Source organism: Lygodium microphyllum, chromosome 24 (assembly GCF_053477565.2).
Source record: "Lygodium microphyllum isolate KBCC chromosome 24, Lygodium_microphyllum_v1.1.10, whole genome shotgun sequence".
Taxonomy (NCBI): domain Eukaryota; kingdom Viridiplantae; phylum Streptophyta; class Polypodiopsida; order Schizaeales; family Lygodiaceae; genus Lygodium; species Lygodium microphyllum.
In genome coordinates, this window is record NC_141158.1 from 134,930,032 (window position 1) to 135,002,120 (window position 72,089).

A 72,089-nucleotide genomic window follows, 5' to 3' on the forward strand; every position below is an offset into this window, starting at 1 on the left:
TACTCAGGTATGTGAAGTCCACATTGCAGTATGGACTATTTTATGAGACTGGGGTTCAGATACAGTTGCATGGATACACTGATGCTGATTGGGCTGGTAGCATTTCTGATAGACGATCTACCAGTGGATATGTGTTCTCTTTTGGGAGTGCTGCAGTCACTTGGAGCAGCAAGAAACAGCCTACAGTTGCCTTGTCGAGCACAGAGGCTGAGTACAGGGGTGCAGCAATGGCTGCATGTGAGGTAGCTTGGTTGCATAAGCTACTTTATGATATGCATCAGTCTACAGATGGGCCAGTTGTCATTTATTGTGACAACATGAGTAGTATACACTTGGCAAATAACCCAGTCTATCATGCTAGAACAAAGCACATTGAGGTGCATTATCACTATGTGCGGGAGAGGGTTTTACTAGGTCTTATTGATCTAGTTTATGTCAGTACAGAGGATCAGGTAGCTGACATATTTACGAAGGCATTGGGCGCAGAGAAGCTGCGCAAGTTCAGAGACCTGCTTGGTGTGCAGGAATTGGGATTGAGCTCGAGGGGGAGTGTTGAGATATCGAGCTCCATTCGTGATATGCCAGGGTGACCGTTGTGTATTTATGTCACCGACTTGTCAGTTGCAGATGCGGTTGGTACACCGTCCATGAATAATAGCTACATGATAGCTATCCTTATCTACTCTAGTTCGTGGCTCAGTTAGTATGCCACCTTAGTTAGTTGAGTTTAGTTTGAGACCCATATATAGGGTTCTTCTATTTCTTTGTATGTGAGTTCTTTTGGCTTCCACAACTAAGAAGAGAAAAATAGTTTTCTGCCTCCACCCTTGTGTGTCTTCCCCCATTGTGCAAGCAAGAAAGCTACAAGTGAGACTCCTTCCTTCTCTCCCACAATCTTGACACACGTCTCGTGTCCTTGCTCTCAATACAAGCTGGCAATTAGAGGAAAGCATCGCTTGTGTCTATATAACATGTACGACGCTTCGACAAGTTTCAATTGGAGATCATTGATCATGCGATCTCAAAATTTGAGAAAACGGTAAGAAAAGTGTGTATCAATCATGTATTATGTTTGCAAACTAATTGAATATCATATATAAAAATGTTGGATGTGACAGTAAAATTTATACAAGGAGGTGACGTCTCATCCCAAGTAGGAGTGCACCTATTGCGGCTAATTATTAGAAGAGTTTGTGGGCGTGCAATGGATGGAGTGCCTGAGCCAATCCACCACTTGGAAGGTACTACCCAGTCTATACCGTCAATACCAGAGGAGACATGTAGCCTTTCAAACTTTCCTACAATCTTAGAGCCTGAGATGGAGGCAATAATTGATGCATTAATGTCCATGGGTACCAATACATCTAATCCGCTTAGACAGGAATCATCCATACCATTATATGATGGGTGCCGAGTATCTTTCCTGAAGACGCTACTTGTACTCCTAAGTGTGCAAGCAAAATATGAATGGAATGATGCAAGTGTGGCCAAGTTGTTTTCGTACCTTCTACGTATGCTTTGTTGATTTCTTTTTGGCACCATTATAAAAAAAAATTGTGCTTTTTCAAGGTGTTTTATGATTTCTTTTCCGGTTGCTAAATTATCATATATCACCGCTTGAGAGTACCATGCCTAAGTCTCGTGATGATGTACAACATGTTTTACAAAAGCTTGGCATGGACTGCAACAGCATCCATGCGTGTGTCAATGATTGCGTGTTGTTTCGAGGAGAGTACGAGACTATGGAGACATGTCCAAAGTGTGGTGCTCATAGGTATCGATAAGAATTACAAGGGAAAACTATCCCTCAAAAAGTTCTTAGACACTTTCCACTTGTCCCCCGTATAGTTCATATTTTCATATATTTCTTGCATGTAGGTGACGTCTCCTTTTATTACTACTAGTGAATCCCCTGTGTTGGCAATGTGGCATGTGCAGAATAGATCCACAGATGGAGTCCAACGAATTTCAACGGATTCACACATATGGAGCCACATTGACTCTACCTTTCCAAGCTTTTCACGAGAGCCAAGGAATCTTCGACTCTGCCTTGCTATGGATGGTGCGAACCCATTTGGTCTCCGCTCAACATCTTACAGTGTGTGGCCTATAGTCCTTGTTAACTACAACATCCCACCATGACTTTCTATGAAGAAAGAACACATGATCCTTAATTTGCTCGTTCTTGGCCACTACAGAGTCAAGAATATGGATGTATATCTCCGTCTTAGTTGATGAGCTTAAGATTCCATGGGAGGAGGGGGTTGCCGTGGAAGATATGAGCAAGCACGACGGTCGATGATCTGCCAACATACGAGCCATTCTCATATGGACCATGCATGACTTTCCAGGATTCATCAAGTGCTCAGGTAAGTAGGCTTCTGTTCTCATTGGTAATATCTATCATAGCTGTTGGAACACATCTGGTTACCTCAGGTTATTATGCATGTCCATTGTGTGGGCCACAGTTAGATTCTCGAAGGTCACGAACCATGAAGAAGATGGTGTATCAAGGACACACCTCTTTCTTACCAGAGGATCATGAACCGAGGGAATGTTTTCTAAGACGACCTCTAGCACAAATAAACGCCCAAAGTTGGTACGAGCTGAAAATGGTCCACACAGAGTCACATCCAAATGGAATGTGATGATTCTCAGTTTTCTACAAGTTGTCGTATTGGACCCACTTACAGATCAACCACTTGTTGGATCCCATGTATAGTTTCAAGAATGTGGGCAGCTTACTATGGGACCACATCATAGGAAAGAGAGACACTATAGGGGCACGAATGAATTTAAAGGAGGTAGGCAAGATGGAGGCACTTTGACTGCAGTCAAGTGCTGATGGTCACTTGCAACTACCTCATGCTCTTTGGGTTTGTCCACTAAAGAAGACCGCATTGTGAAGCAAATTATCAGATCTATCCGCACTTTGATGGGTATGATGCGTTCTCTCATATCCGTGTTTTCTAAAGACGACCAATTAACAGGGCTAAAATCCCATGATTGGCATAAGATATGTCAGGTTTGTACTACGAATGGATTGTAAGTGGCCTGCGTATTTTGCTATTTGGAGTGTAGTCGTTGTTCATAATGCTTCTTCATTTGTGGCAGTTTGTACTACCGATCGCAATCGCAGAATGCCTCACTTTAGAAATACGCAGGGTGATTTATAGGTTGACAAATTTAGTGCAATGGATTTCATAGAAGGAGATCAATACATCCTCTATTGAATCTGCAAGGTGAGGAGCAATGGAGACGGTCTATCTCTTTGGGAAGTACCTGCTCACTAGCATGCTTATGATACAAACCCATCTCCTAGTGCATCTTGTAGATGAAGTAGAGATTGCGGGACCTATCCATATGCGATGGATATTCTTCTTGGAGCACTTTATGAAAACCTTGAAAGGCTTAGTGCGGCAACGAGCTCGGCCAGAAGGTAGCATGGTTGAAGGTTGGTTGGTGTTCGAGGCGTTAGTGCATATTTCACAGTGGCTACCAACTGTGGATTCAAACAACAGTATGCTATGGTCGCTGAAGGACAATGATAGACTGACTGGAGATGTGGTGGTTAGAAATGGGGTAGAAAAAAGGATGGATGCTACAATGGAGGAGAAAGTGAATCGTTTTTGTATGTTGCACCATGCCTCCATGGAGATGTGGCTCTCTAGGTACAGCAAGCTAGGAAAGATCGGGAAGAAGCGCGGTCCAAATTTCGACATAGTACATGCCACCGACCGATTCGATATCCTGAGGACATGGAGAAGATGCCACGGTTTATGTCTATCCAATGGTTGCATGGAGCTTTGATCATAGCCTCTTGCGAAGGGGTGGAGATCTCTACTAAGGAGTGGAAATTCTCGAGGGGATGTAGTCCAAAGGTATAGGTTGGAACTCTGTCATAACCTTAATTCAATACGAGTGCGCACTCTAAACTCATAAACGTCCATTAATTTAAATATGTATTTTGTGAAATCACCCGCTATGGAATCATCCACTTGCACATTAAATTAACATGACACATGAAAAGGACGGGTGTCCCCATCAACCTTGTGTACGAGCCCTGACAAATAAATATAGTCTTATGGAATCCACCGCAAAACCTCATGGAATCCACCATGGTCTCACGGAATCCACCGTGGAATATGCCTCCTAGCATCATACCCCCAGGGTGAGATAGCAATTGTCCTCAATTGCTATTAGCTGCTCAATGTGGAGCTAGCAGTGTAGGGTAAGTACTAAGGATGCCGGCGGTCATCCGTTGCATGTCTTCAACTGAACTAAGTATCTATATAGGACAATGAATCAATCAGAGTCTAATTATTAACAAAAAATTGATTCTAATAAGATTAAAACTAGTGTTAGTGCTATAGATATTTTTCATGGGAGTAAGAGAGTCAAAAGATAAAACATAAATATTATGAATGGTAGGTCTCATACTTAAAGCATCGACAATAACAAATAAAATCGTTATTCTAGTTTAGTAGTAAGTAAAAATTTAACTAAGAATTTTAGAAAAAATAAAAATAAAAGACTTACCTATCTTACCTTAATTAGAGATCTCTATCTTTATTAGAAAGCGTGAATTTGCAATAGAATTAGGAAGTTGAAGAATTTTCCAAAGTACTTTTAAGAAAAAAATTGTTAGTCTCAATGTCTATCAAATCAAAAGATAACAACATTAAAGGCATACTAGTCACTTTAGGACTCAAATAAATCACTAAATATTCAGAACTCATAAAATATGTGTCTAATAACAATTGTAGATCTTTCTGAGGGCTAAAACTTTTGTTTTTACATCATCCTCAAAATATGAACTAGGAAAAAGTTACATTACCTGAAAAATAGTTGTTCGATAGGATTTTTATGGTGAAGCATATGCAACAGCTAGATTACTTTCAAGTGCCTCTTCTATATAGCCTGTAACATAAATAAAGACTTAGTATGCTTAAACTTGAAAATTTTATTAAATAAAACAAAACTATGAAATAAACTTCAAAATCTTTTTGGCTATAACATCATGTTTGCATAGCCAAGTCCATGCTATAATCCAAATTCAGAGAAGAACAAATTGGATCAATTCGAGTCAATCAAATGTGGATATAAGGCTATGCAAAACACGAGAAATGCAGTTGCAATATTCATCTGTAGTGATTTGTCTTGTAGATTGCGATTGTTCCACATTGTTCCCCTTTATATATTGATATCATATAATTGAAAACTTCGAGCGTAGCCAAGCTCTAATACCAATGCTGCGAAGCACGTGGCAAATCTTGCAAATCAAATCTCAATCATAAACAAATAATTTAGTGAAAAAATCTAATAAATCAAACATCTTAACTATTAAATACAAACAACATTATAATACATAAGAGGATTTGAATAACTCAATAAATTGAGAAAGACAAGAGAAAAACACATGATTGGGTCCAACCTCTTCCATGGTAAAAGCCATGGTTTGCCATCCTTAATGATATATTATAGTTTTACATGGATATTTGCATACATATCTTACATATAATTACAAAGAAAGCACAAATATCAATTGAAATACAAAGTGTTAAGAGTCAAGAGGTATCCTATAACATGCTATAGTTGCTACAGAAAATTCGGTGCTCTGAATCTTGACATTTTACCATCACTATCGCATCCGGAGCTTGCCAAAACTCCCAAAGCGACCCTTGAATCTCTAAATTCCGATTCCGGATAAGGGAGAAACGAAAAAACTAAGTTTTCACCATGTTCTCCTGTTTTGTGCGCGATCCTGTTGCTTTTATAAAGAAAGCTAGAAAAGCCTTCTAAACTTAACCACATTAAGAAAATACCAAGTACTCCATAAAGAAAGCTTATTTCAATAAAACATATCTTAAATCTCATATTCTAAACTAATCTATATTTAATAAATTAATTAATTAATAATACTAAGGATAATGATCTAATTATTACTAAAGAAGTTTAAACTTATAACTTACAAATAGAGTAATAATTTTAATAATAAAATTTACACTTGGACTTATGCTAACGCCCAGTGCTACCCAAAGCCACCATTGCTTGGTCTACACATCAACTGAAGCATTCACAATTGTTTATAAATAAAATAAACAAACAATAGTCAATACCTAGCAATCTTCAGCTACAAAATAAATAAATAGATTGGAACTCTGTCCTAACCTTAATTCAATACGAGTGTGCACTCTAAACTCATAAACGTCCATTAATTTAAATTTATATTTTGTGGAATCACCCACTTGCACATTAAATTAATGTGACGCCCGAAAAGGACGTGCGTCCCCATCAACTTTTCGCACAAGGAATCTACCTTGTATATGAGCCCCGGCAAATAAATATAGTTTTGCAGAATACTCCACCGCAAAATCTCACGGAATCCATCGTGGTCTCACAGAATTCACCGTGGAATATGCCTCCTGGCATCAATGATTTCTTCTACTTACTCAAGGATACTATGCAAGAAATCATTAGTTGTGGTTGCCCAAACCCCATATAAGACTATCTTTGTCACACCCCACAAAAATGCCTCCTTAATGGAAGAAAAACAAACCTAAATGTACTATGTAACATAAATCCTAAAAAGAAACAATAGAGGGAAGTAATACTGAGTAAGATTGCTAAGGAAAAGCCATCTACAATTGGACAAGATAAAGCCCCAAAGATGGAACTAAGCAAGAACAATTGCTAGCACCCTAATTAATGTGCTTAATGAAAAAGAGAAAATTGAGAGTCTTGATGCTACAAAAGAAAAGAAAATTGACTCTTCGCAATCTACCAATATCGTTCAACATCCCCTGAGGAAGTCCCATAAGGAGATGAAAGTAAAAAGAGACATGTGATTGGTAGCCCAATGACACAACTGCTAAACCAACTAAGGACATAGAATCCCCTAAGTTTGCACCTTCATTATCCAAGAGAAAGAAAAGAAAGCAAAAGAAACAACAACAATAGCAAACAACTACAAAAGCCACAAAAATGAATTCTATAAAGTAAAGCAAGAAGCCAATAGTCATGGCACAAAACCAATCCATAGATATCTTTATGGTCACTTTTCCAGAAAGTGCTATATATATGAATGATGCTAATAGTTTCAAGGATTCTAAGAAATAGAGCTTCTAACTATTGTAAATAAGACTCAACCCACCAATAGAAAAGTGCATGATGTCTAATTAAGTGTGAAAACATAGCAATTACAACCATTAGTTGTGGCTACACTTGTCACATCCAATAAAGAATAAGACATGGTAGCATGGAACCTCAATACAAATAAAAGGATCCCAAAAGCACAAGCAATCCTACGCTCCTTCAATCTTGCACATCTCACCTTGAATCTCCTGCTAGGCTAAAGTCTACAACAGCTATCAAAACCCGATAAGAAATGGCAACAGAGTAAGCACTCTTAGAAGATAGGAAGGCCTCTCAGTGTCTCATATAATTGGATGCTTGGTTGAAGTTTCTTGCATGCATCTACATCCATGCCAACATGGGTATGCTGCATAAATAACATGAGGAATATCTAGGATATCTACTTACTTAGGAGGAGCAAGAATAACTTGGCAAGCGTTACGAAGGGTTTCTAGATAATCTTCTACAACATACCTTAGATGAGGAAGCCAAAGAGCACTGCTTAATAGTTACGTTCAATGGAGTGCTTTGTCCGCATGACATATCTGAAATTGAGGAGTTCAAAAAACAAGCCAAGGGATAAAGCAATTTGAGAACCATTGGTTTAATCATTGAGCTTCAATGGTTGAAATCAGAAGCCAACTAATGACCATCTCGAAGGAGTGACAAGCCATATGGCAATCTCAAAGAGACCTAGGCCCTACTTCTATGTACTTGCTATTGTGTGAGGTATGGCCTTAGTGGAACCCATCGTAAACTAATACCTTGCTTGAAAATAATCTAATGAAAGAGGAGTTGCATGTTACTGGTAGACTAGGACAATTTACGATACTAATTGATGTTACACAATACTTATCCTCCCTAGTAAATTCCCACAGCTCCTTGATGCTTGTGTTGCATTAGAATATAATCCTAAGTTCTACAATTGGCTTGTAAATCTCAGAGTGACATGGATTCATAGATTATAAATATGTACATAAATTAAACATGGTTTCAATAATTATGTACAGATCAAACTAAACAGAAAAAACCCCACATACCTTACAAGCAATGACTATCAACAAGCATAGGTAACTAGAATCAAGGTCAACACAATTGGACTAAAGTAAGTGATATTTCTTGTAACAGGGCCCTATTAATGAAGTTTGGAGCATGTCAACTACATGTACTCTCATATTTTTATCAAGTGAATGTAGGATAGTATAGATGATTATGCAAGTTGGTAGTGGTGGATCAAATGCTCAAAGCCACCAAGGACAATTGTACCCCAAAAGAATTACCAAAAGTAACACTAAGAAATGAAAGCCTACCTAGAACATATCACTTGAAGAGACTGCAAGGACCCATCTACAAGGATCATGCTTCATATACAAGTTTTCCTTTATAGACATTCTCTTAACTACTGTATAACTACTGTCTCTACCAACAAGCAAGGCACAAAACCAATAAGAAGTCAAGCTTCTATCAGTGGTGAAAGATCCTTCATTAACCAAGCCATAATTTCAATGATACATCATCTTAAGTCCTATGAACCACTCCATCATTATTTCTTCGACATCAATCATTATATCCCTCCTTAAAAGCCTCCTTAGTCATCTTGATCTTGCCATCATATTCTCATCATCGAGGCTAGAAAGTCCTTATGTACACAGTACTGCGTTTCCAAAAAAAAAAGGAAAAAAGAAAAGAAAAGAAAATGCACATACAAACATGGCACCGGACCTAGGGGTCCTTAAGTTAGGTATGCCCAATGGCCTTGGATCACTAACTCCATCCCTAATTCCCTAGCCCCGCTTCAATGAAGAACCACATAAACTCAAGGTACATCAAGGACATGACATGCCTAGGGAACCTTAGCTTGCGTATGGTTAGACATGTCTCCTTGAGTCACTTGCACAAGTTCATCCAATCTTTTCCAATCTCTCACGACAATTTCAACAATATAGGAAGCAAAACTTCAAAAAGTCAAATGTTGCATTCCTACTCAATGTTGTAGTCTCTATTTATTAAAACAAACCTCCATCGTCAAACTTATTATTGTGAATCCCTTGGATTCATAGTTTTTTTATATTCTTCTCATGATGCCCTATCAACTCCTTTATATCTCTGCAACAATGATAATACTTCCCATCAACTACCCATCCATTAGTGTCCTATTTCATCGTGGCGATTGACAAAAAAAAGTTGGCATGATGTCTTCTAACTATGTAATAGTCTATGTAAGCACATATAATCACATAGTAATAACATATACATGGATGGGGTCCTCACACATGAAACAGCATTGGTTTTTGCCTTGAGTTCGACCCATCTCCCAATCTACACATACGTCATGTGCACACAAACAATTGCGAGACAACACTCTAGCTTTTGCCTTAAGTTTGTTCCATCTCCCAATCTATATGTATGTCCTATGCACACACAAAAAACTAGCACTCCACTAGGGAGAGAGTACAATAGATTTTTCCCTGCAAGTACAAGTGAATGTAGCAACTTGCAAATGCCTACCTTGAGCTAGCATTCTCTATGTGCCTAGCATCAACCACTCCATTTGTTCCCAAATTGCCTCCACTAGAAGATCCTTATTCCATGAGTTGCATCTAGTCCCCATTACCACTTCTTCCTTGAAATCTTATGCAATATAACTCTAATACCCACATTGATCTCCCAACAATCCCAAGATCCAGATCAAGATCCAACGATAGTCACTACTCTCCTCACAAAGATCCCACAATTGCCCCCGACATTCTTCATCTCCGTATAAATTGAAGCATGCTACCTTTTGATGAAGAGTGCCATGGGGCTGGCACTCATGTAGGAGGAGGTAATGTTAACAATAAGATAGAAATGTGACAAAACCGTAGAGCAAATCAACAAAGGTGAACAAAGGCAACAAAAGTAAAGCGAAGTGAAAATCAAGCAAAGGACACAAGGCATACTGTATAATCTTTGATTAAAGTTTAAAGTTGCATAATTAAATATAATATTATTTTTAAAATCTTGGTGTAGTGCTCATGCGTGAAGTAATCTTTTCTACTTGGAAAAGGACCCACAACTTGGCAAGAGTGCAGGCACTAGCTTTCGTTCACTTTTGTGACAATGAGTGCAATCTAAATATATATGTATAAATTGGAATTTTTCTAAGAGCCAAATAGAAGAGATGGGTACCCAACTAAAGTGGAAGCCCAAACTCAAAACCCCATGTACAAAAATGAGAAAGTGAATGGTTAAGATCATTCTTGTGTGTGCAAACTTAAGTGTTCTATTCTCTTGATTCTATCATATCTTCTTGTGCATCATGTTGAGAGTGAGGGAGAGTGAGAGTGTGAGACTAGTGGAGTAAGAAAGGCACTAAGAGAGAGTGAAGCTTATCTATTGTCTCACATTTTTCTCTTCTTCCCCTTCTTCTTCCACAGTTTGAAGGGTGAGAGGTGAAGTTGAGGTGAGGTTGGAATATTTATGTTTCTTCTCTCCTTTTTTCTTTGTTTAAACACTTGAGGAATGGGTTGGTAGCAATGGACTGACAAAGCAGTTCAAGGGAGCACACCTAGATCATGAGGCCACAATCGAGCCTTTGAATGGATTTAGACTACAATGCACAATGTTGAGTGTTGAAATGACTTGTTTTTTTGGCTGATTTTTGTTGTTTTTGAGAGCTGAATGGTTGATTTTATGAGATGATTGATTGGTTTGGAAGTGGTTTGAGAGTGTTTTGGATGATATTGATTGTGTTTTGGAAGTTCATGATGTTTATCAGTGGTGGAGATATGAGGTTCTGTGATGTTCTGATAGGTTGTGATTGGTTCTGTATACCTTCTGTATAGCTTCTGTTTTGTTTTGATTGTCTTCTGTAAGGAGGGATGGAGTATTGATTGATGAAGATTGAGATCTTGTGAAAGCTTATTGAATGATTTGTGAGAGCTTGGAATGGTTTGAGAATGAGTTATGTGGCTTTGATGACCTTCTGTAACCTTCTGTAGGTCTTTAGTAGAGCTTCTGTCTCTGTTCTGTTCTGTACTGTAGCTATTCTGGTACTGTTCTGTGTCTGTTCTGTATACTTCTGTATGTGTTCTGTTGGATGAGAGTGTAGCTTGGGAAATTTTTCTAGCCTTGGAAAGAGGTGAATACAAGTGCAAAAGAGCTGAAAGAAGTGAAAGAAGTAGCTGCTGAAGACTCAAGTGAAGACTAGAGTGAAGTGACAATAGTGAGCTATGAAAAGACACTGTAGTGGCTCTGGTAACTCTTCATATCAGACATACCTCTTGGGAGGGGTATCCACGACCTAAGAAGGATTATTGAGAGTGATTTTTGAGAGATTGTAGTGAGAATATGATGTATTATTGATGGAGAGAGAGAGAGAGAGTCAGAGATAGTCAATTCTACTGAAACAGAGTGATTGTATATGAGAGATTGAGAGAGAAGACTATGAAGATATTGAAGATGAATACTATGTGATGTATTTCCATTCAAAGATGGTGTATTCCTTTGCTTTCTTTGTTCTATTGATGGATTTTGTGAAGATATTGAAGAATATGGTTGATTCTATCAAATCCGTGGGAGATCTACATGATGATGTATGAAGATTTGTTGTGCGCCTGGTGTTCTTTTCTTCATTGTGATCATATGAAACATAATAAACAAGCTTGTTGATGTTACAATATAGATTTTCTTGCAAGAGAATTCCCTTTTCCTTGGTGTTCCTCTTGGGGCTCCATGTTTTTGGTGCGCAGTCGGGGAACCTTGCCATCAACAAGCACCAAAAGAGGCTGAAAATGAAGGAATTGGCATTGCCAAGAAGAGAAGAATTCAAATGGATGTTTGTAAAGTTCCTTCTTCCACTGAAGAGTTGGAATTTCTCATAATTAAAGCCACTTTCCACAAGAAGTTCATCCCACAATGGCGGAAACACATCACCATCATGATGCATGCTCTATGTGGTGGACAGTTTTCTCTTCCTGTTAAAGCAGCAGAAACTTGCATCTTGGTGGCAAACTGTTTGGGGACAAACTGAAGAGCAAAAACAGAGAGAATGACCATCCATGGAAGATTTGGCATTCATTGAGAAGTTTCCAGACATCATCAAGTGGGAGATTGTGAAGAAGCTTCAGGAGTCTTGGTCTGTGGAGGTTCACAAAGACAAGAAGGAAAAGAGTTGGAATTTGTTCGTAGATGCTCAACAGCAAGATACATGGGATGCTTGGTGTACTAATAGCCTTCTGTTTGTTCAATTGGCAACCCACTGGAAGTTGGTAGACAGAGTTTTCTTTACAACATACACTGTTGAAACCATCAGAAGCTGGCATTACTATGATGATGGCACCACCACAATGCTCAGACGTATGCATTTTGACACCTTCAGAACCGAATACCTTCCTCTGTGCAGTGGCATGAAAGCAGAATTCAGAGACGTTGAAAAGGAAAAAGTAGAAGAAATGTTGGCAAGAGAGTCCTCCAGAGACTGAAGCCTTCTGTTAACCCTCTGTGGAGTACTAACAATAGAGTGGAGCCAACCCCCTGATGAATGACGCAATAAAGAGGCAAGCGTTAGAACGAGTCCAGAGGTACGTGAGAAGAGAGAAAGCAAAAATCAGAGCCGAGAATGAGCTCGCAGCAGAAGCCGTCTTTGATGCCCTTGTGGAACTCTTTACAGAAGTCCCAATGGCACATCAAGCCCTTCCTCCTCCTGCTGGAGGTCCACTTCCAATCCAGATCCGTCCTGGAAATATTGATGACAGGCCAACGAATGTAGTTCCATTGCCAGTTTTTAAGGGAGAGTACAATGAAGACCCCGATCTTCATGTAGCAGAGTTTATGATAGCATGTGTGGCTAACAATGCCAGAACCCCTGAGCATTGGTTAGCAATATTCCCCGCCACTTTCAAGGGCGCGGCATTTCAGTGGTATGAGAGACAAGCAGTAGGAACTTTTGGCACATGGGACGACCTGAAGTTGGCCTTCCTCACTAAATTCAGGCGTGAAGGTTTTGAAGAGCGGATGCGAGAGGAATTTATGAATTTAAGTCAGTCCTCTGGAGAAAGAGTAGAAGCTTATGTCTCACGAATGGAATCCATCCTGAAGAGATGGACTAACCATAATCTAGATGATGGCATTCAGAAGGGAGTGTTTCTTAGAGGATTACAACCAGAAGTCCGTAAGTTTGTGGAGCTGCAAAGACCAGCCACACTGCAAGTTGCAACAGAAGGTGCAAGACTGTACGATGAAGTGGAAGCTAGATTGGCGATGAATCCAGGAAGAGGAGTCCTACCTCCTCTGATGCCAGGAATGATGTACTTACCAAATGCAGTTCCAGGGACTGTCCCCTACCCCTACCAACAGATGCCCTTAGTATCTCAGTACAGTGCACCAAATCCACAGTAGCCACAATCAATGCCTCAAATGATGGTTCAACCACAACAACAATGGTCCCAACCAATTTCTCCAATGCCAAATCAGCAGCAACAGTGGAACCCTACCAACTGGAGCCAACAGCCAACAGTTCAAATAGGAGCTCTGAATCAGAATCAGAACAGAGACCCCTCTGCACCAGCCCAACCTATTTATGCAATGATTACAGAGACTCCTCAAAACCCTCCTGCCAGTGCCTCAAGAGGAGAAAGCTTGGAGGATTACTTATCCAACTCAGTTGCAAATATAAAAAAGGAGTTGATGGATGTGATTACAGAGCAGCTACAGATGCTGAAAGTGAATACTGCTAGCATATCCAACGTTGCAGGAGCAGGAAGAGATGTGATGCGGTCAAATACTTGGTGTGGTAAGTGTCATCAAGCAGGCCATTTAGCCACTGAATGCACACGAAAACCAACCATTCCTGGAGCTTTTTGTTCCTACTATTTGCGGAAGAACCATACAGAGGACATTTGCTCTCTGAAGGAGATGCATGATAGGAGAAGGAAGGAAGAGGACGCAAGATTCAACCTGTTGGAATCCAAAATGACAACACAGGATATTGGACCCAAGCCTAGAGAGTTTGGTTCTAATTTCGGACCTAGAAGATTTCCCTCACAAAGTTACAGAGGAAGACAGTCTGGTGGTGGTCAGAGATCAGAAGTGGAGTGTTACAGATGCGGAGAAAAGGGACACATTTCACCAAATTGTCCAAATCCCAGAAGGTCAATGGATTACAAGCCCTTATGCAGTTGATGCAAAGGAGAAGGCCACACTGCAAAAGACTGTCCAAGCCCAGCCCCAATGAAAAATAGTGCTACTGATAGTCCGGCCAAGGCCCAAGAGCCTACCTCCAATTTAGTGGAATTGGAAGTTGCTGCCATCACACGTGCAAAGAAGAAGGAACCACCTATCCAGAAAGAAAATAATCCTCCTACGAACAGTGAAGTTCAATCTTCCACTAGAAGAACAGAACAGAACAGAGCTTGACAGTGCCGTACAGAGCATTAGAGTGCCACAGAGAGTTATAGAGACAGTTACAGAGACAGTTATAGAGATAGTTCCAGAGACAGGACCAAAGGCCTAGGAGATAGAAGAGGAGGAAGCGTCGCAAGTGGCAGAAGAAGTTCTCATGATTCCTCTGTTGAAAGAAAGAGGGAAGATGAAAATGGGTGTTGCCCCATTCCCTAACCGGTTAGAGAAGCCAGTGGATCCTATTAAGGAATACGATCTGGTCAGAGATCAAGATACCTTTAAACCAAACCTCACATTCCGAAAATTATTGATGTTGTCTCCCAGTTGCCGAAAAAGGTTCAAAAGTATACTGACAAGAAGATGTGGCTTAAGAATTGCTCCCTCAACAGCAACAAAGTCCAACAAAGCTCCAGAGCCTGTCAAAGAAGTGGAAGTAGCTAACACCTTCCTAGATCCAGGTACCCTAGAGACTGGTGTGTGGATAGAAGGCTGCTTCATTGCAAATGCACTAATTGATGGAGGTTCATCAGTGAACATTATGACGGATGTAACAAAGAAGGATCTAGGCCTACAAGGTGTGCAACCAACCCAATGGCTCATCAGACAAGCGGATCAGAGTAGAATCAAGCCTTTGGGCATTCTCCCATATGTGAAGACTACAGTGGCTAGAAAAGATTATTGGCTAACCTATCTAGTGGTGAAGCCAAACTCTTATGGTACATCCTATCCTCTGTTACTGGGCCGACCATGGCTTTTTGAAGCCAGAGCAAGGACGGATTGGTTCAAAGGAACCTTGACCTTGGGTAGAGGACCCAACAAAGTGGTGCTGAAGCTATATGGTTCTCAAAAAGGACATGGATCCACCTCCTTGGAATTATCTTCTGACTCCCCTAATGAGGCTACAGATGGAACATCAGCAGATGAAGATGCTGTCAAACAGATCCTTCCCAAGAAAACAGTGGCACGTTCCTTAACAATGGATACTGTAAGCCGACGAAGAAGAGAAGGAAAAGAAGAGAGAGAGAAGAAGAAGAAGAAGAAGAAGAAGAAGAAGAAGAAGAAGAAGAAGAAGAAGAAGAAGAAGAAGAAGAAGAAGAAGAAGAAGAAGAAGAAGAAGAAGAGAGAGAGAGAGAAGAGGGAGAGAAGAGAGAGAAGGAGAAGACGAGAAGAAGAAGAAGAGAGAGGAAAACAAATTGGGGAGAGGGTGAAAAAAGAAGAAAAGTTATGCATGTTGAAGTCACATTGTTTGGCCTTAGATTTTTTGTGAACCCGCGTACCACTTCCTTCTGCCAAGGCAAGAGCGGTCGATTTACCTCAAGGATTGCAAGACCGGGAATGCACAAGGATGGCACCCAAGAGACGAGTTACAAGGAGCATAAGTCCTGAAGTTGCAAATGGGGCTAGGAACTATAGCTCATATCCAGGTTGTACCAAGATTTAGATTCTTCTCACGCATATTGAATTCTTAAATAGAGGTAGAATTGCATGTATTCGCCATTAAAGGGCTTAGGATGGGTTGATCTTCTACCCTAAATAGGTAGCCATGATTAATAAAGGTCAAGGTGAAATCACTTAGTTTATTTAAAGGATCTAGAAGGAATTTGTTAAATCGACCTTGCGAAGTCCTAACCCAAGGGGGAGTGCGAACTTTAGGGTAGTTGATTTATGCTAAGCATGTTGCTTGGAACTATTGAAATGGTTTTAATGAAGGTTGATCTTGTTAAAGTTGGATTCTTGATCCAAGTTATGCTTGGTTGTTTGAAAAGGGTATCTCCAAGTGAATGTCGACTGGTTGTGTTGGTAAGAGGAGAGAATCTTACTAAGGATAGGTGGATCATAAGCAAGGTAATTGGTTGATGTGGTTTTGGATGCTAATCCAAGTTGTTTGTGATTGATGATTGCATGGTCGGGTCTGAGATGACTGATTGCCATGGAAACAAAAGGGATGTTTTCCCTTGTAAATGTTATTAAGCTGGTTGCTTCAACTATGGTTGATTTCCTAAAGGGATAATTAAGGAAGGATGGCAATAGCTACCCCCCGCGAACCGCCAAACCCTAACCAAGGGGGTTATGAATCCGTGCCAGGAATGTGGACCGAACTCGTTGCGTGAGGTCTCTCTGTAGAAAGTACTTGGCGTAGGAGGATGCTTGGGCGCTAGTGGGGGCTCTGGCCATAAATCCCAATGCCTCCGGACCCTACACAAGTGTTCTACGTGACTCGAGATGGGATCTCGAGGCCTTGATACTAGTTACAAGGTAGAATCTTGGTAGGATAAACCTTTGGGTTTTTATTGCCGGGAGACGGAAGGATTTTTCTACGGAGGCAGAAAGAAACATTTAATTCTCTTGTATGGAGACAAACATTAATCTGAAGATAAGTTAAGGAAGTGTTTGATCTTGTTTTATCTTGTCTTCGTGTCAGTGCCCTAAATTACGTAAAGGAACCTGTAATTAACGGGTTAATTAAGGAAGCTACTTTTATGTGTCAAACATAATGTGGTAGGTAATTAGATAACTAAAACAACCCCCAAGGGAAGCATGGTGGATGTGACCAATGGGTCTATCTTACGGAAGGGTGGTCTCGGTTAGCTGAGAGCTTTCCTCAATGGAATTTATTTGATGTGAACGTTAGTTAGACAAGGGCCTTAGAACTTGTAAGTTGAAATCCTGATTCATACCGTTTTAGGGGACCAGAATGGGACTATGCCCTATGGGCAGAGAGGTCGAGTGATGCCTCCCTCTTGTTTTCCATTCTCTTTGAACCAAGTGCGGTATGGGTCTACTTTGGCCCAGTTGTGTCTCCGCAAAGTGGAGCAGTTGTAGACGAGGCTAGAAGGCTATTAGGAAGACCCAATTACAAGGAACTCGGACTTCAGGTCGATCCTAGTGGGAACGGCCGGATAAGTTCCGTTGCGGGGTAGACTCGAGAGACCCTAGTTGGCAAACCCCGTGTCATTCCTTGGGAGTGCTGGACGACGTCTTCTAGATATATCTCTCGATGGACTATTAAGATGTGTCCCGCGATTTGAGGAGTGGGCACGTTACACTTTCATTGGGAAAATCTCTAAGGATATGTACTTAAAATATGTTACTAAACACTTGAGCTACCAATGGGTAAAGGCTAAGCACGTTAAGATGCCACGAAATCTCCAACCATTTGACATCCCACAAATGAAGTGGGAATTTATCAGTATGGATTTTGTAGTTGGATTACCTTGTGTCCAAGGAGGATACAATTCAATCCTAGTGATTATGGATGTGCTAACTAAGGTTTCCCACCTTATGCTATTTAAAACCAACTACAAGGTTTCACATGTTGCAAGGATCTTTGTGAAGGAGATATTTAGGCTGCATGGATTGCCTAAAAGGATCATCTGTGATTGCGACTTTCTTTTTAATTCTCACTTCTAGAAGGGCTTATTTGAGGTCATTGGTATCCAACTTTGTTTCAACATAGCATATCATCCCCAAACTGATAGGAAAACTGAACAGGTTAACCAAGTCATTGAAGACATATTTAGAGCTTACTGTTGCAGGGAACCTAAACAATGGACACAATACCTACCTTTGGTTAAGTTTGCCTACAATGCATCCTATCATCAAAGCATTAAGATGACCCCATTCCAAGCTTTGTATGGGCAAGAATGCCTAACCCCATTGAATTTTTCTAACCCTACCCTAAAGGTAGAAGCTTCCAAGAAGACGTTGGAAGAAATAGAAAAACAAATCAAGGCTATCAGACAAGATATCCAAGCTACCAAGGATCGACAAAAACCATATATTGATCTAGAAAGACAAGAATGGATCTTCAAGGAAGCAGACATGATTTTTGTTTGTGAATATTCTAAGAAAAGTTCTTTATCCTTGGGGCAATTCAAGAAACTAAGCTCAAGATATTGTTGGCCATACAAAATTCTCAAGTGTTTGAGACTCAATGCTTACAAGTTACAACTTCTTGAACACTTGAAAGCTCACAAATTACTTTATGTTAGCCTTGTTGCCCTGCAAGTTATTGTTTGCACAAAGAGAGAGAGAGAGAGAGAGAGAGAGAGAGAGAGAGAGAGAGAGAGAGAGAGAAGGGAAGGGATTGGATGGAGATAGGAAGAGTGAGGGAAAGGAAGGAAAGAATACGAAACGAGGATAGTAGAAAAAGAAGAGAAGAAGGAGGGGCAAGGAATAAAGAAGAAGAAGAGATCCTTGCCTTTTTGTTCATTAAAAATTCAAAATAAAAAATGAAGAAAATTAAAAAATAAATCAAATGAAAAAATAAAATAAAATTCTAAAATATATATAAAATTCTAAGATAGCTAATATAATTTAAATGTTATAAAAATTAACACTAAAATTATAAAATAAAAAATATGATAAACACCTTCAAATTGCATTAAAAATCCGTAAAAATTGATAATCCTAAGTTCCTTTCATAGTTTAACATTCAATGATTAGGAAGATAAATCAAAGTTCTTTCAATAATTGATGATAAATCTATAGTTTAACGAATATGCAAAATGAGAATTCAAGAAGAAAGGAATATTAGAATAAAGTAGAAAATATTAATTTAGATTATAAAATTTCAAAGTTAAGATAAATCACATGATATCATAATGCATTGAATAACAAAAAAATAATTAATTTAAAATATATAATTTTAAAGGTAGGATAAACTGCACGAAATCATAATGCATTTAATAAACTCCTATTTTTAGTTGCATGTAATCAAAGTGCATCACATAAATCAAATTTTGACTCACAAATGTCCATTAGAAAAATCCACAATAAATCTTCATAAGAAATAGAAATCAAGTAATTGCATCAATTTTCTTTTCAGCATTTACGAATCATGTGAACATTTTTAGAAGTAGGTCATTAAACTCGTTGAGTAGAAGTATCCTCTTTGATAGAAAAAATCCCACTTGCTTTTTAGTTAAATTACAATTAATGAATTGCATGCATAGCCATTAGGAGCCTAGGATACTTGAATCGACTTGCTTTGCCCACATAACAAAGTAAAGTACAAAGCCTAGTTTATGAAGTAACTAAAAAAGATTATATGATTCTCTTTTGAAAAATTAGAAGGAAAATACTTGCCTTATTAGTTTACATAGTTTCTAAATAAGCTCACTAGAGAGGACTCTAAGGTTGACAATTAGTTTTGCATGCTAAGATAAACCTTAGCCATACCTTAACACATAGAATTCTAGTAGAAAAGGTAAGATGGCCAACCTTTATTCAACAAGGAGTTAGATAAATTGATGATGCTCAATGAGGGATCCAACAGAAATAGATATTTGTGGGTTCAAGGGAAACCTAGAATCCAAGAAGGGGACAAACCAAGTTGGAAAGAATTGTTGCTAGGTTAACATCTTACTCTGATTTCCTCCCTATTTGTGTAGAGATATTGTTGAAAAGAATTGCTTGTTCTTCCAATGGTGCATACAAGTTTACTTGATGCACTTAGGAGGTTTGATTGAACTAGTTAAAACCCTAATGTACCAAATTTACAATAGGATAAAAGTAAAGTGTGCTATACCTCTCCCAAGGCTAGCTATGGAATCTTTCACCAAGATGAATTGGTTTTTATTGCCTTTTGGAGAGTCTGGATTGGCCCCAATGGCAAGAGGTCACTCCATAGGGGATCCTTGGCTAAGAGGAGTTGAGGATGCCAGGAGGACTTTGGCTGCAAAATTCTTAGATGCTTAGGAATTTTCCAAAATCTTACATGACTCATGATGAATTTCTTGAGGGTCCCATTAGTATTTTGGGTCAAAAGCTTGGTAAAATAAAGGCTTTTAAGTCATTCTTTCATATGGGTGGAATGTGATGGTGGGTGAACAATTGTGTAAGATTCTCCAAAAAAATAAAGAAGTTGTATTTCAAAGGATTATTTTCACTAGTTGTATTGTGACTTAAGTTACATGAATACACAGTGACTAAATAATAATAATAATTAAGGAAGCTAATTTTATTTGTACAACATAAATGTGCTAGCTAAGTAGTTAACTAAAACTATCCAACCAAGGAAGTAAGAGGGTGATATTCTTGATGAATCTACCCTAAGATAGGGTGGCCTCAATATGCCAAGAGCTTCTCCACATCTCAATGCATTATAGTATAGGGAACATTGACCACATAGAATTAATTAGCACCCTAACTTCATATCATTTTAGGAGAACAAAGTGAGAATTTGCCCTATGGATAGAGGGAATCCACATGTCCATACTCCCCTTCATTTCTTACTCTCTTGAACTAAGTGCAATATGAGTTGGCTTTAGTTCTTTCAAACAATCTAGGATAAGCAAAAACTCGAAGACTAATGCTAGTTAATTTGATAAGTGACCTTAGTTTACTTAGAACCTAATTTAGGTTGATTCTTATAGGAATAACTGAGACTTTCTATTGTGAATTGCACTTGAGGAAGCCTAGGTAGCAAATCTGTAAAGAAGCTAATTCCCACTGCATGCCATTAAACTGAATAATACAAGAAATATACATAAAATGCCAAGAAACCATAGCCAAGGTGGCTAGGCATGAAATGATATTACCAATGTTGGCTGAGAATGAAATGATGAGTGGCTGCAACATGGAATGTATCCCAAGCTATGGTGGCCAAGAGTATTCACCCTTTTAGATGGTGGGAGGTTGATACCTCAAATATGTAATGTTTGTAAAATGGCAAAACGATACTTCACATGTTATATCTCCATCTTTTATACTTAACCCTAGCCTACCCTAGACTAAGGCATTTATGCTTTATTACAAGCATCTTGGCCTAAAAGAGCTTTGTTCTCAAAGCTAGAATTGGGACAATTTACAAGGAAAGATTACAAGGGTAGCTTTGTAAGTGATGAATCCATGGTGTAATGAAACTTCAATCTGAAGAAGATCTCATATGTCAATGAAGTATAGGTATGATTTCAAGAATATATTGCTGGAAACTGTCCAAAATAGGTTGTTGCACAAGAATGGCCATACCTTGAAGAAGAAATTTCCAATCACCATGTATCAGCTATACAAATGTAGATGACAATCCCTAGTATCTAGCCATTCATAAAACCTTTATGGCTAGACCCACATACTTCTTAAGTTGGGAAACATGGAAGGTAGAATGAATCCTTGTTGAAGAAGGTAAATCAAGCTTGTATGCAAGCTCAACAACTCATTTGAGGATTTGGTAAGGCCCATAGTAACGATGAGACAACTTATTATGACTGCCTTTAAGAGAAGCATACCTAGATTTAGGAACTTTGAGAAATACCCAATCTCCTTCTCCAAACTCCAAAGGTCTCCTCTTTTCATTAGCATAAGCCTTCATAACATCTTGTGCCTTCCTAATGTTTTCCTTGCATTGATGTAAAAGAGCTTCCATTTTCTCAACTTCAACCTTGGCTTGTGGATTCACCTCTTCATGAAAAAGAGCTGAAGGTATTTGCACTTTGTATCCATAAAGTGCTTCAAATGGCGACATGCCAATGCTCATATGATGAGTGTTATTATAACATAATTCAACAAGATGTAGCCAATGATCCCACAAAGCTTGAGTGTCATGGCAAAAATGATGAAGATAAACTTCTAACCATTTATTGACACTCTTCGTTTGGCCATCGGTTTGGGGATGATATGCCATGCTAGGAGTCAAAATTATTCCCATAGAAGTGAACAAACTCCTCCAAAAACTTCTCATGAACTTAGTATCATGATCAGATACTATTTTCAATGGCATACCATGAAGCTTAAAAATACATTCCATGAATTGTTTAGCCACTTGCTTTGCTGTAAATTGAGCCTTGGTAGGAATGAAATGAGCTGATTTAGTCAACCGGTCCTCCACCACATAAATGCTATTCCACCCATGCTTTGTTGTAGGTAATCCCACAATAAAATCTATTGTAATATCAGTCCACTTGCCTTGAGGAATAAGAAGTGGCTGAAGTAAACCACCGAGTAGAAGAGAGGAGTCTTTATTTTGTTGACATGGAAGACATTGCATAACATAATCCTAAACATCCCTCCAAATGCCCTTTCAATAGAAACTCTTATGGATATTATCAAATGTTTTGAACAATCCATGGTGTCCCGCTAAAGGCGAAGAGTGCATCTCATGCAAGATTTGGTCTTTAAAAGAAGATTGTGGTGTCAAGTAGACTCTACCATGATACCATAAAAGACCATTGTGCCATTTGAAATAGGGATACTCTTCTCATTTACCTTGCTAAAATTCCTTCATCATCTTTGATGCATGCTCATCAAGCAAATACTCTTCTTGGATTTCATGGATCCAATCCTTATGCACACGGTTGAAATAGTAGATATAGAACATGCCCACATTCTTGATAAGGAATCTGCCACCACATTGTCTTTTCCAGCCATATAAGATATCTCAAAGTCATATCCTTGAAGAGTAGCTAACCATCTTCGTTGCTTGGGAGATAAATTTGGTTGTGAAAGGAAGTATTTCAGCACACGATGATTGCTTTTGACCTTGAAATGGTTTCCAAAGATGTAATGATGCCACTTTTTGATAGCATGTAATATTACTAACATCTCTTGCTCATAAACATGTAATTGACGCTCCTTGTCATGAAGCTTTCGGCTCTCATAAGCTATGACTCCATAGTCTTGACATAAAATAGCCCTAATTCCTCTTCCACTAGCATCCGCACATATGATAAACTCCTTAGAGAAATCTGGGCATACAAGGATGGGTGGTGAAATTAGAAGAGATTCCAGCTCATTGAAACGTTGATCGACGATGAAGTCCCAAAAGAAAGCCTCTTTTTTGAGTCTATTCGTCATTGGAGCCACCACATGAGCATAATTCTTGATGAACCTCCTATAGAAGGATGATAACCCAAGGAATCCTCTCAAAGAGGTTGCATTCATAGGAGTAGGCCATTCTTTAACACATTGTACCTTATTGGGGTCCACTCTAAGGCCTTGCTCTCCCACAACATGACCTAAGTATTCAACTTCATTTTTCATGAAAGAACACTTTGTCATCTTGGCAAAGAGTGCATGTCGTCGTAATTTGTCAAATACCTCTTGGATATGCTTCAAATGCTCATCTTTGGATTTTCTATAGATTAAGATGTCATCAAAGAAAACAAGGACTATTTTGAACAAGAAGGGCTGCAATATTTTATTCATGAGAGCTTGAAAAGTAGTGGGTGCATTGGAAAGCCCAAATGGCATAACCAAGAAGTGGTATAACCCTCTTTTAGTCCTAAAGGTTGTTTTGAACTCATCTCCTTCCTTCATTAGAATTTGATAATAACACGACCGAAGATCTATTTTGGTGAAGACTTTTGCATCTTTAAGCTCATTAAAAAGATTATCAATTCGAGGAATAGGATACCTATTCTTGATTGTTGACTTGTTCAAATCTTGATGATCAATACACATGCGAAATTATCCATCCTTCTTTTTGACTAAGAGCAAGGGAGAGGAAAACGGTGATTGACTTTGTTGAATTAAACCCATTTGCAACAATTATTTGACTTGTCGCTCCACTTCTTCCCTTTCAAACTTGGACAAGTGATAGGGAGGTTTGTTGATGGGCTTTGTGTTAGGCAACAAATCAATAGGATGGTCAACCTCTCGCTTTGGAGGTAAAGATGATGGTGGCTAAAATAAATCCTTGTATTCCTTTAATAACTCTTCCAATCTTGGATTTCTTTTCTTTAAAGAAGAAGATGGCTGATTTGTTGATTGCCCTTCATTTACTTTGGCAAGCAAAAGAGTGAAGATGCATGACCTGGCATTGATTTCTTTTCACAATTTCTTCATGGAGATGAGTTTCATTTGTTTGAGGTCTATGCCTTTCAACTCTATGTGCTGTCTTTGCCAATTAAATCCCATATGCATTTGCTCCAAGTCTAAGGTGAATTTTCCAAGTGTTTTCATCCAATTACATCCAATGACAATGTCAATAGGCCCCATATCCAAAGTGATCAAGTCTACATTTATTGTGCAAGAGGGCAATAACTTAATTGAAGTACATGGGCACACTTCTTTAGTAGACTTATATGTACCATTGGCAACTTGTATCAGCAAGGAAGAATCCATATCAATGGGTAGCAACTTCAACCCATTCAAAGATTTGGTGTTGTCCACTAAAATGTGTGCAACCTTGCCATTAATGAAACCTTTGAGTCTAAGTGTATTTTCCCCTTTGCGTCCAGTCCATGCATCATGTGAGATGGTACACAAGGAAGCATAAGAATCATGAGTACCGCCTGGATCAAATGGAAATCCATCCATGGGATCATAAAATTCTTCATTGGTGGCATGCTCTTCTTCATGAATCTCTTCAACCATTGGGTATGCATCAATATGCAGCTAATTCCCCTCTTGATCTTCTTTTTCTTCAACTTCCACATCTTGAGTGATCCCCATGTTGATTTTTGAGTTCTTAGCTTTACACTTTAGCTTATGATCTTGTGGCCATTTCTCCCCACATTTGAAGCATAATCCTTTTGCATAAAAAAACCTAAGCTTATCGTGAGAGGAAAGAAGTTGCTGTTAGAACTATTTTGGGGCAGTTTAGGAGCATTTTCAGCTCTTGAAAAAGTACCTCTTGCCTCAGCCACATTTTTGAAAGCTTGCCCATGTCTCTATACAAAATTTCCCCACTGTTTAGAGACATAAACAATGGGAAATGTTGGCACTTTGCTGTTATAACTATTTTGACTATTATAACCTTTGTTTTCTTGCTTGAAAGAGTCTCTTGATTAGCTAAAAACTTGCCCATACTTTGTAGGTTGATTGAAAATATTTTTGCCCATTCTCCTTTGTTGGAAATTTCATTCATCTCTCTTGTACTTCAAGGAATATCTTTCAGTCAATTGTATGGCCTCATGTAACGTTTTTGGTTGTTGAGCTCCTACCTCCGATGGTTGGGTAGGGTCAAGACCAAAAATGTATTTATTCAGCTTAACAAAATTTGAAATGCCTTCAACATACATGGAAAGATTCAAGTAGGTGTTGGAATAGTCTCTAATGGACATTCCTCTTTGAGCACATGCATACCATCTTCTTTGAAGCCTTTTTTTTCCAAAGGAGACACAAATACATCAATCATTGCTTGCTTGAACTCCTCCGAAGTGCCAAATTTTTGCCCAATCTTGTGCATGTAATGCCACCAAGTATGGGCGTAACCTTCAAGATGAATGGCTACAAAATAAATCTTGGCTTCTTCACTTCTAGGATAAAGGGTGAAGTACGACTCAAGCTTATTGATCCACTCCTCCCATTCCGAAGGTGAAGTATTATCTCCTTTGTGATATTGATCTTTTCCTTACATTCTTTTTTCATTGTAAGATGGCTACCCATGAGAATGTTGCCTCCATGAATCTTTGTTCCATGAATTTCTCCTAAAAGTAGGTGGCCCAAAACCATGAGATGAAGTTTGTCCATTTGAAACATGCTCTTGATTTGGGATGTCATGAGCTGATCTTCACTTATCATACCTTCCACCTTCATGAACTTGATTGTTGACTGCATTTCCTTTTTGTGCATTTGAGGGATGATGATAAAAAGTATTGTAGAATGGGTTACATCCATGATAATCATTATCCCATCGAGTGTTGTCTTGTTCCCCTTCATGTCTATGATTTTCTTTTGGGCTGCTAAACTGAGGCCTTGGGGTATGAATGCCATGAATTTGTGAAGGATGATGGTTGCCGCTCACTCTAGATGGTTCTCCCCTTTCAAAAGTGTGCATAACTGGCTGAGACTTCTCTTTGCTTGGATGGAAAGGATTACCAAAAAAGGGAATTACATGGGCGTCTTCAATAGTTTGAGGTTCCCTTTGTGGCTTGCTACCAATTTCCTTTATGGATGAGATAAGTTCTTGGAATAAAGATTTGTTGCTTTGCTGCACATCAGAGATTTCTTAGTTTACTTGTGCCATCCCTTGCAAGAAAACTTGATTCATATGTGTTAAGACTTCATTCAAAGTCTTCAAATCCTTAGAAAGGCCTTATTGACATGTCCCAATTCTTTTGATAGTAAAAGATAATCATTCCTTGCATGCTCTTCATGTATGTCATGTTGTCCTTGATGTGTGCTGTAAGCAATCCCAATGCTTAATTCTTCATCTATTTGATCAACATTATGGGCTTCATTTGTGTAATTTTTATCCTCTTGAAATTCCCTAACACCATCATTCAATGCCTCAGTAAAATGGGATCTTTCTTCTTATTCTTGGCCATTAGGAGACAGTGATGTAGCAGTAGATAGTTTGTCAGTTAATCCCTTGTTTCTCTTAGAATATGGCACCAATCCCAATGCTTAATAGCTCTATGGGAATCTTATTATATGGGGATATACTAGATTTCAAAATATATGGACTTGGCTTGGATACTTTGAGTGGAACAATGTCAAACAGTGTTCCCTTGTATGTTGTCTGGGTGCTGTCTCAGCATACCTAGTGTCAGAAAATCAGCAATAACTTGAGCTCCCAATATTGGATTGCCAAATTTTTTGATTAAAATAAAATATTAGGATCACCTCTTCAAATGGAGCTATCAAGTTCTCAATTTGGATCAGGATAGAATTTTCTGTGATTGAATCTTCAGGTCTGAATAGGAGTTTCCTGCACCTTGTCCACCACCTACAAGTATGTTATTTGACCTTGTAGGAATATCGTGAGTGGAGGAACCCCTTGTAAACCACTATAGCAACCAGAAGAGGGTTATGGGGCACCTATAGGGCTCAAGAATAACTTGTAGATTGGTATATGCATGCTATTTGATCTTTTAAAAAGAAACTCTATCCAACACATGTAGATACCCTGAAAATAGGAGATGCCCTGCACCTCTTCCAATGTATCTTCAACCACTTATGGAACCCTGAATATAAATGATCAATGCTATGCTAGTGCTAAACTCTGACAATGGGGAATGTACATGCATCTAAATTTGAAAATTGCATGGGCTCCGAGACAAGAGAGGTGTGCAAAGTTCCACCTCAAGCCAGGTTGTGCACCCCTTCAGGGTCTTAATCGAGAAGGGAGGGTCACCTCTCTTTTGTCTTCCCAACTTTCTTGGTATCCATTTTTCCTCGCAAGAACCAACATGGCAAGTACATTCTAATAGCTAATCAAACAAGGATGCTATGCATTGACTGAAAAAGCCTTTAAATTCGTTAATGAAATGCAAGTGGGTATTGGGAAATGACTAAATTGAAAGGGCTATGGATAGGGCATTATCCTTTAGCAATGACTCATTGCTTTTACAATATTACCACTTACCATTTTCATCATTATTTCAGTCCTATAGCATCAATGTTCAATCATCCAACAAAATCAACAAAATCCAAGCTAAGTAGGTAGTGAGTAGCATTTATGCAATCAATTGAGCTTCAACATTTGAATGGGTAGGAAAAAAACTCATCAAACAATCATAATCAATCCTGGTCTGAATTCTACATGCCCTTCGATGGGAATTAAGAGGTTCTATTATACTCAATCTCTCTTATGAACAATGAGACTAGTTCAACAATTGGATGAAAAGAGAGATTAAGCTGAAAGCATAGAATTACCTCTTTAATGTTGATGAAGAGTAGTAGATGAATTCCACCAATCAACATTCAGCATAAACCACCATCAATAGACCAAGATTTCAAATCATAAGACCAACTTCAAGAAATCTTTGTCCAATATGATTGCTCCCATGTAATCTTCAGCTCCCGATCAATAAGATTGCTTCAATGCAATAAAAAGAAGCCAATGATTTGATAGAAGTCTACAATAGATTGTTGGAGAAGATCTTTTGAACTTTGAAGAGTGTAGATTCTTGTTAGAATCAAGGATTCCATGAATTTTCAGACATTGCCATGTTCAAGAGGCTGAAAATGCAATCAATCTTGAAAAAATTCTTCAATGTAAGCCCAATCTTTAAGAAATACCTTCAATTGAACCTTCTTAGGGTTATAGACAACAAAAGCCCCATGAATTGGAGCCTCAATGAAGCAAGATTTGATGAAGATTCATGGATGCCCTATTTTTTCCCAATCTGAGATGAAGAAAATGCTTCAATCTTGCTTGAAAGCTCCAATGTTTTCTCAATGTCGGTCCAATGCTTGATGTAGATGCTTGCCCTTGCTATTAGGAAGCTAGAAGAAGTCAAGAAGAGACCAAATCTTCAAGAAATTGTAGGATTCTTCATGTTGTCCACTTTCAGCCATAGCTAGGGTTGTGAAAGAAGCTTCAGGGCTGAAGGAAGGTGAAATATCAAGTAAGAGATGCTTAATACTTCAGGTTAGGGCTGCATTTGACCATGGAAGAGAGGGCATAGCTTCAGAATGAGTAAGTGAGCTAATCAAGATAATCAACATGAGGTTGAAAACTGGTGCAAACAGTCCTAGAGCTTCTCTTGCATCACGTGGTGATTATATTCAATATGAAAAGATAGGCACTTGCAAAGTTAATCCAACGATCTCGTACTTAGATCATTCTATGCTGCATCGAGTGAGAGAGGGTACCAGGCCTTAGGACACGAATACTAGTAATATCGATAGAAAAAGGGATGTAATTCGTCAAGAAGAGCAACTAGTCTGCAAGGTCAGATGCTATTGCAACTAAACCATAAAATGCTACTACTACATCTTAGGCCAAGGGAGGCGAGATCTAACTACAAGCTAGATTCGTTAAGAAGTCGATAGTCACCCTACTACAACTCTCTCTCTTAGGGACCGATTTGTCAAACTTAGGGAATTTGTGAATTGCCAAGAAGCAAATTGACCAACCGAGGATGACGGGGTTGTCCATGATCTATTTTACAAGGAGACCTAAGGTAAGGATAATTGGGGTCGGTAGGGTACAAACCCTAACCCAAAGAAAAAGGGGAAACAAGCAACCTAACTTGCCAAGCCCTTGGAAACTTGCCAAGTCGCGAACGATCCAGGATCGAATGCTAGGAGTATTCGGGAAAAAGGAATCACACCTTAACAGTTGGTCGTATGAATAACCACAGAAATGAACGTGATTGTACCCTTAGGTACATTGTTTGAACTTCTTTGCTCAAGGAACTAATTCAAGGCCAAACACTTAATGCTTCAAGTTAATAGCCTGGAGGGAGAGGCAGGTTCAGTTACCTCCGACTGTCTGCCTGGCCCTATCCAAGGGGGTTGTTTAGCCGTGCTGAGTACATGGACTGAACCAGCCAACGAGAGGTCTCTCCGTGGGTGCTGCTTGGAGCGGGACGACGCTTGGGTGCTAGGGGAGGCTCTGGCTGTAAATTCCTTGCCTCTGGATCCCGCACAAGAGGCCGACCTGACTCGAGATGGGATCTTGAGGCCCGTGTACTAGTCTACGGGTGAAACTTGGAGCAGCAATCCTGTTGATTGTTGGGATAGCCTTCGGGCATGATACTTGATGTATTCCACTATGATATATAAAGGTCAAATATTTGGAAAAGGAACTTGCTTGACATTGTTTGTTTTTAATGTCAGTGCCTAAGTTACGTAAAGGAACCTATGTTTAAATTGATTAATTAAGGAAGCTGCCTTTGCATGTCAAACATAATGTGGTAGGTAATTAGATAACTAAGCGACCTGAGGAAAGTGCGGTGGACGCGACTTGGGTACGTCCTATGGAAGGGTGGTCTCGGTTAGCTGGGAACTTTTCTCAAAAGACGTGATAACGAGACTGTGAAGACCTAGAGTCATTAGAGTTAGAATCCCGATTTATGTTGTTTTAGGGGAGCGGAATGGGACTATGCCTTATGGGCAAAAAGGTTGAGCTTCACATCCCTCTCATTTCCCATTCTCCATGAACCAAGTGCAACATAAATCCACTTCGACTCTGTTGTTCCTATGCAAAGTGGTTTATTTGGAGCTCGGCGCTAGCTACTTCCTAGAGACTTGGCTGATAGGAAAGAAACCCTGACTTTAGGTCGGTCCTAAGTGGGAATGGTCGGATACTTCCGCTTCGGGGCAGACTCGAGAAGACCTAGATCGAAAACCCTGTGATATTCCTTGCGAGTGCCAGGTGGTGCTTTCTAGACTCCCCTCCCGATGGGCTGCTAAGACGTGTCCCACGAGTGGACAATCGAACACGTCACAATGAGCATAGAAAGATTAGAAGATTTGTGGAATGGAAATAAAAGAATGGCCACGAAAGAAAGAGAGAAGATGGGTGCTATGTGGCTCTAGCTAGGAGAAGCTATAGGAGCTATGTGGCTATAGAAAGATAAGAAGATTTGTAGAATGGAGGTAAGAGAATGACCAAACTAGAAACATTTCTTCTAAAAAGACACTTAAAAATGAATTTTATGACTATACATGATATAAAAAGAGGTTTGGAGAGTGGAGGGAAGGAACTTGTAGATTTTGGATCCGGCTCAAATCTCTTGTCATTAAGAGAGTCATTAACTGTTAAGCTAAAGGGCCTATTTTGAGTCCATATTCTCCCTAATGGAAGAAGGGGGTCTTCTGACTTATGTGCAAGAGTAGAGACACAAATAAATTGCTTCTTAGTTCAAGAAATGTCTTGAAGGAATCTATAAGTGAATCACTTATAGTGCTGTCACTACCTATATAAGATTGTAAGTGGTCTATATATGCAATTTTGACCCTATACACCCCTATAGAATCCTTGTGGAACTTGTAGGGACATTGTGTAATATTGTAGCATATAAACACCACTTGTCAAAACATATAACTACCTCCTATGGTACCTCCATATAACATGAAAAAGCCCTATAATATCCTACAATACATATGGAATCAATGTCTAAACATGTAGCAACTTGTAAATCCTTGTAGGAGCCTAAAATTGGCTCATTCCTCTAGAAATATTTTCATCTTCAATCCTCTACACATGAGTACCTATGCAAGGTATAAAATGCAGATAGGACTCTAATGGGATTTGGATTATTGAGAGATGTGCAAATCTCCACCTCAAGTCAGGTTGTGTACCCCTTTATAATCCTAAGTAGTAAGGGAGGATTGCCTCTCTTTTGTCTTACTATCTCATTCAGTATCCATCTTTTTTCTTGACATGAATTGCTAATATGCTAATGGCATGCTAAGCTAAGAAGACAAGAATGATATGCATGGATTGAAAAGAAAACTTTTCATGTTCAATTATATGCATAGGAATTGAAAATTTCAATGAGAGGGAATACCTCAACAATCAGTGACTCACTCAATTGCTTACTTACCCCTTTGCAAATTTTGGATTCATGAATGGAGGAAACACAAAAGAGTGAAAGATTAAGCAATACATAGGCTTAGAACTGATTAAGTATAAACATGGATAGATGCCACTATGAATTTAGAGAGATTGGAAATCATATTTTAGAAAATACTCTTAAGTGGAATCTTAGAAACTTGAAGAGACCCAATATCCCTAATCTCATTGGCCATCAAATCATAGAGCTTCAATGGCAACTTCTATAGAGTCTTCTAATGGTCCTAAACATAAGTGAATGATGCACTCTAAAAGAGTGGGCTAAAATCCAACTTTTTCCCAAATATTTACTACATAAGCCTTCTCCTTTCTAGACAATGACTTAAGTCTTCCAATCTTGAAGCCTAATTCAAGATTCTAATATCCACACACCATAGAAGTTGGAGAATAAGCCTTTCCCCAAGATTTGAGAGTTTAATAAAGAGGGGCTATGGTTGTGTTATTGTGTTAAGCAAGGGTGTGCAAGGTAGGTGCATTATGCAAGCTTGGAATGTGGTGTGCTAGCGCATGTGTGCATGAGTGCACTATATGCATGCACTATGCATATTTGTGGTACAGGTGCACTATGTACTAGTACAATGCACTAGGATTCAGTATGTGCACTAGGATTGTGCATGTACACAGTGTCCTAATGGTGATGTGTGTTAATCTAGGTGCAAGGTGAGTTCATTGGTTGGGTTGATTCAAGCATTGGTGCTAGTGCACTATGTATACACTATGCACATGTGCACTCTACATGTGCATTATATTCAAGGCTAGTGTAATACAACTAGTATGCAAGGATAGAGCTAATGTTCCAATGGGCTATAGTGTAGGGTGTAGTTCATGGTGAGTGCACTAAGTGGAGATAGATAAGTGCACCAAGGGCACTTATGGTTAGGTGCATTGGTGCACAAGTGCACTAGATAGTGAACTAGTGCACTATGTAGTGCACTATGGTCATGTTTTTTGTACTATAATGCCACATGTAGAGCACAATGAATGCACTACAATGAAATTAAATATGTACACTATTGGTGGATTGAAGATATTACACAAGTACACATGCACTAGAACGTCTGCATTGTGGATGAGTGTAGGGAGCTTATGCACTAGGTTTGAATGGCTAGGTGTTATGCAATAGTGTTCTATGCCCTAGACTACATGCAAAGTGATATAGTGCTCTTTGTGTAATACACGGGATATATTGCACTAAGCGAAACTAGTGCACAATAGTGCATGTGCACCAAGGTGTACTAGTGCACTAGTTCAATGCATAGTGCACGTGGGTGTACAACAATGCAGTTCACTATGGTGGAATTAATGTATAGTATATGTACAATATGATGGTGCTTTTGTGCAATGTGCTCTAAGTGCAAGGATTCTTTGCATGGTGGACCTAGGATGAGTTGTGGTGTCATGCAAGGTGCACTATAAGGTGTCACCTTCCTTCTTACTCATTCCCTTTGACCTCCTTTGTAAAATGGTTGATGTTCGATGTGAGAGAGAATAAAGAGCCAACAATGAGTGCACAAGTATACATCCTTCTACACGCATGAAGGTGTATGCATGTACATGTACATTAAAGTATGTTAGTGCATAGTGGGTGCATAATGCACGTGCACTAATGCATATTGCACTATGATGGGCATACTCTAAGAGTGGGTACATGAGTGTGGCACACTAGTGCATTGGGTTACTGCGCAATGTACATAGGCATAGTACACAAGGGTTAGTGCACAAAAGGATTAAACTAGGGTGGAAGGTTGAGGCTAGTGTACTATGCACTAGGATGCATTTCTACCCTATTGCACTAGGAGTAGTGCGATAGGGTGGAAATGCACTATGGTGTGTATGTGTGCTATGCATCATGCACAAGGTGTGATAGTTACATTAAGTGTACTACAACAACATAAGTGTGGTGCACTATGAGGGGCTACTTCATAGTGTTGTGCACTAATGCATGTACAATGTACATCCGCTCAATGCACTATGCATGTGCATGTATGTATGCGTGTGCACTATGCATTATGCATAAGGCATTGACCAAAAGAAGCCAAGAATTAAAAGTATCACAATCAACCAAGTAATATTTGACTAATTGAATATATCAACCAATTGAATGCATTAACTAGCTGCCCTCCACCCTTTGAATCTTCTCTATTTTTCCCCTTTGTGAATAGGGTGGGAATCAAAAGCCAAGGTGTCAAGTGCCTCCCCACTCTCTTTCTGTCTCTTTCTATTAATGCACCACAATTCCCCAATCCTTCAATGATGACAAGTAGTCAAAACTTAATGTTGCAATGTATTATGCAATAAATTTGTACATTTGTGTGACAATCACAACTTCTCTCTGGCTGGAAATTTTATCCATTGTTACTCAGCATAGTGTTTGACAAAATATGTCACATGTTTGAATAGCATTTGCATCAAAGTGATTGCCTATAATTCCCCCATATGCTTCTTGTAGCACATCATCAATCTCGTGCTAACTTACATATCTTTGAAGAAGACCATCCTACCCAAATTGATATAACTACTTGACAAGGTCAGGCTTAATTAAGAGGTAGGTAAACTATGATTTTTCAAAAATAGGCCATCTTAATAATCTATTCTCTAAATGTGTGCTATATCATCTTCCTAGTAAGGAATCAAGTCAACTTTAAAAAGTTAAGTATCATGCTATATTTTGAATAAGTGGGTATCGAAAATGTGATCATAAAATCCAATTGCCTTCTTACCACTTGTCATGCAGGGCATGTGTTTAGCCATAAACTGTTGCTTTTGTTTCCACAAGACCAAGGAGAATTTAATTCTAGTAAAATTAGAAGCCATTAAGCTATTATCCCTATGGTACAAAGTTTATTCACAAGATACAAAGCCGGTTGATGGTCTATAAAGAAAGTGAATGGTATTGCTAGTAAATAGTTTCCAAAATTTTTAAGAACATGTACCATCCCCAATCAAGGAGTTATTTGCTAGTAAAACTCAATTGGAATTCCATATTATACTTATCAAGTTGGCACAATGCTACTCCAATTACACTTTTAGATGCAACAATGTGCACATTGAACATTACTGTCCAATTTAGTGGTCCATTTTGGTGCTCATGGAATGGATATAGCTATAATAGTTTTTGCAAATCTTTACATGAAACTTGGCATCCATTCCTAGCTGATAATTATGAGCTTACAAGGTAGTCTCAATATGATATTGTAATTTATTACAAAGCATCTATAATATCCATTATATCTTAAGAATCATTAAATGCCCTTCTAGTTTATGGGTGATGAGAGATCCATTATCACTTTAATATTTTTTGGTTAGTAGCAATGTCTTTCTCTAATGGAACATGGCTTAGAATAATGTCATGCTTAGCCCTAATTGGCACTTCAATTTACTTAAGGAAAGTTGATAGAATCGGTACCTCTCAAAAAGTAAGTGAGTTTTCTCAATATATTTCACCCAACAAGAGTGGATACAAAGGTCAATGATAAATACCTCAAGCCATCATCTTAACATGTATTGAATATGGTGCACACTAGGCACTTGAAAGCAGTCGAGATATTGGGCAAGCCAAACAATGTGACTATGTAGGTAAACACTCTCCATTTTGTGGCAAATATATTTTTTGACCCATTTGCGAGTGGACTTCTACTTGGTTGTAACAAAAAAAATCATCAAGGAAGTTATAAGATTCTTTGCCTGCAACTCTTTCAATTCATGTGATCATATCCAGTCTTCTTGAGTAGTTGATACCCAATCTATATGCTCAATTTTATAGATGAAACTTGACTTCTACAACTTATCTAGTTCTTCTCAAATATGATGGGTATAGCAAGATTCATAGGGTATGGCCTCTACTTGATAGTCTTGGCATTGAAGTTTAGTGATATTGTGTGGACAAATACTTGAGGTAGTATTACCTTGAGGTCTGAGTAGTTCTAGGTGAACATATCATGGTATTCCTCAAGCAGACTAATGAGGGGCTCTTCATACTCAACACTCAAGTCCTCAACAATGTAAATTGATTTCAAAGGTTCTCCTAGCTTAGCAAGGCTTACCTCTTTCACCCTTGATGGGTTTGATAGATGGCCTTCTCTATCAACATGCCAAGTATAAGAATGAATCAATCTTCATTTTTGTATTTTGTAAATCACTTTGGAAGAACCAATATTTATTCTAAATCTTTGTCTTAGAATCGTGATCCTCTTGGCTATTTTTGAGATGTTTTCTCCTTAGATAGATCAATAGCTTTGTTTTTTCCTTTCAAGACTTCATCATTGTGGGATTTCTAGGTTAGAATCATCACTCGCATTCATCTCTGAACTAAATCATTCTATCATGGCTATAGCATCAGTTTGCATCTTGTCCTTGTTCCATCTTCAAACTTCAAGATTAGGAATCAAATTGGAGGTTTGATATCCCATGATTCTGATCGAGTACTTTGAGATGCTCTAAACATTCTAATCTAATTTAATTTTGATTATGCCCACATCTATGAGTACACTTCTTGACTCGAAGGGATTTCATTTAGTTGAGATCTACTCTATCATTTTGTTTTTTATGCCATAGTTAGTACTATCCAATTCATCCTTGCTCCCATATTTTGTCAATTCTTCTTTTACTAATCTACCTCCTTTTTATTGTCTACACCTTGCTCTCATATTAAGGAGACAAAGAGATTGTTATGGAAATAAAACATGACTTGGTGAAGTTTAGTCCATTGCCAGTTGGAGCCCCAAGAGGAATACCAAGAAAACAAGGAGTCTACTGCAAGAAAATCTACGTTGTTACACCAACAAGCATGTTCTTTATATTTTAATCAACCAAAAGAAGAAAAACAACACCAATCTTCACAAATCTTCATGCAACATCACATAACAATTCTCCCATGGATTTATCACAAAAAATCTTCAACATATTCTTCATACTCTTCATAGAAACCATCAAAGAACCAAAATGACACAAAAAAATATAAACTTTGAATGAAATTCATCATGTAGTATTCATCTTCCATCATCTTCATAGTATTCATGGTCTTTCTCTCATCTAAATACAATGTTTCACATAGAAAATTGGATATCTCTCATACTCTATCTCTCTCACATATGCTCTCTCTCAATAATACATTAGAATAACCAAGAATTACTCTTAATAATCCTCTCTTGGTTGTGGATACCCCTCCCAAGAGGTATATCTTATATGAAGGGTCACTAGAGCCACTATAGTGCCCCTTAAGAGTTATCACTTTAGTCTTCACTTCAAGTCTTATTCAACTGCTTCTTCTACTTCTTTAAGCTATTTCGAGCTTGTATTCTTCCTCTCCCAAGGTATTCTTCTTCTCCCGAGATTTCAAAACATTCCCCAAGCTAAACATCCATCCATCACAATAGCTATAGAAGCTAAATAGCAGCTTGCTATAATGTGCCGCCCGAGCTTTTCTTGGCAGTACGTTCTTAGTAGCCCATCAAGAGACGTCCTAGGAAGTGCCGTCTGGGATTTTGATAAAACCCTCGGAGTTCGCTAACTAGGCTCTCTTGAGTCTACCGTGCGATGGGAGTTTTGGCCGCTCCACAGGGATCAACTTGAGTTTTTCTAGTTAAATCTATTACTAGTGACTAATTAGTATTAGCAGATTCTAAAGTGATGCGAATCAGGCTTTCTGGTTTCTAATGGTCCATCGAGTGTGATTTTTATTCCTTCTTACAAAATATATCGCCTTACCGAGACCACCCAGCCATAGGTCTCCCACTTCCCTTGAGAGAGTGGTTTTAGTTATCTAATTACCTACCACTGTAGGTTCAACATATAAAAACAACTTCTTTGAATTATCTCCTGATATAAATTCGTTACACACCCTTAATTTACGACAGAAAAATAGAGTAAAGCAATTCCTTCATAATAGTTCCTTTCAGAAAAATGACATTTTACAAATATTTTCTTGTTCGAAGGTATTATTCTCTCCAAGTTCCGTCCAACTAGTATTGGAACTTCCAGACATAGTCTGGAAATCAAAGGTAGTTGGCAATTCATAAGAGCCTTAGGATTTTATGACCAAAGCCCCTTCGTATCCTCACCTCCTCTTACCGACTAGAGCTCCCTACAACAAGACCTTTTGCATCATGATTGGTCTAAACTCACTAATGTGAAACAAAAAAAGAAAAATCCCTTAGAGTAAGTTTTATTCATGTTGGCCTTGGGGAGGTCTAATGCCATCAAGAACATTGCCTCAGTCAGTGTTCTGTGTTCGTTGGCGGAATATTGCCTTAGTCGGCAATTTGTACTCAGTCATCCATCTTTTAGCCTGATGATTTTAGGAAAGATTAGTACCTAGCTTACAATCACAAAAATCTTATTTCGAATGCATTATACACTTTTTAATAAGTTTATTTTCAAGAAAAAAATATTTTAAAAAATAATAACATCGAGGCAAATTAGCATAAGTGGAAAAATAACTTTGAGACAAATCAGCATAAGTAGCAAGATAACTTCGAGACAATTCAGCATAAGTGGAAAAATAACTTCCATAAAAATCGGCATAAGTAGCAAGATAACTTTGAGACAATTTAGCATAAGTGGCAAAATAACTTCAAGACAAATCAACATAAGTGGAAATACCTTCCAATAGTCTTCATGGACTTCCTCTTCCTTAGGGATTAGTTTGGACTAAATTTATATACTAAGGATTAGCGTCCATTATTAACAATCAGAGATTTCGTTTGATCAACACAAAAATTAGAAATATTAAATCTTTTAGGGATACAATATCTTCCTTGTACTCGTTTAGGTTCATCTTGTATAGACCCAAGTTACCCCTTGGAATTTGCGGTTAAGAATACTCAAAGAAAATATATGGAGGAATTGAATAAAATCTTATTTTATGCATGCAGCTTTTGTTACTTATTCATGGGATAAAGGCCTCCTAGCCATTTTTATTTAAGAAAAATAGTACCTGAGGATCCATGATGGGTGCTTGGTTGATGGTATTTGTGGCTTTGTTTGTAATCCCTAAACTTGCCATTCTGTTTGTAGTAATTGTGTCCTATTGATAGCTTCTACCTCCGCGACCTTCGTAGCTTTCTTCTTCAGGGCCATGGTCTTTAATCGTGAGATTTAAAAAAAAAAGGAAAATATGGTGAAGAAGCTTGGGGGTAATTAGAATGACAGAATTTTTGATTGAGAGGGGGAAGGGGGGGGGGGGGAAAGGAAGCAATCACCAAGAATTTTGAGAAATCGAGAAGAGTCTTGATTCCATAGGGGAATAGGATAGAAGGGACAAAGGAATTGAATTTGAGAGCTCATGGAGTATCCTCCTTGTCTTCTTGATGAGAAATTCCTGTGCTCACACTTCTCTTTCCCACTCTCTCTTGATCTATACTCCTGAGAATGGCCTCTCCTCTCTTGCTCCGACTACCCTCAAGAACTCCCCATGCCTCGTATTTATAGCTAAATTGAAGAAGAAGGGTTGTGGCTAAGAAGACGAACTCTTTATGGAAGGGATCTTGGCAAAATCAGCAATCTGAAGCTTCCAAGATGCAATCTGATGGTTTCGTTGACTCCGAAAGGGGGGTAGGGCTCCAAGATACCTGCTCAAAATTCTTCCAGATCACTCCTTCTTCTCCATGTTTAGAGTGATATTTATTGCCTGTAAACTACGGTCGCAATGTGCGTGATTTTTCCAATCCTTTTTTTTTGCATGATACCTTATTCTAGAAGTTTCCATAGCTTTTTAGGATATTTGCAATAAATAATATCCAAAATAAATGTACTAGTTTTGTTTATTATGTTTCATATGATCGCAATGAAGAAAAGAACACCAAGCACAACAAATCTTCATACAACATCATGTAGATCTCCCACGGATTTGATAGAATCAATCATATTCTTCAATATCTTCACAAAATCCATCAATAGAACAAAGAAAGCAAAGGAATATACCATCTTTGAATGGAAATACATCACATAGTATTCATCTTCAATATCTTCATAGTCTTCTCTCTCAATCTCTCATAGAATTGACTACCTCTGACTCTCTCTCTCTCTCTCTCTCTCCATCAATAATACAGCATATCCTCACTACAATCTCTCAAAAATCACTCTCAATAATCCTTCTTAGGTCTTGGATACCCCTCCCAAGAGGTATGTCTGATATGAAGAGTCACCAGAGCCACTACAGTGTCTTTTCATAGCTCACTACTGTCACTTCACTCCAGTCTTCACTTGAGTCTTCAGCAGCTACTTCTTTCACTTCTTTCAGCTCTTTTGCACTTGTATTCACCTCTTTCCAAGGCTAGAAAACTTTCCCAAGCTACACTCTCATCCAACAGAACACATACAGAAGCATACAGAACAGTCACAGAACAGTACCAGAACAGCTACAGTACAGAACAGAACAGAGACAGAAGCTCTACAGAAGACCTGCAGAAGGTTACAGAAGGTCATCAAAACCACATAACTCATTCTCAAACCATTCCAAGCTCTCACAAATCATTCAATAAGATTTCACAAGATCTCAATCTTCATCAATCAATACTCCATCCCTCCTTATAGAAGACAATCAGAACAAAACAGAAGCTATACAGAAGGTATATAGAACCAATCAGAACCTATTAGAACATCACAGAACCTCATATCTCCACTGATAAACATCATGAACTTCCAAAACACAATCAATATCATCCAAAACACTCTCAAACCACTTCCAAACCAATCAATCATCTCATAAAATCAACCATTCAGCTCTCAAAAACAACAAAAATCAGCCAAAAAAACAAGTCATTTCAACACTCAATATATCTCCACACTTAATAAGGAACCGTCCTCGCGACCCAGGAAAAAGGGAATACAAGTTCATTCAAAAGCTCAACTTTGATCTTCAATATTTCTTCAAAAACAATCCATCCAACCACGACCCCATCTTATCACTTGTATCTGATATAAAAATACAACGAAAGGAAAACCCTTTATACATTAACACTTCTTAGCAAACTAGAAATTACAACAACTTGTAAAGGATATAAGAGGTTTCTTCGTCTGCTTCTGCATCTTCAACTCTCCAACCACGACCTCATCACCACAATTCTCCAAAATGTAGCTCTCACGAAATCTAATCCAATAGGCAATCACGAAGTTCTTTTTACATAAAGTAACTCACAACACAAACACTACACACAGCACAACCATCTGAATGACTCCTCCAAAAAGAGATTTTCATTAAAAAGCATCCACCATACATTGGAAAGGTATCAATGAAGATGATCCCTCTTGAAAGATTGATGATTTCGAAAACGATCCGTAGACAAGGATTCATCTACAAATGTTTTGGGAGGATTCTGAAAAAACTGAAGACAGCACATCCTTTCCAACATGACCAGGTATCTGCTAGGCAAACAAAGGGCATGAAAATACAATATATCCAGCTGCTGGGAATCAATGCTCACATTGACATTCATGCACAACTTTGGAATAGGCTTGGAATCATTATGAGAATGCCTATGCATATACGCCAGGTACCAAGCAAAGTGAGCAGTTAATCTCACTGAAGGATCTGCAGACTGTGAATACTGCTGAGCAAAATGAATATAGTTCTAATAAGCTTGACTGGCAGCTGTCCATTCTCCTGGAATTACTGGCCAGTTTATCTGAGGTCCTGTAAGGGAATCATTCGAGCTCCATCCCCTTCTTCTGGAAATCTGATGATCAAACCGGTCATAGTCACTAACCAACTGAGGTGGTTGAGATATAGAAGTGTTAGGTGATGGAAGTGGAATAAGGAAAAGTGGATGAAGTGAGGGATAGGCAAAATCATAAAAGGAAGAAGAGTTTAAAGAAGGAGTGGCAGAAATTTGTAGGGAATCAGTAAGGAAGGGTGTTAACTGATAAATAGGAAATGTGAAAGGTACATGAATGGATGGAGACGGACATGATGGAGAAGGGGAAAATACTCTATCCTCAATAAAAGAGCAGTATGTAAAAATGGGAATTTGAGGAAAAGAGGAAGGTTGGAAAAGAAGGGGTAAAATAGTTGTGGAATTAGATTGACAAAGGGAAAGATATAGATCATATCGATAAGCCATTTGTTGGTAATACAGGAGGGTAGGAACAGAAGGTCCTAAGAAAGATCGTCTATGATAGGCATCAAAGAAGGTAGAATCAAACGGATTATGTTTTGAAAGATAAGCTAAGAGATCCACCCTCAGTTGATTAGTACTCTGGGCATAGGTAGGGGCTGTGTTTTGTCTTTGATTCAGGACCACAAAATCAATCATGGTATGCCAGGAATTATCAGGACAATTAACCACTTTGGAGGAGTAATTCTGGAACATGTCAACTATGCGCAACTCCAAATGGTTGACATACAAAACAGCTTGTAGAACCACATCCCCCATATACCAAGCCATATCCACCTCATCTGGAATCAACAAGTCTCCTCGTAGATACATGTAGGACATCAACATGGTATCTGTCGTGACAGAATCTTCAAACACCATCCTTACCACCTCCGTTAGCAACTCAGCAGACCAAGCCCCACTCCATCCATTCTCTGGAAGAGGTAAATCCATTGTGGAAAGCTTCATGTAGAAGGCCAACTTCTGTAATTGGTAGTGGACAAAGAAAGAATGGTCTGGTGGAACATATTCCTGAAATTGCTCAAATGTAAACCATAACAAATCCATTCTGGATTGCAATCTTTCCACTTTATCTTGGAATAGAGGACACAAGGTAGCCTGTCTTTGAAGAGCAGCCAAGTCCTGCTGTGAGAGAGAAGGGATCAAGGGAACATTAGGGCTGGAAGGAACAGACCGTGACTTTGCCAGTTGATCTTGCAACTGCTTGATTTGGGAAGCTTGTGATTCTACTGTGTCATTAGCAGTCTGTAAGGCTGAAAGTTTGTCATCTAAGAGAGTTTGGAACTCCTGCGCTTCTCTGGACATCCTCTCCTTCTCCTCTGAAAGGCTAGTAACCTCGGATTGAGCCTCAAGTAACTGGATCTTCAAAGAAGATATCTCATCTCTTTGGGTTGCAACCAGTTGGGTTTGTTGCTCCATCTGCTTAACCAAATCTGCTAGGGTATCCTTAGTAGAGGCTAACTCGGATGTTGCCTTATGCAACTGGTCCTTAGACTGCATGAGTTCTTCATAAAAGGAAGCGTACAGCTGTTGAACACAGGCTGTCACTGACAATTCAATGGAACTCTGAATGTCTTTACAGAGGAAAGGAATTACATCTCCTGAGACTAGACTGTTCAGTGAGGGAACTGATATGTCCAACGAACCTTCGCGATGTGCTCTGAACAGGTTATTACAAGTGAGATACCCAGGGAGATCACTACCGGAGGTAGTAGGAATGGGCACTGAAGGAATAACTGAAGGAGCTTTATCCGCTACCCGCTTCAAGCGTTTGCGCTGTATGACCAGGGGAGGTGGAGAATCATCATCCTCTATATCAATGGGTTCTGACTCATCTGAAGGTGGAGGAGGAGGTACTGGATCTGATGGAGGAGGTGGAGGCACACTCTTCTGTAAACCTGAATAGGTCAAGAAGGCAGACAAGTACGATCCATATGTGACATTGGTAACATTACCCCTGGTGACTTTGACGAAATGTTGATCCATTTTAGTGAGGAGGTAAGTGCTCCAATCAATAGCAACTCCTTTCAACACCATCCTTGAAGCTGTGAAAAGCTCTTTGGACAAGTACTGGGATGGCGTTTTGGCAGGCATAAACCTGTCCTGGAGAAACTGACAGACCATCTTCCACACAGGATCAGTGATCATGGAAAAGGAAACTCCTGAAGAGTTGATCACCTTCTTAACATTCAGCAATTTCCTTGTCTGTTTTTGTAACAGCTTCAAAATCTCTTCATTAGAGAAAAGCTGACGAGTGGTAACAAAAGGTTCACCTTTGGAAGGAAGAGACAGAGCCTTCCCTAGGCCTCGAGGTGTCAAAGTCATAGAAATACCCTGGACCAGTCCCGACTTCTTGCTGTAGGAGGCCAAAAACTCGTCACATAATGATGGATCCTCTGGAAGCAATGGAAAGGAAGTAGCCACAAAAGCAGCGAGTCCCGCCTTCGTGAGAGGCTCAAAAGTGAGTAGGGAAGAGTAATCCCTACTGACTAGTGGGACGTACTGGATAGGAGGAGGAGCGTGAGAAGGCGCCATTCAGATGGTTACACACACACCACAAACACAGACAACCAAAGAGAATGCTTGCAAAGCAACATACAAAAAACCAAGGATAAGAGAACAACCAAAACAATAAAACGTGACTCGACCAACTATCCCCAAGAAAACCACAGCCTAGAAAAAATTCGACATGATCTCTAGACATATGCGACCGAAAGCTTCATGCTATGCATCATACAAACACCCAAAACCCCGTATCAGGCAATAAAGAAAAAAACTACACACCGTACCCTTAACCGTAACAAAGACAGTAAACCAAAACATCACCACAACCTACACACATCAAGACCACATCTTTGATAAACCAGTGTTTGACCATGGAAATAACTCCAAAACTGCGCATACCCATCCCACGAGACCGGGTTCATTAAAAAGAGAAATTTAAGTGCAATGAGGGGGAATTAATTTAATGAAATGTTCATTTTAATAAATTATTAAGAATGGATGAAGTTTTATTAAGTGATAATCCTTAGCAAGAAAACGGCGGTTCCTTTTTAAAATTTTAATTACCAATTATTAGGTGAAAACGGTGCTTTAATTCGAATCCCGGACTTCGATATCCAGACTGGGTCTCTAAATGCAAGTTCATTGATTACAAATTAAGGTGATGTGGAGCGCTTTTTTGCCAGCGCGTGCTTTTGTGACGGCTAGTTCATTTTAATTAAAAATATTAAAGTGCCTCTTTAGCGCACTTAGCGCGTGCTAAGTGAACGGCGGGTTTATTTTTATTTTAAAAAATATGGTGTGTTTAGCGCGAATGCGCGTGCCATGGTGGTGTTTAGGATTCATTTTTTTTTAGTAAATGTTTGTTTGTTTTTTGTTTTTTTTTTTAAAAAAAACTGTTATATTAACCGTGGGTTTTGGGGTAGCTAAAAAAATAACAAATAAAAAGGAAAATACCTGGTAGTGGGTGTATGGAAATGCAAAGAATGCACTCTCCTCAATCCAAAAATATCTGGATTTTTTTCTAGATGTTTAGTGGGTGTGTGGAATGAAAAATGGGTTTTTTTTTAATTTTATTGTATTTTTAAGGAATTTAGGTGTGAAATGAAATATTGTGATAGCTTAGAAAAATATGCCAAAAATAAATAAAAATGTTAATGGAAGTGTTAGGAAATTTTTAAAAATTAATTTGGAATTTTTTAGCATTTTTATGATTTTTTTCAAAAATTTTGGGTATTTTTTTAAAAAGAATATGGAATTTTAAAATGTTTTGGATTTTTTTAATTGAAATTGACAGGTTTGAAAAAAAGGCAATTGGGTGCAGAAATAGTAGGAAATTTTCTAGATTTTTTCGAAATTTTTGTCAGAATTTTAAAGGTTGGTTTGTGTTTAATTTTTATTTTTTTTATTGTTTTGTTTTTTTATTGTTTTTTTGTTAGTGTGTTAAAGGTTTCGGGTTTGTGAATTAAAAATCTGGGAAAATACCCGGAAATAAGCTGTGTGTCAGCAACCGACGATCAAAGTCCCGCACCCGCGCACGATCAATCACGAACAATCACACTCGCACGAACAGCCACGTGCGTACACACCCGCGCGTGTGTCAAAGGACAGAAAATGTTATCTGCGGGTTCTACGTGGGACTGCTGGTTGTCGGCAGATGAAAGGGGGGCGTAAAGAGGGTTGTTTGCGGGTGACAGGGGCTTACGGGGAGTGTTCTGCGGTGCAGCGGTTCGACGGGTTTCTTGGGGGGGAAAGGGGGCTTGTGTGAAGGTAGGGTGGGTTAGTGGTGGGACTGGGGGCTTGGGTGGGGATGGGGTAGTTATGGTGGGAAAGGGGGCTAAGGTGAGGTGGGTGTGTGGGTGTGTTGGGGGGTGTGAATGGGGATTAGGTAGGAGGTGGGGGGAGGTGTGTGTGAACTGGGGGGAAAGGGGGCCTGGTTGGGGGTGGGGGGCTATGTGTTCTGGGGGGGAAAGGGGATTAATGTGGGGGTGGGGGTGGTGTGTGTGAACTGGGGGGAAAGGGGACCTGGTTGGGGGTGGGTGGGGAGTGTGTTTGTGTTGGGGTGTGAATGGGGGTTAGGTAGGAGGTGGGGAGGGAAAGTGGGTTTGAATGGGGTGTACGTGGTAGGGTGGACAGGGTGCTGCAAGAGGTCAACGGCAGGGCGACACATGGCAGAGGCCACGTCAACGAGGAGGGGGTGTTGCAACGGCAGCCGCGGGCGTCACAGAGGAGGACGAGGGGCGTCGGGCAGCGGGCGCGGACGGCGTGGCCGCGGGCGGTGAGGCGGGTAGGGCAGGGCGCCGGCGACGTGGCGGCGGGCAGACGGTGAAGGAGGCGTCTCGGGCGACTGCGGGGCTGGCGCGGGCAACTGGCGCCGCGGACGGCGTCACAGGGCGGGGAGGCAGGGCGGCTGACTGGCGCGGCCCACGGGGGAGGTGACGGGCCAGAGGGGCAGGCTCCGACGGCGGGAGTAGGGTAGCGGGCAGGCGGGCGCGGACGGCGTGGCTGCGGGCGGCTGCAGGGCTGGCAGGGAAGGGCGCCGGCGACTGTAGAAGAGGACGAGGGGAAGAGGGAGGGGAAGGAGGGCGTCGTGAGGGAGGAGAGAAGGAGGAGGGGAGGAGAGGGAGGAGAAGAAGGGAAGGAGAGGGAGAAGAAGAAGAGGGGAAGGAGGATGGAACAGAGGAGGAGAAGGGAAGGGTAGGAGCAGAAGGGGAAGGAGAGGAGGTGGAGATGGAGGGAGAGGAGGGACACGCAGAGGGAGAGGGAGGGAGGGAGGGAGGCAGTTAGAGGGAAAAGGGGTCGGGGTAGGGTTGGGCAGGGGAGCCCATGGGTAGGGTATCCAAGGGATGGGGCAGGGGGGTCCATAGGGGGGGGGGGTGCCCATAGGGGGAGGGGGTGGAAATGGGCGGGGTACGCCCATGGAAGGGTGCCCGTGGGAAAGGGTAGGGGAAAGGGTGGTAGGGTAGGGTGGGAAGATGGGCAGGGGCCCAAAGGGCAAAATGGGCTGGGGGGCCCATAAAGGAGAGGCGTACCCCCCGTCCCACGCGCGTGCGCGGGGCGGGGGTAAAAAAATTTACCGTGACAGGATTGAAAAGGCGCCCGGATGTGGGGACGAGGCACGCGGATGCGACCGGGGCACGTTAAGACGCGTAAAATTGAAAACGGGCGTGTTCACGCGCAGGATGGGCGCGTAAAAACACATAAAAAGAAAGAAAATTTAACAACTCCCAATCCGGACGTCAAACCGAAATGGCGTAAAAACAAAAAGTGGGAAGGACGACAAGGAGAAGACAGGGAAAATGTGCAACGGGGGTTCCGGGGGGTAAAGGGCGGTCACGTGCAAAAAACACAAAAAATGGACCAAAAAACACAACTAAAAATTAATATCGGAAGATCCGTGCATAGGAACGAGGTGCAGGAAAAAGAAAAAATATGCAGAAAGACATGCGCGACAATCCTATCACATCAAAACATAGTTTCGACTAAGATAAGACGCGTTCACATGGAAAAAACCCAAAAAACAGACCCGAAAATGGGATCGGAAATTAATATTGGACGAACCGTTCACCGGAATGACATGCAGTAAGAAGGAAAAATGTCCGCAGAAAGGGGTGGCACAGGGTTGTCAGGTTAAAACGCAGTTCCGGTGGAAGTAGGAGGGGTTCTCATGCGAAAAACACCAAAAATACGCCCAAAAACACATTTAAAAATTAATAAGAAAAAATCCAGAAGGCGAAAGAGGGGGGAGGAAAAAGGAAAAAGGTGGGGGAAGGCACAAGGGACATGACTATCAAATAAAATTGGAATTCCGATGCAAACAGGGCAGGTTCACATGAAAAATGTCAAAAGACGCACGAAAAAGTCTTGAAAAACCCGCAAAAATTAATATTGGACAAACCGTGCATCAAAATGACACAGAATAAAAAGAAAAAATGTCAGGGAGAAATTTTTTGTCAAGGCTATGACGTCAGATCACGGTTTCGAAGCAAGAAAAGCGCGTTCATATGGAAAACCAACTAATTTACGCAAAATGCTTCAAAAATGAATAACTCGAAAACCGTGCACCGGAATAGGGGTAGGTAAAAAAGGAAAAATGGTCAGTTCAAAGGGAGGAACATGGCCATGAGGTTGTATTTGGACTTCGGTGAACGTAGGATGCATTCACATGGCAGGACCGCAAAATCAGGGAATGAAGGAAAACTGCAAGGGAACAACCCCAAGGGTGGGTGGAAAATGAACGAGTGGTTGGGAAGGGACCCCATCAGGGTAAAAGCAAGGCATGGCATAAAGGCATTAGTAGGTCGAGGCATATGCAGAAGGGTATGCAATGTAGACACGCAGGGACGCGTCCCCACACTTAAGACCTTAACGGATAGGGTTAACCGAGCAACAGGGACCTAGGACCACACAACAGACCATCCACTAACATCCCCATACTTAAAACATGAACGTCACTGAGAAACAGAAGTTGTAGGGTTAGAAAAACTTGGCCCATTTTGTTGAGGATCACGGTTGATTGTCGATGGCATGTCCTGTATTGTTGTCGGCTGCTGGAGGTACCAAGGCATCTTCTCGGCACACGTCCTTCATAGCAGGGACCACGCAGCAGCACCCAGGGAGGTAGCTGATTAAAAGAATCGCAGAAAATTTGTCGATGATGAGGGATACTACACTCAACTTACAGGCACTCAAATAAAATGAAAGAACTGTCACTCACCCCATGACTAATATCACTCGAGGAATAATGATTGAAACCCATATCTCATACCCAGTTTAGAAATCGACAGGGGAATGGTGCAGAGGGAGTATGCTAGGGTGCACAGTTGATGGTGCATTAGTGCGTCGAACCTGTCTGGCATGAGTGCAAGGAGGAAGGCAAGGGAGCCTTATAGTGCAGTGTACAGAACAGGGTGACGTGTCCTGTGATGACGGCAGAGACCCATCCCGTGGGTGCATAGGGAAACGGGAACATACGTGACTCCAAGTCGTAACGTCCCTCAATCTCACCTCTCGGTAATTGATTGAAGAAACTCCAATTACACTCAGCCCACCCTCTGTCTCACTCGGTTGATAGATACAGAAGGGAAACCATGTCCTGAAACCCATTGATGTAATTCTCACAGTCACATGTGCAAAGGTTGTATGCCTTGTGCGCATTGGATGGTGCAACTGTGCATCCCGCCCTGTGTTGGCATACGGTGCGAGAAGGAAGGCCAGGGAGCCTTATAGTGCAGTGCACAGAAACAAATTGTGCTTTGTGCATTGAGAGGCCCATCCCGTGTATGCAACACTTCATTCACCCTTCGCACCTCTCATTTGATTTGAAGGCAAAGATTGGTCACTCGCCCCACCCTCTGTCTCACGCTCTGTTGATAGATATAGAGGGCAACCCTACTCACTTCCCCATCCGGTTAGGATGAAAGCTCACGTCACTCAATTGTTTGTCGATGAAGATCGCGCCGTCAGTTGTTGAAGAGGCATACCCAGGGAGGTAGCCATCAAATCGAACGTTGTGTTGGATAAGAATATGTCGTCTGCGATAGGACAGGTAGACGCTTTGCAGAGAAACCCAGGACACAGCGTACCAAGGGAGGCAGCTTCAGAACTGGATCCTGAGGATGTCAACTGATGAATCCACTTTCTGGACTGCTTGGTGTTGCCACCTTTTCCACAGCCAGCTTCTCGCCCAAGGGTGGTTACCACCTTTTCTTGGAACGAGGCCTGCTATGACAGGGAATTGCTTCCTTTTCTCCCATAACAGATTTGTTTTTCTTATCTTGTTTTTTTTTTCTTCTTTTTTTTTCTTTTCTTTTTTCTCCTACTCCCGAGGGTGTTTCCACCTTTTCTCGAAGAATAGGTCGGCATGACAGGGACCTAAGTCTTTTTCTCCCACGATCGATATGTATATTTTTTTTCTTTTTTTTTTCTCTTTGAATTTAAGCAAGGGAATGGTAGAAATACCACTTGTCAGAACCCACCTCACCACTGTCGCTGGTGGAAAATAGAGGATAAGAGATCAAGGCTGGAAGGTGGGGTTGAGGGGACAGAGGGTTGCATCCACCTCATCAGGAGTGGCTGAAGAACGGCTATCAGAATTAGCATCATAAGAGTTACAGTGCCACGCCAACAGGGGAAAGGATCAAGTGACCATGATTGTCAAGATTCCCAAGGAGGGAAGTACTTCTTCAGGCGATATCCATTAATCAGGAAGGGATCATCAGAGGCATCAATGGTCTGCACTTGAACAGAGCCATTAGGGTTGACGGCAAGTACCTTATATGGACCCATCCACCGCTGTTGGAGCTTGCCAGGAAACTTGCCAAATCGTGAATCATAGGCTAGGACCAAATCACCTTCTTTGAACTCCTTGTGCTTGATGAAGCTGTCATGGTAAGCCTTACGTCGAGCTTGCGTGGCTTTCATGCACTATAGAGCCATCCTGCGAGTTTCGTCCAAACATTCCAAGTGCAGGAGACGGCGTTGCAGTGAATCATCGTCCCCCAAACGCTCTTTAATAGCCACTCTCATAGAGGGTAATTCCAGTTCAACATGGAAAACAACTTATGTACCATACACCAGCTGGAAGGGTGTCTGTCTTGTTGCTGCTTTATGGGAGGTTCTGTATGCCCAGAGGGCCTCTGTAAGTCGATCATCCCAATCACGACGATGTGCGGCAATTGTTCTTGTCAGAATCAAACAGAGAATGCGGTTGGTGACTTCGACTTGGCCGTTGGCTCTGGGGTAATAAGGAGTGGACTTGCGATGGCGGATCTTATACAGCTCTGTCAACTCTTCCATAACTTTATTAAGGAAATGAGTGCCTCTGTCACTTACCAGCTCCAAGGGACTGCCAAAATGGGTAATGATATTCTCGTACATGAATAGGGCCACGCTGTTACCATCATCCCGCTTTAGGGCTTTAGCTTCACACCACTTTGTGACATAATCCATACATACGAGGATGTATCAGTTCTGCTTCCTTCTGGTGGGAGGATCGATTGGGCCTACGAAGTCGATGCCCCACTTCTCAAAAGGCTTCAAGGGAAGAATAGGCTGCAGTGGCATGGCACTTGTCTTCGTGGGTTTCCCCATTCTCTGACAAGCATCACATCTTTTACAGTAATCATAGGCATCCTTATGAACGGTAGGCCACCAGTATCCTGCTAGCAGAGCTTTCCTGGCTGTGGCTTCTCCTGCAAAGTGACCTCCACATGGCTCGTCATGGCAAGCCTTCAGAACAATCCCAATCTCATCTCCTGCAACACATCTTGGAGCACTTCATCTTTGCCTTTCTTGTACAGTGCACCGCCTAGCAGGGTGTAGGGGGCTGATTCTAACATGAGCTTCTTCCTTTCCCGACTAGAAATGCCAGGAGGGTACTGTTGGGTTGCCAGAAGATTGGCAATGTCTGCATACCAGGGGGTTACAGTTTCTACCAGGAAGAGGGAAGCATCAGGGAGGTCTGGATCATCCTGCTCCTCGTCTACAATCTGTGGGATATGCGACAGATGATCAGCCAGAACATGGGAACGACCAAGTTTGGTAATTACCTTAAAGTCGAACTCTTGAAATAGAAGGAGCCATCTCATCATTCGTCCTTTCACGTCTGCTTTGTTTATCAGGAAGGATAGGGCCTCGTGATCCACATAAAACTTAAAGTGGGTAGATAGGAGGTAGTGGCGGAACTTCTCTAGGGCAAACACCAATGCCAAGCACTCAAGCTCTATCACTGTGTAGTTCCGTTCCCTATCAGTGACTTTCCGGCTTGCATAATAGATCAGTTGATCCAGCTTCGAGGAGCTCTTCTGGCAGAGGACAGCGCCTAAGCATTCAATAGATGCATCAGTATGTACATGGAACTCTTTCGTCCAATCAGGAGGTTGCAGAAGGGGTGCCTCAATCAAACACTACTTCAGAGTGGTGAAGGCTTTGTCACATTCTTCTGTCCAAACAAACTTTGCATCTTTCCTCAGAAGCTTGTGCAAGGAGGTTGCCTTTGTTGCAAAATGGACTATGAACCTTCTGTAGTAACCCACATGGCCTAGGAATCCCCTCAACTGTTTGAGGTTGGTGGGTGCTGTCAGAGCTGCAATCTTTTCGATCTTTGCAGGATCTGTTGATATCCCTTGTGCAGAGACAATGTGGCCCAACAGAACTCCAGAAGAGACCCCAAAGATGCATTTGTCGGGGTTAAGGGAAATCCCATACTCTCGGCATCGGTCAAAGCATTGTTCCAGGTGTCCCCAGTGTTCACGGATCAAACTATAGACACAGAAGTCATCCAAATATACCTCAATAAAGTCGTGCAAATGATTTTGGAATGCGGCAATCATGACTCGCTGGAAGGTAGCAGGGGCATTGCAGAGCCCAAATGGCATCACCCAGTAAGCGTAGGTCTCCCATTCTGTGGTGAAGGTTGTTTTGGACTGGTCTTCTTCTGCTATCTTGACTTGGTTGTATCCACTGAATCCATCCAGAAGGGAATAAAGCTCATGTCCTGCCACTGTGTCCAACAGTTGGTTTGTGAAAGGAATCGAAAAGTGATCCTTCTTCGTCTTGGAATTGAGCTTTCGGAAGTCAACACATATTCGAAGCTTGCTATTCTTCTTGGGTACAACCACGATGGGCGAAACCCATTCACTATTTGCTACTGGATAGATGAACTCGGCTTCCAGAAGCTTCAACAGCTCTGCTTTCACCAATGTGGAATAATTCGGGTTCATTCGCCTCTGTCGTTGCAGTACTGGCTTGACATCAGGCTCCAAGTCAATATGATGCTGACATATTGTGGGATCAATTCCCTTTAGGTCTTTGTAGGACCAAGCAAACACGTCCAAATTTTCTTTCAACAAGTTGTACAAGGTTGACAACTCCTCTTCTGGTAGGCTGCTACCCACCTTCAAGTGGCGTTCAATGCCTTCTGCATCCACAAAGGTTAACTGCCTTTTACCTTCTACTTCACAGATAAAGGTCCCATGGAATGCTTCTGGGTACAGATCCGACTCCTTCAAAGGAGTGGTATCCTCTTCTGATGGCCCACTAGAACCAACTTCTTCTTTTGATGGAGACTTAGGGTGCTCCTTAAGATATTGAAATGGGATTAGAGCCATTTCGGGTTTGGTTTCAAGATTAATTACCTCTTGGATCGAAGACTCATCTTCTGATGACACATCCAGGAACGTCACATAACAGGGACCCTCTGATGCCTGTTGGGTTGGTGGGACTGGTGCTTGTTGGCACGGTGCATCATCATCATTTTTCTTTGGCAAGGATGGGTGAGGACGGCATGAGCCACTGCTGAAAGATGGCTTGTTCTTCTTAACCCATTTCTTATAAAGATTTTGCATATGAGAAGATCCATTTACCAGACCAAACGGTACCATCACCATTCTGTCCCATAGCATGAGCTTGTCTGCTTCTGATGCTTCTGGAACTTCTTCTTCAAATGTATCCTATACGGGTGGGATAGACTCTTCCGTCTCGCTTTCATAATCTTCTTCTTCAATATCATATCCAGCCTCTTCTGTCTCTGTCTCTGTCTCTGCTTCTGTCTCTGTCTCTGTCTCTGGCTCTGTAGGAGCTCTGTAGGAGAAGAACAAGTTCTCTGTTTCCTCTTCTGCCTCTGTCTCTGGCTCTGCTATGGCCATGTAATAGGGAGAGCAATACATCCATGCTTCTATCTCATTGTCGTTCTTCTCCTTCTTCTTCTCCTTCTCTTCTTCTCCTTCTTCTTCTCCTCTCTCTCCCTCTTCTTCTCCTTCTTTCTCTCCCTTCTTCTTCTTCTTCTTCTTCTTCTTCTTCTTCTTCTTCTTCTCCTTCTCTTCTTGTCCTCTCTCTTCCTCTTCTTATCCTTCTTTCTCTCCCTTGCTCTTCTTCTTCTTTATCTTCTTCTCTCCCGCTTCTTCTCCTTCTTTCTTTCTCTCTCTTCTTCTCCTTCTCTTCTTCTCCTTCTTCTTCTCCTCTCTCTCCCTCTTCTTCTCCTTCTTTCTCTCCCTCCCTCTTCTTGTTCTTGTTCTTCTTCTTCTTCTCTCCCTCTTCTTCTCCTTCTTTCTCTCCCTTCCTCTTCTTCTCTTCTTCTCCTCTCTCCTCTTCCTCTCCTTCTTCTTCTCCTCTCTCCCCCTCTTCTTCTCCTTCTTCTTCTCCTTCTCTCTTCTCCTTCTCTCTTCTTCTTCTTCTTCTTCTTCTTCTTCTTCTTCTTCTTCTTCTCTTCTCCTTCTTCTTCTCCTCTCTCTCCCTCTTCTTCTCCTTATTTCTCTCCCTTCCTCTTCTTCTTCTTCTTCCTCTTATCTCCCTCTTCTTCTCATTCTTTCTCTCCCTTCCTCTTCTTCTCTTCTTCTCCTCTCTCCTCTTCCGCTCCTTCTTTTTCTCTTCTCTCCCCCTCTTCTTCTCCTTCTACCTCTTCGCGGTGATCACATGGGGGGGGGGGAGGGGGGAGAGATGTTACATCCTCTCCCCCTTAGAGGAATCGAGATGTCCTCATCTTAAGAGAAACTGGGGAAGACAAGCACTAATGGGGCTTATGACTTGTGGGTTAAGACCCACCATGTGTCCGTTGCGCTACTCTTAATGTTTCAAGTAGTGCACTCAGATTATTTGAATTGACCATAGGTACAAGAGTAAGACTTATTCTCAATTGTGTTACATGTCGATTAAGCTTCTAGGAATCTTAGCCCTCCCAATAAGGTTTAGTGGGCTCTAGATCTTCGTCTTCATCTGATTTGTCTATATGTCTGTAGACTGCACCTGTGTAGCTTCATTTTCTTGGAGGCTCAAAATCTTCTGGACTTAGATCAGGGCAGTCTACTTGAATGTATCCTAGCTCCTTACAATGGAAGCATTGATGGTAGAGACATCTCCTACGGATGTGCCCTGTCTCTCCACACGTATGGCATCTCTTGTCCTGATCTCCATAGTCATCTTTGCTACAATTGCCTGATTTAAGTTCTTGGACGATTGGATTCGCTCGGAGTAATGTGTCTTGCAAGTCCGTTGGGCGCATTGATTCCAATCGAGTGTTAATGGGTGGATTCAACCCAACACAGAATTTTGACACCTATTGTCATATCCATTGGGGGTGCATACTTTGGGAGTGAAACAGACTTTGAATAATATGCTTCAAGGGATAATCCCAGCTGCTTCAAGTCATAGAATTCATTCATCTTTTGTGTGCGGTAGGTAGGTGGCAGATACCTCCCTCGCACAACTTCCTTAAGGTTATCCCAAGTGACTGTCCCCTCCGAGATTGCTTGGTCTCTGCACCACTGTTTCCACCAAAGTCTCGCTTCGCTTGTAAGCTTAAGTTTGGTGAGCATGGCTTTGTTAGCAGGTGCAGTTCCTACTGCCTCAAAATAGTCCTCCATGGACTCAATCTAGATCTCGGCGTCGGCTTGAACAGTCCTTCCCTTGCCATCAAACTCAGGTGGCTTAATTTGTTTGAGAAGGAACTTCTACTCTTGCATGTCAGCATTCATGGGTGCAGAAGGTGCCTAACAATCAAGCCATACCACTTATGTTATTTCTGTTTAGGATATGTCTATGAACCGAATATGTATCATTATGAAGTTTTTCTCTGATATCAATTGTAATGTGCTCGCTCCTCAAATCGCAGGACACGTCTTAGCAGTCCATCGAGAGATATATCTAGAAGACGCCGCTCGGCACTCCCAAGGAATGACACGGGGTTTGCCAACTAGGGTCTCTCGATTCTGCCCCGCAACGGAACTTATTCGGCCGTTCCCACTAGGATTGACCTGAAGTCCAGGTTCCTTGTAATTGGGTCTTCTTAACAGCCTTCTAGCGTCGGTCTACAATTGCTCCACTTTGCATAGACATAACTGGGCCAAAGCAGACCCATACCGCACTTGGTTCAAAGAGAATGGGAAACGAGAGGCAGGCATCGCTCAACCTCTTTGCCCATAGGGCATAGTCCCATTGACCGCCGGTCCCCTAAAATGGTATGAATCAGGGTTTCAACTTAGAAGTTCTAAGGCCCTTGTCTAAATAATGTTTGCATAAAATAAATTCCATTGAGGAAAGCTCTCGGCTAGCTAAGACCACCCTTCCATAGGATAGACTCATTGGTCACATCCACTACGCTTCCCTCGGGGGTTGTTTTAGTTATCTAATTACCTACCACATTATGTTTGACACATAAAAGCATATTCTTTAATTAACCCGTTAATCACAAGTTCCTTTACGTAATTTAGGGCACTAACACGAAGACAAGATAAAACAAGATCAAACAATTCCTTAACTTATCTTCATATTAATGTTTGTCTCCCGCCCATACAAAAGAATTAAGTGTTCCTTTGTGCCTCCGCAGAAAAATCCTTCCGTCTCTCGATAATAAAAACCCAAAGGTTTATCCTACCAAGATTCTGCCTTGTATTTAGTATCAAGGCCTCGAGATCCCATCTCGAGTCATGTAGAACATGTGTAGGGTCCGAAGGCATTGGGATTTACGGCCAGAGCCCCCACTGGCACCCAAGTTTCCTCCTACGCCAAGTAATTTCCACAAAGAGAACTCACGCGGCGGGTTCGGTCCACATTCCCGACACGGATTCATAACCCCCTTGGTTAGGGTTTGGCAGTTCGCGGGGGGTAGCTAGCACCATACTTCCTTAATTATCCCTTTAGGAAATCAACCATAGCTGAAGCAACCAGCTTAATAACATTTACTAGGGAAAACATCTCTTTTGTTTTCATGGCAATTAATCATCTCAAACTTGACTATGCAATCATCAATTACAAACAACTTGGATTAGCATCCAAAACCACATCAAGCAATCACCTTACTTATGATCCACCTATCCTTAGTAAGATTCTCTCCTCTTACCAATACAATGAGTCGACATTCACTTGGAGATACCCTTTTCAAACAACCAAGCATAACTTGGATCAAGAATCCATCTTTAACAAGATCAACCTTCATTAAAACCATTTCAACAGTTCCAAGCATTATGCTTAGCATAAATCAACTACCCTAAAGTTCGCTCTCCCCCTTGGGTTAGGACTTCTCAAGGTCGATTGAACAAATTCCTTCTAGATCCTTTAAATGAACTAAGTGATTTCACCTTGACCTTTATTAATCATGGCTACCTATTTAGGGTAGAAGATCAACCCATCCTAAGCCCTTTAATGGCGAATACATGCAGTTCTACCTCTATTTAAGAATTCAATATGCGTGAGAAGAATCTAAATCTTGGTACAACCTGGATATGAGCTATAGTTGCTGGAGGGTTGGTGGTATTCATGTCTCCGCTTGCATTGGATATATTCCTAGCCCCATTTGCAACTTCAACACCTGTGCTCCTTGTAACTCGTCTCTTGGGTGCCATCCTTGTGTGTTCCCGGTCTTGCAACCCGTGAGGTAAATCAAACGCTCTTGCCTTGGCAGAAGGAAGTTGTACGTGGGTTCACAAGAAATCTAAGGCCAAACAATGTGACTTCAACATGCATAACTTTTCTTCTTTTTTCACCCTCTCCCCAATTTGTTTTCCTTTCTCTTCTTCTTCTTCTCTTCTTCTCCTTCTCTCTCTTCTCTCTCTCTTCTCTCCCTCTCTCTCTTCTCTCTCTCTTCTCTCCCTCTTCTCTCCCTCTTCTCTCTCTCTCTCTTCTTCTCCTTCTTCTTCTTCTTCTTCTTCTTCTTCTTCTTCTTCTCTTCTTCTCCTTCTCTCTCTTCTCTCTCTCTTCTCTCCCTCTTCTCTCCCTCTTCTCTCTCTCTCTCTTCTTCTCCTTCTTCTTCTTCTTCTTCTTCTTCTTCTTCTTCTTCTTCTTCTTCTCCTTCTCCTTCTCTCTCTCTTCTCTCTCTCTCTCTCTCTCTCTCTTCTTCTTCTTCTTCTTCTTCTTCTTCTTCTTCTTCTTCTTCTTCTTCTTCTTCTTCTTCTTCTCCTTCTCTCTCTCCCTCTTCTTCTTCTTCTCCTCTCTCTCTCTTCTTCTCCTTCTTCTTCTCCTCTCTCTCCCTCTTCTTCTCCTTCTTTGTCTCCCTTCCTCTTCTTCTTCTTCTTCTCCTTCTTCTTCTTCTTCTTCTCTCCCTCTTCTTCTCCTTCTTTCTCTCTCTCTTCTTCTCCTTCTCCTCTCTCTCCCTCTTCTTCTCCTTCTTTCTCTCTCTCTTCTTCTCCTTCTTTCTCTCCCTTCCTCTTCTTCTTCTTCTTCTTCTTCTTCTTCTTCTTCTTCTTCTTCTCCTTCTTTCTCTCTCTCTCTTCTTCTCCTTCTTCTTCTCCTCTCTCTCCCTCTTCTTCTTCTTCTTTCTCTCCCTCCCTCCCTCTTCTTCTCTCCCTCTTCTTCTCCTTCTTTCTCTCCCTTCCTCTTCTTCTCTTCTTCTCCTCTCTCCTCTTCCTCTCCATTTTCTTATCCTCTCTCCCCCTCTTCTTCTCCTTCTTCTCCTTCTCTCTCTTCTTCTTCTTCTTCTTCTTTTCTTCTTCTCTCCCTCTTCTTCTCCTTCTTTCGCTCTCTCTCTTCTTCTCCTTCTTCTTCTTCTTCTCTTCTTCTCCTTCTTCTTTTCCTCTCTCTCCCTCTTCTTCTCCTTCTTTCTCTCCCTTCCTCTTCTTCTTCTTCTTCTTCTTCTTCTTCTTCTCCCTCTTCTTCTCCTATTTTCTCTCCCTTCCTCTTCTTCTCTTCTTCTCCTCTCTCCTCTTTCTCTCCTTCTTCTTCTCCTCTCTCCCCCTCTTCTTCTTCTTCTTCTTCTTCTCCTTCTACCTCTTTGCAATGATCACACCCGCGGGGGGGTGGGGGGGGGGGGGGGTTTCAGATGACAAAGAGGGGGGGTTTCCTCTGTCGAAAGCCCAGGAGGGGGTGCTGCGCTGCAGACATGGCCGAGGCCCTTTCGAGAGCCAGGGAGGGGGCGCTCTATGGTGCGAGGGAGGGGGTGAAGGCTCCCCTTTATGGGGGGGGGAGGGGGAAGAGAGGGTTGTCCGTCGCCACCTGGGGGGGTTGCATGCCCCTCCCCCCCTTATCATTTACTTCACTCCCTCTCTCTCTCTCTCCCCGCCATGCACACGACAGGGGGAGAGAGAGGGAGAGATTAAAAAATTTCAAAAAAAATTAAAAAATCTAAAGGGAGGGGGGGAGTTCCTATGGGGGGCAGGCACGGGGGTCACGAAGGGGGAGATGTTACAGAAATCTTCTTCTTAAAGTGTTGAGACTCTTTGCATAGCTCAGATGTCTTGAGAAAGGGGAATCATGGGCTTCCCAAAATATCTTCTTCTTGAGATCTCGACTCGTTGGAATGCACAATCTTGTCCTGAAGTAGACAAGCTCTCCCTCTGTAGAGAAGTTCAAATACTTGAGCTTGATTTTAGGATTTATCTCCTTGGATAGCACCCTTTTATCATTTATTGATACTTTGGATCCATATTTGCTTCTTCTTTGGCCATTTCTATGATCGAATTACTAAGCATTGACACCATTAGTGCTAGAGCTTTTGCCTTAGAGGGTTCCTTTAAGATAAGGGCATTGAGAAATGCTTTGCAGCTTTAGGGCATCTGCAACTGGATTCTCCTTACTACGCCTATATTTGATCTCAAAGTCATACTCATGCAAGACTTCAATCCATCATCGTTGCCTCATTTTTAGGTCTAGCTAAGTAAAGATCCATTTGAGGCTCTTATGGTTGACTAAAATGAACTTGCTACCAAGCAAATAGTGTATCCATAATTTGAGAGTATGAATTACAGCAACAAGTAGCTCCAGATCATGGGTAGCATATTTCTTCTCATGAGTTTTTGACTTCCTAGAAGAATAGGCTATCAGATGGCCTTCTTGCATGAGTATGCAACACAAGTGCAACAGAGCTTGCATTAGTGACAACTTCAAATTCTTGGCTCAAGTCATGTAGTTTCAAGAATGGAGCTATGATCAAACTTTGTTAAAACTTCTCAAAGCTAGACTGTTTAGTGGGAGTCCATATAATAGCAACTTGCTTCTTAAATAAGTCAGTCAAGGGTGAGACAATCAAAGCATAGTCCTTGAGAAAAATCATGTTCCATCCTGTTAAGCCCAAAAAACTCCAAAGTTCCTTAAGCATTGTTGGGGGTGTGACAATCAAGGCATAGTCCTTGATTAAAAAATCATGTATCATCCTGTTAAACCCAAAAACCTCTAGACTTCATTAACCATTGTTGGGGGTGCACATTCTTTCACATCTTTAATCTTGGCAAGATATACCACAATCCTTTTGTCAAATACTATAAATCCAAGATACACAATTTGTCTCTTAAAGAAGTTACATTTCTTCTGCTTAGCATAAAGCTTGTGTATTCTCATTGTTTCAAGAACAATTTAGAGTTATTGCTCATGATCCTCATCCTTCTTTGAGTAGGTTAGGATGTCATTGAAGAAGACAAGAACAAAGTAGTCAAGATAGGGCCAAAATATGTCTTGCATTAGCTTGTTGAAGGTTGCATGTGCATTGGTTAATCCGAAAGACATCACAATGAATTCATAATGGTCGTACCTTGTGTTGAATGTAGTTTTTGAAATGTCTTCTTCTATGATCCTTATTTGGTAATAACTTGATCTTATATCAATTTTTGAGAAGATCTTTGTACCTTAAAGATGGTCAAGTAGTTCCTGTATCCTTGGAATTGGACATTTATTATTAATCTTCACTTAGTTAAGTCCACATTAGTCGATGCAAAGATGGAGGGTTCAGTCTTTCTTCTTTTGGAATTGCAGTGGGGCTCCCCATGGTGAATTACTTAGCATGATGTATCCTTGTTCTAAGTTATTCTTTCAACTCAATGGCTTCTAGAATAGACATATGATAGGGTCACTTTGTTGGAGTAGCTCACTCTTGGTGTTAGCTTAATCTCATGATCAACTTCTCTTTGTGGGGGAAGTTCTATCGTCTCTTCTGAAAAAACATTTGTGTATTCTCTTAACTAGGATGGTCCTTCACCTTTCTCTCCTTGCTCAATCTTGTTAAGTTTGATTAGGTAGATAGGTAGTCTTTTTATTAGCCACTTCACAATAATCTGAGAAGCTTTTGCAAATTGGACTCTAGGGTTTCTAAATTCTCCCTAAGTTGTTACTAACTCTCATTTTTTATCTTCAAACGTGATTTGGCTCTTTCTGCAATGAATATGAGCATCATTGGGGATTAGCCAATCCATCCCTAGTAAGCACTCGTAAGCTCCTAGATTCATAATTCAAAACCCCATGTTGGAAAGCTGCCTCCTAAGTCAAATTCTACTCTTCTAGTTTGTTGAGTAAATACGACCTCTTTTCCATTTGCTAATTCTACTAACAACTTAGATGTAGGTGCAATGTCTACGATATCCTATAACTCTAGTTTGATATGTTTACACAAAAACTTTTGTAAGCCAAGTCAACTATAGCTTCAAACTATATGTGATTCTAAAATATCTTTTTCTGCATCATTTGGTTTGTTTTGGGTTTTATTGTTACAATTGGTTTAACATGGTTGATTTTGACCAAAAAAAAACAAAGAGCTGCTTAATGCCAAATTGTAGCAACCAAAAACTTTATTTTTTTAAATGCTAGGAAGGAGCGTGCTTATGTTTACATCTATATGTATGCTTAAATTTCAATAAAATTATGTTTAAACATGTGTTTTTATTTATGCATGTTGCTCATAAAACATACATCATCTTAGATGTAAATACTTTGTCATGTACATAAGTAGATGCATATCCTTAACTTTTTTGTGGTTCATAAATTGCATCTATTGTGCCTTTTACAAGTGTTTATAATTGTGTTTGAAATATGCACAAGTTTCTGAGCTAATAAGGATGTCATCCACACACACATACACTTACTAAGTAGCTTATCTTTTTAGTTGTATATATGTCAGTACCCCCCCCCCCCCCCCCACACACACACATAGATATTATTATGATAGTCTATGTTATAACACATATACATATGCACACTACATGGATTGTTATCCTTTCACACACACACACACACACTCTCTCTCTCTCTCTCTCTCTCTCTCTCTCTCTCTCTCTCTCTCTCTCTCTCTCTCTCTCTCTCTCTCTCTCTCTCTCTCTCTCTCTCTCTCTCTCTCTCTCTCTCTCTCTCTCTCTCTTTGTGCCTCTTTCATTAGTTTTCTGTATACACACTATATAGAAAATTTATGTCCTTCTCTCTATCTTTTTGAAATAAAGATTCTCTATAAACTAAAAATTTTCCTTAACTCCTAGAAAAATAATAAGAAATAATCCAATAAACATAGCCATAGCTTGTATTATAGTGAAGCTCATAGGACAAAGAATCCATAGCTAAAGTCAAGAAACTAGCAACACTAAGAATAAGGCTCTTGATGAGGTCAAGTCTCATGCATGATTACGCATTGCGCTAGGTGGGCATGAACACTCACTCTCATGCTAAGTGGGAGGATCCAAGCTCCTCAAAGGAATAAACATACAAATAATATGCCAAAATATGTGGCCAAGGATAAGTGTCAATCTTTTATACTAAAACCTAGTTTCCCTAGGTTTAATGTAAAGCGAAGGCTAAAAGTTGCTACATTGTAAGCCATTATTGCCCATCTTCTAAACTAGATTGAGATACAAGATAGAATGAGAGCTCATAGTGATGGAACCCATGTCATCAAGAGTCTTTACTAATTATATGCTGTGATAGGAGTCCTCCAATGAATAGAGGTAGAAATGGAGACCAAAATCTGTAAATACTACAAGAAAATAGGACTGCTTTAGAAAGAAAGCCCTAACTTTTGTTGGAGAGATTCTTCTATGCAAGTGACATTTAATAATGAATTAGACACCATGGGATATCTATCCATACCTATTGTACTATCTCCATTTCTCCCTACTTTTTATGGTTGCTTAGCATTGCTGCTAGATTTAGGTCCTCTCTTGCCATTGCTTGCATGCACGGGAGGAGGTAGGAGGCCACTACCGCTACCACATTTTAAAGTATTATTAATAGCCCTAAAGGGACTTAAATGACCACCTCCCTTTGCTCATCTCATGACTCTCTTTGTGCTCCTCTAGAAGTTCATCACTTGTCGATGTCTAGGCCTATAAAAAATTCATGTATTTCTCTCTAATCGTTTTGAGATAAAGCTTTTTATTATTTTTTATTTACACTTTTCAACTTATATTTTTGAACCAAAATTTTAGTGTATTTTTTGTTTTTTTCTATTATTTTTTTAGAATTTTGAAATTTTATTTGACTTTTTTAGTGTTTTTGGTTTTTTAGCAATTTAAATTTATGAGAAGGCATGTACACTATCTTATGAGATAGCAATTTTAGTGTTGCTCATTCTATCTTGTATCTGTAAGTTTAGTAAAGTAAAAGGGGTCATTTTAAGGCCTTATAGCATGTAAAGAAAGGGTATTTCTTAATACCCTTTGAAAGCATGTTATATAAATGATTTCTCATAGATAGACCCCCCAGGAGGTGGGGAAGGAGACAGAAGGAGGAGGCGGGGGAGGAGGGGTGAGGGGGCATGAGGGTGGCAGGGCGAAAGGCGAGGAGTGAGGGAGTAAGGGAGAAATGGGTAGGAGGGGAGGGGAAGGGAGAGTGAGGAAGTAAGGGGGCAATGGTCATGAGGGGAGGGGAAGGGAGAGTGGAGGGAGGGGGCAAGCACAACGAGAGGGGGGAGAGGGAATGGAAGAGAGAGAGAGAGGGGGGGGGACACAAATGGGTAGGAGGGATTTTTTTTTTGTTAATGTTTTTTTTCTTCTGGTTTTTTTTAAATAAAAGAAAAAGGTGGTGAGAAGCCCCTGTCCTATGCACTAGCGTGGGATGGTGGGGCAAAAAAAAGTGGGCTGGCTACAACACATCGTGAAAATGGACTGCACACATTTTAAAAGGCTAAAGGGACAAGGAACCTCGGGGACAGGATAGAATAGGACAGTTGGGTAGGTAAGAAACTCCAACAAGGCATAAAGACGACATCACATCGTTTAAAGATCATATAGTAGCATGTTCATGAGGGTATAGAAATGAGATGTGTAGGGACACATCCCCACACTTAAAACTTTAACAGGCTGGTTTGTCTAATCAATAGGGACATACCACTTGACCATGAACGGAACCTTTGCATCTCTACACTTAAGTCATAACAGATATATAAATGCAAGAGGTAGGGTTAGGAACATTTTTCCAATTTAGATGGTTAAGGTAGACCATCATTGACACATTGGAGGTCATAGTCTTCTATTCAAGGAGGTACCACAACTCGCCATAGTACACATCCAACATGGCAAGGACCATGTAGTAGCACCTAGGGAGGTAGTGTTTTTGATAGAGAGCCATTAAGTAAATGACAAAGAATATAGCACTTAGCTCAATAGGTGCTCATATAAGAATGATAGATCAGTCTCTCGTCCCATAGCTCACATCACTTAGAGAGGAAGGAAGAAGAAACCATATCTCACACCCAGTTGAGAAATGGACAAGGAGAATGGTATATCGAGAGTATGCCAATGTGCAAAGTTGATGGTGCATCAATGTGTCCCAACCCTTCTGGTATAGGTACGAGAAGGCAAGCTAGGGAGCCTTGTAGTAGAGTGCATAGAATAGAGTGACATGTCCAATGGTGATGTCAAAGGCTTGTCCCATGTGTGTATAGGAAAATAGAAACACACCCATTAGTGCCAATGTTATAACATCACTCAATCCTCATCTCTCAAAGTTGATTGAAGGAAACATCAATCATGCTCAGTCACCTCTTTGTCTCATGCTTTGTTTGTTGATAGATATAAGAGGCATAGCTAGGGAGGTAGCCAATAGATCAATAACTTGGATGGCATGTAGAAGAGGCCATCTTGCTGTAGGTGTCAGACGCAACTATCGAAGCAGATGACACAGTGCATCAAGGGAGGTAGCTTTGGAATTGCATCCTGGGGGATGTCAACTAAGGAGTTAGCTATTTTGGACTACAGATTGTTGCCACCTTTTCCACATCCAGCTTCTTGTCCAAGGGTGTTTGCCACCTTTTCTTGGGATGAGACCTATTATGGCAAGGACTTTCACCATTTTCCCCATAATAGTTATTTTTTTTTTCTTTTTTTCTTTTTCTTTACCCTACATCCGAGGGCATTTCCACCTTTTCTCAAAGAGTAGGTTGACATGATAGGGACAGAAATCCTTTTCTCTCAGGATCTTTTTTTTTGTTTATTTTTGAAGTAAATGATAGAATACCATAGATCATAACTAGCCTCACCATGTCGGTTGGATTGAATAGGAGGGTAATGGAACAAAGGAAAGAGGTGGAAGCAATGTACTAAAATAATGAGGACACAAAATGAAAATGATGAATATGCATAACAACATGAGAAGTAGTAAAGAAGTGATGCCCAAAAATGAGAGGGACTATCGGTTCTGATTGTCAAGTTCCCTAGGGAGGGTAATACTTCTCAAGCAGGTAATAACCATTAATAAAAAATGGATCATCAAAGGCATCAATGGCTTGCACTTGGACAAAGCTGCTATAGTTGATAGTGAGTATCTTGTAGGGGCCCATCCAATATTGTTGGAGCTTCCTTGAAAACTTACTAAAGTGTGAATCATAGGTGAGGACTAGGTCATATTCCTTGAAATCATTATGCTTGATAAATCTATCATGGTAAGCCTTTCATTGAGCTTGTGTGGTTTCCATATACTGTAAGGCCATCTATCGTATTTCATCTAAACATTCCACATACACGGGAGGTGGCAGTGCAGGAACTAATCATCTCCCAAATGCTCTGTGATAGCCACTTGCAAAGAGGGTAATTCTAACTCAATAGGGAAGATGGCTTCGTTGTGTAGGGACTCATTATCTCCCAAATGCTCTATGATAGCCACTCACAAAGAGAAAATTCTAACTCAACAGGGAAGGTGAATTTTATGCCATACACCATCTGGAAAGGTATCTGTCATGTAGTAGCTTTATGGGAGATTTTGTATACCCAGAGGGCCTCTATAAGTTGATACCCAGAGGGCCTCTATAAGTCGATTGTTCCAATCATAATGATGTACAACAATAATCCTCATCATGATCAAGCAAATGATGCTATTGTTTGGTAACTTTACCTTGGCTATTGGCTCTGGGATAGTAGGGTGTGGACTTACAACGATATATCTTATAAATCTCTATCATCTCTTTCATAATCTTGTTCAGAAAGTGAGTGTCTCTATCACGTACTAGCTCTGAGGTGCTATCAAAGAAAATGATGATAAGCCATGTTGTTACCATCATCTCGTTTGAGAGCTTTAGCTTCATACAACTTTTTTACATAGTCTATATATACCAAGATGTATTGGTTCTACTTGCTTTTGGTTGGATGATCAATAGGGCCCAAAAAATTGATCCCCTACTTCTCGAATGGATTTAGGGGGAGGATGGACTATAGTGAAATAGCAGTAGATTTGGTAGGCTTTCCCATCCACTAATAACAAAGCATGACAATGCTTGTAGTAATTGTAGGCATCATTGTGTAGTGTATGGCACCTATAACCTATGAATAGAGCCTTTTTGGCTATTGCTTCTGCTGCAAAGTGTTCACCACACAAGGCTCATCATGGCATGCTTTCAGCACTATCCCTATCTCACCTCTCCTAATACATCTATGGAGCACTTCATCTTTGCCTCTCTTGTACACAGCACCATCTAGCAGAGTGTAGGGGGACTAATTCCACAATAAAAGGTTTTTCTTCTCTCTACTAGAGATATCAAGGGGATACTTCGGTGTGGCCAAGAGGTTGGCAATGTCTACATACCATGGGGTTACTTTTTCAACCAAAAACAAGGAAGTATCATGGAGGTTCAAATCATCCTGCTTCTTTTTTCAGTCTGAGGGATCCGCAATAGATGATCAACCAAAACATGGGAGTGACTAGGCTTGGTAACCACTTCAAAGTTAAACTCTTAGAACATGAGTAGCCATCTTATCATTTGGCCTTTTACATTGGCCTTATACATCAAGAAGGACACTGTCTCATGATCCACATAAAACTTGAAGTAGCAGGTAGTGTCAAAACATTTCCAAGGCAAACACCATTGGCAGGCACTTTAACTCAGTCAATCACTGTGTAGTTTCTTTCTCGATCAATGACCTTATAACTTGCTTAGTAGATAGGCTGATCCAACTTGGAGGAGCCTTTTTGGTGTAAGACTACCCCTAACCCTTTTATAGATGCATCAGTATGTACATGAAAATCCTTTGTCCAATTAGGAGGTTATAAGACGGGTACCTCAATCAGACATTGCTTCAAAGTGTTGAAGGTGTCTTCACAATCATCTATCCAAATAAACTCTGTAACTATTCTCAAGAGCTTATGTAGGGGTGATACCTTTGTTGCAAAGTGTGTGATAAACCTCCTATAATAGTCCACATGGCTAAGAAATCCCCTCAATGGTTTTTGGTTGGTTGGTGCAATTAGAGCTACAATCTTCTCAATCTTTGTAGGGTCTGTTGCTATTCCTTGTGTAGATACAATGTGACCCAATAGAACTCCTAAAGAGCCTCTGAAGATGCATTTGTTGGGGTCCCATACTCTTGGCATCGATCAAAGTACTACTCCAAGTGTCCCCAATACTCAGGATTAAGCTATAGACACAGATTTCATCCAAGTATACCTCAATGAAATCATGTAGGTGATCTTGAAATGAAACTATCATCATTCTTTGGAATGTAGCAAGGACATTAATATAGAGTCCAAACAGTATCACTTTGTAAGCATAGATATCCCATTCTATTGTAAAGGTTGTCTTGGATTGGTCCTCTTCTACTATTTGGACTTGGTTGTATCCAATGAATCCAGGCGAATAGAGCTCATGTTTCACCATTATGTCTAACATCTTTATCTTGGAGTTCAATTTGCTAATGTCCATACAAATTTGCAAATTTTCATTCTTCTTGGGTACTACCATGATGGGAGAAACCCATTCACTATTGGCCACCAATAGATAAATGAACTCAGCTTCTAAGAGCTTCAACAATCGTGCTTTCATTAGGGCTGAGTAATTTGGATTCAAGCACATTTGTCTTTGACTTACCAGCTTGGCATCATGCTCTAGGTTGATATGATATTGACACATCATGGGATCAATCCCCTTCAAATCTTTATACCACCATGTAAACATATTTAAATTTTCCTTTAGTAGATTGTCATGCAAGACTAACAGCTCCTCTCTTAGGAGACTGCTACCTACCTTCAAGTGATGTTCAGTGCAATCTGCACCCACAAAAGTTAATTACTTATCACCTTTCACTTCATAGATGAAGGTCTCTCAAATTACTTCTGGGTATAGATCCATCTAATTCAAAGGAGTGGCCTGCTCATCTAATGCTCTGCTAGAAGTGACTTCTTCCTTCCATGGGGACTCGACTAGCTATTTGGGATACTAAAATGGTATCATGGCTATTTTAGATTTATGGGAGAGTTAATTATCTATTTACTTGAGGACTCATGTCTTTTGACAATTCCTCCAAGAATGTCACATAATAAGGACCCATCTAAGTTCTGTTTGGTCTGCAAAATTGGTGTTTGTTGGCAAGATGCATCATCATCATCCTTTCTTGAGAAGGGTAAATTAGGGCAACAAGAGCCACTACTAAAGGAAGGCTTATTTTGCTTAATCCATTTCTTATAAATCCTTTGCATATGATGAGGTTCATTTACTAGTTGAAAGTTCAGATTCATTTTTTCCCATATCATGGGATCTTCAACTTCTAAAGCCTTTGGGAGATCCTCCTCATTAATATACTCTTCAACTGATAGATTCCTCAACCTTGCTTCTATAATCTTCATCTTGAATTTCATCTTTGTCCTCTTTAAACTTTCGCTTTGCCTCTATAGGGACTTTGTAGCAAAAAAATAGGCTCTTTGTTGCATCTTCTACTTTTGCCTTCGGCTCTCCTTTTGTATCTACTTCTACTTCTATCTCTAGCTTTGTTGTGGCCATGTAACAGGGAGAATAGTACATCCATGCTTCTATCTCAATGTCAAAGGTAATTTCAGAATTCATTTCTAATTCCAATAGAAGATATTCACCCATTGATAAGGCTTTTCTTCTTTTGGAAATTGGCTTACAATGCCCACTATCAAGGATTGTATCTCTATTTTATTGGAAAATATCTATTTAATATCTTCTTCATCTATTGATGTACCATCTATAACTTCATTGAAGGAGTCTATTAAGACTTTGATAGAGGTGAATCCATTACCTTTTTCCAAGCCATACAACTTTACCACCACCTTGGATCCTTTGCCTAAGGTCAATGTTCCCTTGAAGTAATCCGTTCGTGCTCTTGCTTTAAAAAGCCATTATCTTCCCCAACAATAGAGGATATAACACTATATTAGGGAATTTGAGAATTTCCATGCACTTTGGGAATCCCCAATAACTTTATTATTCAAACACATAGTCAAACCTTGTTAGCTTACTTAAAGATGGAGTCTATCCTAACTGCTATATAAGCTATCTCCCCAAATTTCACTTTCAAATATAGATCAAAATTTAGCCACATGGTCAAATATTTATCATTTATTTGAAATTAAAATTTGAAAATTTCATAAATTCTCTAATATGGTGTTATAAGAGGTCCCATAGGATTTTGGTTTCACTACCAGATAGCTCAGTCAATAGTCTCATCTTGCCAGGGTTGACTTCACATATGGGAGGATGCCCAAAGGCTTAATTATGCTTTGGTCTACTAGTCTAATAAGCCACTATGTAGGTTGCATGCCTCATAGGCCTAGATCCTTCATTGTCACATCCATCATTATGTTCACTAATGAGCCTATATCCATCAATGTAGCTGCAATAAAATATCCTTCAAACCAAACGCCAATCTCTAGGGGGTATTGGGATCTAGGAAGGCATTAACCACATCCACTTCTTTTGTTGGCTTTGGGACTTCATTGGACTTAATGGCAGCTATGGGATTCACCTAGCTTTTAAATGTCTTTCAACAGCTAGAAGATAGCACTAGCAACTATTAGAATGTTAGATTTGGTTTTGTAATGAAAGAAGCTGAGAGGAGAGCTAAGGAGAGAGAAAGAGAACAAGAAGAAGAAGGAAGAAGACTAGAAGAAGAGAGAGAAAGAGAGAAAAGAGGAGAGAAGGAAGGAGGAAGCCATGGAAGCTGGAGATGAAGGTGAAGAGTATGATCTTAATAATAACTGGTTGCCCTAATCTAGGGCTCTTACACCTTAAATACCTCGGTTAGTGTGACGGGTTGTTTAAACCCTAGTCGGTGTGTATCCCGCTTGTTACAATCCATCCCCACTCAAAAGGTTTTTGCCCTAAAAAACAAGGAGAAATAGAGGGGAATGATGGGTGGGCTAAGGAAGGGTTGCAGAGTACTACTCAAATCCCTTTGACAATGAAGATTAGGTGTGGAGAGACTAGGGACAGCATGCAGTCCGAGACCGGTCTGCTGAAGTAAACTGGTCATAACTTTTGATAGGCTACTCCAAATAGGGCGCACCATATGTCGAAACAGAGCTTATGACGAGTACTTTCAGCCTATGTAGAATGCACATGCATGTGATTTGAGTAAGTACAAAACTGTTCTAAAGCAGTGTGTAGTCTGCGGGTAGAGGGTGGGCAATTTGGGGCATGACCAGCTAGTCTTCCAGCCGTTGGGGTTCACTGAGGTAGGGAAATTCATTGAGGATGGTTGCTGGGTGCCAAGAGGCATCTTCCAAGGGTAGGCCTTGCCATTTGATGAGGTATTCTTTGATGGATCAGGATCGTAAGTGCTTATCTCGCTGCCCAATGATTGCTTCAGGGACATATTGAGTGATGCCCTCTTCATCTATGGGGGGAAGTTCTTCCACATAGTCCACTGAGGAGCCTACAAAGGGTTTCAGCTGGTTGACATGAAACACATTGTGGATTTTGGTGGTAGGGGGGATTTCTAAGCGGTAGGCCAAGTCACCAACTCTCTTCAGGATTCGGTATGGGTCATAGAAGCGATGGGCTAGCTTGTTACTGCTACCCTCTTTGAGAGTTGAGTAGCGGGACTTAGGCACTTTCAAAAGGATCAATTCCCCCTCTTGGAATTCCAAATGCCTTCGTTTTTCATCAACATAGAGTTTCATGTGTGTTTGGGCCTTCTGAAGATTCATTTTGCATTGCTAAAGTAAAGCTTGCATGCAATCCAATTCCCCTTGACTCTAAGGGTTGATCTTGTCAATAAACAAGACTGTGGGAAGGGGAACCTTATACCCATATAAGGCCTCAAAAGGGGAAACTCCAATGCTAGAGTGTGTGGATTTATTATATGTAAACTCAGCCAAGTGAAGCCACGTATCCCAACTATGCTGTACATCATGGAAAAAGTGCCTCAAATATGTTTCAAGCCATTTGTTCACTCTCTCAATTTGGCCGTCAGTGTGAGGGTGGTACGCAGTTGATGGAGCAAGCTTGGTCCCCATGGAGGTGAAAACTGTCTGCCAGAAGTTGCAGCTTGAAGACATTTTCCGTAAATTGAGTGGCCACCTGAGAGGCAGTATATTGGATCTTAGTGGGGATAAAGTGGGCAGCTTTGATGAGGCCATCAACTACCTCATAGATATTGTTCCACCCTTTCTTAGTCACAGGAAGGTCAGTGATAGAGTCCATTGTGATGTAAGTCCATTTCCTTTCAAGGATAGGGAGAGGCTGTAAGAGGCCAGCGGGCCTGAGTGTACTATCCTTGTTCTGTTGGCATGGAACACATTTGGTCACAAAGTCCTTGACATCCCTCCATAAGCCTTTCCAATGAAAGCTCTTAGCAACTTGTCATACGTTTTGAAAATACCCAAGTGACCGGCAGTGGGACAAGAATGCATTTCTTCCATGATCTTCTACGTGAAGGGGGAAGTGTGTGGGATGAGAACCTTGCCATGGGACCAAATAAGGCCATGCTTGAGTTGATATTGGGAGTTTTCAGCCATAACCCCATGCTATAATTTCTGAAATGTGCGGCTGAAATGATCATCTAACAAGTAAGCCTGTTGGAGCTCTTCAACCCAATCACTGTGCAATTCTGAGATAGAGGACACTCTGCATGCCCACATTCGAGAGAGAGAATCAGCCACAATATTATCCTTGCCCCACATGTGTAAAATGCCAAAGTCATAGTTCTGTAAAGTTGCCACCCATCGCCTTTGCTTAAGAGTCAAAGTAGACTGAGTCAAGAAGTATTGGAGGACTCGATGATCACTTTTTACTTGGAAGTGGCTGCCATACAAATAGTGGTCCCATTTCTTGATGGCATGGAGGATGGCCAACATCTCTTGGTCATATACATTCATTTGCATATCCTTCTCATCAAGCTTGCGGCTTTCAAATGCAATCACAC

The 72,089-nt window shown here is 40.6% G+C and overlaps 1 pseudogene; it reads left to right on the forward strand.

Annotated features, from left to right (window-relative positions):
* The first annotated feature begins 1,923 nt into the window (after window positions 1-1,923).
* LOC148015691 (uncharacterized) lies at window positions 1,924-46,257 on the forward strand (annotated as a pseudogene).
* Window positions 46,258-72,089: the final 25,832 nt, after the last annotated feature.